The sequence below is a fragment of the Mytilus edulis genome, chromosome 10 (genome assembly GCF_963676685.1).
Source record: "Mytilus edulis chromosome 10, xbMytEdul2.2, whole genome shotgun sequence".
In the NCBI taxonomy this organism is placed as follows: Eukaryota; Metazoa; Mollusca; class Bivalvia; order Mytilida; family Mytilidae; genus Mytilus; species Mytilus edulis.
The window spans coordinates 31,321,633-31,382,580 of NC_092353.1; the positions used below are offsets into that span (position 1 = coordinate 31,321,633).

The window sequence follows — 60,948 nt, forward strand, 5'->3', positions numbered from 1 at the left end:
ACCATGCTGAAATTCCTTATAATATACTTGTCAATTGTTGTTACTTTAGTCTTGATAAAAGTTCAGTAAGGCATCGAAGGGCATAAAAGGAGTCGATAGGTCTCACTCATATTAAAATCAAAATCTCTAAGTTTTGTTACTGTGATTCCCATCAAAATATCGATGAAGCACTGAAGAATTCTCAAAGTGTAAATTTATGAGTCTTTTGAAATACGTGATGTTCGTGTATGGTGTAAACTGATAATCCTGAGATCTGTGATTAGATTGTGAGTCTTTGAAAAGAATAAAATCGCAAAATTACTGAACTTCGAGGAAAATTCAAAAAGGAAAGTTCCTAATCAAGTGGCAAAATTAAAAGCTCAAACACATGAAACTAATATAGTGTCAGTGCTTCTGGAATGGAAGACTTTTAACAGAGATATGTTAAAATTTACTGGATATTCAATGAAATAAAACCCTAAAGTTTATATAGCTTATATAACAAACATTTCCAAGCACTCATGATCATTGAGTAAAAAATAAATATTCCATATACAAACTATTCTAAAAATGTGTACATTAAATAGCTATTTTGGCTGTGTATGTAGTTTTACACTAATAAGAGAAGTTTTAAGCTCTTTTGGAAATATTAAATAAAACTGTCAAAAATAAATACAAATACGAAGACTAATTTCAGTTGAACATCTAATGAGGGTCTGGAATGGGGGGGGGGGGGGGTCTGTTATTCTGTAAACATTTAATTTTCACCCCTTTTTTTCTCTAATCTTTAAAAAATAACCCTATTTTTTCTCTAATCTTCAAAAAATTAACCCCTTTTTTCTCTAATCTTCATTTTTTTTTGCCCGTTATTCTCTAATCTTTATTTTTTAAGGGCATTATTCTTTAATCATTTAACCCCGTCCAAACCCTCTCTAATGGATGTTAATGTAATATTTTTGGATTTTAAAATATATTAACCTCATTTCATTCTATCGAATACAATTGAGGATGGAAATGGGGAATGTGTCAAAGAGACAACAACCCGACCACTGAACAGACAACAGAAGATCACCAATAGGTCTTCAATGCAGCGAGAAATTCCCACACCCGGAGGCGTCCTTCAGCTGGCCCCTGTATAGTTTTCTTTCCATCCTACAAAAGCCTTGATAGTAACATTTCTAAAGGCACAAATTTTTATCTGTATATAAAACACTACTGCAAATCAAGCTTGTTTTTATAAATTGTAGCACATCATTGAGAACACTGTGTCATGCCTGTACCAAGTCAGGAGTAAGACAGTCGTTGTTCATTCGTTTTGATTGTTTTATCTTTTGATTTTGCCGTTTGTTTCGGGCCTTTCTGTTTGAATTTTCCTCGGAGTTCAGTATTTTTGTGATTTTACTTTTTTTTCAAACACTCATGGACATACCAAGAAGCATCTGAATGGCTCCATCATATTTTGAATAGGTGGTTATAAAATATAATCACACTGGTTTTACCATTTTAACACATTTCACATATTGCAGCACATCATAAAATTCGAACTGACTATTAAATAGCTATCTATTCTTTCATCTAGATTTAAGAAGTGTATATGGATGTTATCAAAGCAGAGACCTTCTCAGTCAGTCATTGTCACTTGCTTTTGATCTCGTGCTCAAATCGTAAAGTTTTCAAAATATGGTCTGTTCCTTGGTCAATACACATACTGTACAGCAGGTTATTTTCGATTATTTTCACAGATAAAAACCAGATGCTCCGTAGGGCGCAGCTTTATACGACCGCAGAGGTTGAACCCTGAACGGTTTGGGCAAGTATGGACACAATATTCAAGCTGGATTCAGCTCTAAATTTGGATTGTGATTAAATAGTTGCCACAGCATAGGTTTCTGACACAGAATGAATGTGGTCTAATAAACTTAATATTTGTTTTTTGCCTTTGAGCAATTCACTATGCTGTTGAATATTAATCCTCTCAAAAAATGTTTGAAGAAATTTTCTTTTTATTTATGAAATCTGAAATGAGAAAAATTGAACTCCCCCCCCCCCCCCCCCCAATTTTTTTTTCACATCCCCCTTGCCCTTATTCCAAATCTGATCTCAATTCAAATTTCTAATGGAGTTTGCAACTATAACTACTCGTTTAAATACATCATAAAATATTAAAATGTAAAAAAAGTGCCTGTTATCACTGAATGGTAAAGATTGTTTTAATTTATCAGTTGGTAGTAAAAGTGAAGTTACCTTGTATATTGTATAAAACAATGATTTAAGTTGATTCAACAACTATTCTGGACAAAGAAAGATAACTCAATTGAAAATTTCTTGCTATTGCGTAGTAAAAAATACTTGCTATTGCACAATACTGTGCAATTGAAGATTTCTTGCTATTGCGCAGTAAAAAATACTTGCTATTGCACAATACTGTGCAATTGAAGATTTCTTGCTATTGCGCAATACTGTGCAATTGAAAATTTCTTGCTATTGCACAATACTGTGCAATTGAAGATTTCTTGCTATTGCTGAATACTGTGCAATTGAAATTTCTTGCTATTGCACAATACTTAATATAATAATTTTGGATCCTGATTTGGACTAACTTAAAAACTGGGCCCATAATCAAAAATCTAAGTACATGTTTAGATTCAGCATATCAAAGAAGCCCAAGAATTCAATTTTTTTTTAAATCAAACTTAGTTTAATTTTGGACCCTTTGGACTTTTAATGTAGACCAATTTGAAAATGGGACCAAAAATTAAGAATCTACATACAGTTATATTTGGCATATCAAAGAACCCCAATTATTCAATTTTTGATGAAATCAAACAAAGTTAAATTTTATACCCCGATTTGGACCAACTTGAAAACTGGGCCAATAATAAAAAATCTAAGTACATTTTTACATTAGGCATATCAAAGAACCCCAAGAATTCAATTTTTGTTAAAATCAAACTAAGTTTAATTTTGGACCTTTTTGGCCTTAATGTAGACCAAAAATTAAGAATCTACATACACAGTTAGATTCAGCATATCAAAGAACCCCAATTATTCAATTTTTTATGAAATCAAACAAAGTTTAATTTTGGACCCTTTGGGCCCCTTATTCCTAAACTGTTGGGATCTCAACTCCCAAAATCAATCCCAACCTTCCTTTTGTGGTCATAAACCTTGTGTTTAAATTTCATAGATTTCTATTAACTTAAACTAAAGTTATGGTGCGAAAACCATGAAAATGCTTATTTGGGTTCTTTTTGGCCCCTAATTCCTAAACTGTTGGGACCAAAACTTGCAAAATCAATCCCAACCTTCCTTTTGTTGTCATAAACCTTTTGTTTAAATTTCATAGATTTCTATTTACTTGAACTAAAGTTATAGTGCGAAAACCAAAAGTCTTCGGACTATGAAGACGACAACGACGAAAATGCAGACGACGCCAACTTGATACCAATATACAACCAAAAATTTTTCAATTTTTGCGGTCGTATAAAAATTGCCAAAATAAATTCTGCCAATTTAAAAGTATGCATGCAAATGTATTGATTAAAATTTTGAATCCGCCAAAATATTTCATATAACCAATTCAATGAAAATGGAGAAATTTCTCACCAGCGAAAATAACCCACTATACAGTAATTGGTCAACAATATCCGATATGAGGATTGGATATGAGGAAATGTCAATTCCACATATTCACAAGGCCATGACCACGTTTGTACACTTAAATAGTTCGGTCAATTCATGATCATGTCTGCTCCTAAGTAACAATTATTAATCAGTCATCAAATTACTAGAGGCCACCAAGAAGTTACAGTTTTTATCAAGATAGCCTTTCTTCCTACTAGTAATGGTAAAATCATGTTGAGTTCATTACCCAACTCCAAAGTGTTTTAAAGATGGATGGCAGAAATGATTAGCGTACATGTACAGAGGGTTAACAAAGATAAACTTTTCGTTTATTTATTGTTCATTAATTAGGCCTAGGCCGTAAGTTTTCTAGTTTGTATAGTTTAACATTTGTAATAACTTTGGGCTTTGCTCATAGTTGAAAGCCCTATAGCGGTTAATTTCTGTGTCATTTGATCTCATGTGGAGAGTTGTCTCATTTGCAATCATACCACATTCTTTTTTATATAAGTTTATATCAATAACTTTCAATGAAGTTTTTTACCTTGTTCACAATATACCTTCTAATATAGATTAATAATCAAACCAAGTTCTATTACTAATCTCCAAGTTATTGTGAAGATAAATTAAAAATGGACTTCTTCAATTAATTGGTGTGGCCGTAAAATATGATTTATTGATTTCTGGCAGGTGATTCAGTGCCAACAACTAAAGGTTTCTGTATTTTACAGTTAGATTGTTCAACATTTATCTTTATCTGATATTATTCATTTGTTGATATTATCACACAGCTGTGTGCCCTATGCTCTGTGTATATGCTCATATTAAATTCAACTCAAACAAGTGTTATGGGCCATCTTGGACTTGATGTTAGTTGCGGTTTTGCAACATGTTGAAGACCACATTATGATTTTAGTTGAAAGTGTAGCTATGAAGGCACTTTTCCTTTACTCTTATGTGTTTTTTTCTTGTACTCACTGAGTTTGAATCATGAATTTAAACATCACATCCTTTTTTCTACAATACAACAATTATAATACATTCTCGTTCCTTATGCAGGGTATAAATATATATCACAAGCAGATGGTGATTACAGCATGAGTTATGGGACTTGGCATAATCACTGCAGTGAAATCTAATGCATACTTTGATAAATTGTGATTTGGATGGAGAGTTGTCTCATTGGCACTCATACCACATATTCTTATATCTATTTGAAGCAACATTCACAGCAATAAACAAGAATTATAATTTTAAGTATAAGAAAACAGGACATGGGTATCTGACAGATCCAAAAAGCCCTGAAACATTATCATAATCACTGTAATGGTGCTCCCTTTCATGAGAGAATCTTTCAACCAATCTTTACAAAATAAAAGACAAAGATGTAACAAAAATGCTTTGTTTATTTCTGGCTTCTCCTGTTTCTCTTTCAACAACAAATTACAGTATGTGGCTTTGATACCCAGAAATAAAACTATACCACACAAAACTATAACATATAAGCTTTACATTTACCACAAAAACAATATCAACTTTGATGGTATCTTCTTTAACAATATAGCTGCATCATTCTCTATACTTTATTATGCAATATTAAAAGTTTCAATCAAGAATATTAAAAAAATTTATACTTATTGTCACTTCTCCCCTGTCTTGTATTATTTGAACAATGTCTTTCTGTTGTTAAAGGAATCAAGATATATTGATATATCTGTACTTGAAGAGTTTATTTTCTTTGTTTGAGACAAAATTATTCTTTATCTAGCTTTTTTTTTTATAATATAGTAATAGTTTTTCAGAATTTAGTAATTTCAGATTAATAGTCAATATATTGAATGTCAAAATCTTTTTCTGTAGATAACCAATTTATTGAGACTAGCTTAAAAATGCCTTTTTAACAATACTGTGAGAATAAACTGACATGACATGATAATTCAGTGTGGAAAATATTGAAATATCATTGATAAAATAAATTCTATGAACACATTATGATAGCCATAATAAACTTTAATTGAAACCTCTATAAGAATTGTTTTTAACAAATTAATTTCTGGTTAAAGCATGGGGACATATGTATCCTGTCCTTTAATTACTGAAATCTTCACAATTCTAGCATTTTAGTTAAATTTTAGACGGTTTTCGTGTAAATTGAAAGTGGCCGCATTCGTGTTCATCCTTAATATTGAACTGTAAGTTGTATTTGATGATAATACATAACATATATAAAGGTTGAGGATGAACACGGATGCAGCCACTTCCATTTTTTCCAAAAACCATCTGAAAAGTGACATTTTCCGGCATATTTGGTAGATTTTTCATATTTGAGCTTGAATCGGATCGTTTTAAATGTTTAAATCAGTTAAAATCTTTCCCATAAACTAATTAATTCAAATAAAATAGACACTTCAGTGTTTAAAAAGTGGTCAAAATCTTTCGTCAGATGAACCTGAAATTTGAGGCCAAAATCGGTCCAAAATCCTTGATTCTCCTTTTTCAAGCTAATCATAAATTGGAAAATAAATGTCTAAATATAAAGTCTTAAGTAAAATGCAATTTATATTCATACAAAGAATGATGCAACTTTCCTATTTCAAAGCACTTTTTCGTTCGTTCATATTTGGCAAGAATAACAATATTTTATACTATCTCCCTTAAAATAGAACAGTCTTTGGGAGATACAATAACTTTCTTAAAATTTTCATAAATATTCATAGCCAATGACCTGCCAAATATTAGTTTTAGTACATTGAATATAATACTTTTAAGCGAGTCAAAAATATACAAAATTTGTTTCCTCGCATTTAAGTTATTGCAAATAAATAGAATACTTTTTGCATTATTTTTAATATTTTTAATAGCAGTATACTTTCAGCAGATGAGTGGCAATGGATACTCAGGAAAATCTTTATAAGCATTTCTTTCATATTTCAATTATTGCTGCTTTCCCTATTTCAAACACAAACAGTTCTTTCAGCAGGGTTAACACAGCAACATTGCCATTTAAGTAAATAGAAAGAGCCAATATTCTTTCCAAAGCATTCCCTGTCATGGATTTTATCTTGTTAATTACAACTATCTTGATGAAGCATAGATTTTTCTGAGTGTACTTTGACAGTAAACTATATGTCAAGAAGATCTGAAAGTTTCCCAACATATCTTTCATTTGGAATTAATTTTATATCACTGTGGTGCCAGAATTTTCCACAGAATAAAAACAATTTCAGCTATATGAAATTTCAAAGTTTTTCTGACTCTCGAGGAATAAGCTTTCTCATGACCTTTCAAAACCAAATTTTAATGTGCTTCTATAATAAACACATATTTTGACATGGAACAGCCAATATATCTATATATACCAATAAAGATCATGCATTAGCTGTATTTAGCTGGATGGCACTTTACAATGACCCATTAATTTTTCAATTTCTTTTTGACATTTATAAAACGACTTGCAGACATAATGATTCTTCTGAAAAGAATAGAATATTTGATGCTCAAATAGATATAACTATATAGTTTTGAGAAAATGTAAGATCTGAAAAACCTCTACTTTATCAAGATAAGTTGCAACTAAAGTGCTTCTGATAACTCTCAGTAAATAAACACTGGCATACAAGTTACACAAAATAAAATAACGTCCTCAAATGCAAAATATGGAAAAAAGTTTTTGATTAACAAGAGAATAAATATTTAGTGTTGTTTTTTATAGAAAAAACATAATTAAAATATCAAATTCATAAACCATTCATTCATTTTAGTGTTTGTTCAAACTGATTATGCCAATATATTTCATAATTGTGGGGTCCTTTAACAAAGATACAATAAATATTTCCATATCATTTTTGACATCCAAATATTTTGAGTATCTAAATACCCAAACTTAATTTTTAAATAAAATCTTTAAAATTTCTTAATAATGGTGTCTATAAAACTTTAAACCATATGCATTTGAGGGATGCCAGAGTCATACTACACTGAGGAAAACATCTATAGACAAATGTCCAGAAGCTAAAAGGTTGTTAATAATGTTCCATCGCAATTTATGTGGTAGTTTTGGGAGTGTAATCTGATGCATGTGGGTTCAGATTAGATTTAACGATGCCGTCATCTTTCTGTTGTTTGCTTGAATACAATGGTGAGGTCATGATAGTATCTGTACCATTCATACAGGCTGATGAAGTGGGAATCATGTGTAAGGCCATTGCTTCAGCAATTTTGGACTTGATATCAGCAAGTTCTCTGTCTTTTTCTATAAGATAACCTGAAATGAAGATTATTAATGGTATTGTTACTTTTGTACCATTTATTATGACATATCTGAAGTAAGGGCTATTCCAGAAAAAAATGTATGGGGGGGGGGGGGGGGGGTTGGAAGGCAGTTTTTGTCAGCACCCACTACCCAGACAATTGTAATTGAGAATTATAGTGCATTATAGTGTGAAAAGTTGCTCTGATACCCATCACCCATGTATTATTAATGCAATGTGCCTTCCCCTCCCCCCCCCCCTACATTTTTTTCTGGAATAGCCCTAAACAATTTTTGTCTTCACTGTATACTATATCAGAATCAAGTACTATTCACCTTATTACAGCAATAAACAAACTAAATGAAAGTAACTGATAACTTTTTTGATGAGTTGCTGTCTCATTGATGAAGACCTCACATCTCCTTATATTAATAACTAAAGAAAACTGCTGAAGAACTGTCATAATTTTGAGTCTAATAATTTGTTGGTTGATCTCAGTTCATGAGAGATAAACTGATCTACAAATTACAGCTTATAGGAAGAAAATGTAGGTATTTTTAACAATTGGTGGCCTTCAGCTGTTTTCTGCTCTTTGGTCGGGTGGTTGTTTCTTTGACACATTCCTCATTTCCATTCTAAATTTTAAGACTTGTTATAACTGTGAATTTTCAACTTTACCAATAAATATCAAATTAAATATTTTTAAAATAACAACAAAATTCTGCATAAAAGCCATTATATGAATCTGCATTATAATTAGAGAGGGCAAAATAATGATTGAGGAATATGTGTAATGACAATTCATTGAAACCTCTACATCTGAAGTCTTTAAAATGTAAGGACCTTATGGGCCTCTGTCAGCTTTCTTTTTTTACCTGTATTATGTTTCTTTCATTTCACCACAGCCTGTAGTTGTTTAATTGTGTTTCTACCTCAGTGGGTGAATTTTGCTATGAAATGTACATATACAGTTCGTTTGTTAAACTGTAAAGTAAATACATTGTATCATTATGAAAAGAGAAATGTTTGTTTTACTTAACAGTGAATTTCAAGCAGCTTAGTATCTTTTCCTAATCACTACACACCTTTGAGTATTTCAATCTGTCTTTTGGCTTCACCTAATGCTGAAAACAAATCTAGTTTGATACGTGTTTCTTCACTAAGACTGTTTTCTAGATGAGAATTTTTATCCTGCATTGCTGACAAAGCTGACATCAACACTTCTGTTTCATTTTGTTGATCTTTTAACTGTCGAAGTTTCTGCAAATATCAATAGTAATATTAAACAACTTAGGAAATGTGCCATCATTTCACAGACTTAACTTCTCCGACACCTAAATTTCTAACTTGAATTTAATTCAAAATCTCTCAATTTTTAAGCAATTACTTCAAATTAATAAATAGCTGACGAAGAAGACATCATTGTTAAACTGACAACCAAATTTTTCCTTGAAAACATAAATATTCAGTCAATTTGAGATGCATGTTGAACAGAAATGACTAGCAAACAAATATTTGCTTTTTCAAAGTATTTTTCCTTTAGATAGGATTTATTTCATTCATCTCATGTCATGAAAAGAAATTAAGGTAATTTATCACAAGAATTAATATCAAAATTCACTGAACCATTAAAAAGCTTGGAAAATATTATGTTTTATGGATGTACCTAAATCTGAACTAAAGCTTAAATATTATTATAATTCAATGAATGTTGAGTCTCCTCCAATTTTATCGTAATTACCTGATTTTCATATTCTAACTGTCTGTATTGTTCTTCCTTCATTTTGAGATCTCGTTGATACTGTTTTATTTCTGTTTCTATATTTCTCTGTTTAGATTTACACTGTTCTGAACATTCAATTCTGTCAGAGAAAAGTCAAAAGTTTATCAAGTTAAGAATCTTAAATAACTGACTTCGTGAACTTATTTTTGAAATTAGGTTAAAGTGCAAAACATTTAAAGAATATATAATTTCAGATCAACACTGAACTGAACTTCGAACTTCATTTCCAATACTTCATACTAGGTGATTCTGCCTCTGTTTTTAGTTTTCCTTTGCTGTTCAATTCTACAAACTCAAATGTATGTGCAGTCTCTTTTGAAATTGTTTTTTTTTAAATCACCAGCTATAGATACCAATAACACTATTCAGGTTATCATATATTGACATATATATATATCATTTATTTTTCAGCACCATGTAAACAAATTTTATATATTCTGTTTCTATATTTCTCTGTTTAGATTTACACTGTTCTGAACATTCAATTCTGTCAGAGAAAAGTCAAAAGTTTATCAAGTTAAGAATCTTAAATAACTGACTTCGTGAACTTATTTTTGAAATTAGGTTAAAGTGCAAAACATTTAAAGAATATATAATTTCAGATCAACACTGAACTGAACTTCGAACTTCATTTCCAATACTTCATACTAGGTGATTCTGCCTCTGTTTTTAGTTTTCCTTTGCTGTTCAATTCTACAAACTCAAATGTATGTGCAGTCTCTTTTGAAATTGTTTTTTTTTAAATCACCAGCTATAGATACCAATAACACTATTCAGGTTATCATATATTGACATATATATATATCATTTATTTTTCAGCACCATGTAAACAAATTTAATATATTATTTTGAAAAAATATTTTTACACAAGTGTAAACAAGCTGAAATACCTTTCCTGGTTTAGTAAGTTTACTGAGCATGCATGATATTATAGTGAAAGACTTTAAGGGTTAAATTCAAATATCACATAAAGTTTAAATTATCAATGATCCATACAAACGACAGGAAGGTCAGATAACCCTGCCAGACAGCAGACTGCCTTTTATATACATGGACATTGCTATTTTATCTATACAGTTTCAAAGGTTTACAATACATGAAGTTAGCTGCTTATTCAACCCCTTTTTTATGAGAAAGAGACTAAAACAAGAATTCTTAGATAAGGTACATGTATATATTATTACCTCTGTGTAGAAGCCACTGCAATAGCCCGGGCTGCTGCAGCCTCTTCTGCCTTTTTAGCTTTACGCTCTGTGTTCAACTGTAGTTCTATACCCCCTCTAATCTTTCTTTCTTCATTCATTTTCTTTTCTAAAAGTGAGATATTCTGTTTGTCTTGCTGCCTACTTGTAACAAGATTGTGAAGTCTGAAATTTAACAAATAGCAAAATCAATTAAATGAGTTCTTTAATCAGACCACATACTGTGGATTCATTTATTTTCGTGGGTACCAATTTTTGGGATAAAGAAAAAATTACATATTCGTGGATATTAAATTTCATGGTTTTCCTGAAGTCTGCATACAACCCTATAGAAAAATTATCATTCGTTGAATATTTAATTTCGTGGTTTGACTGTGCCCACGAAATCCACGAAAATTGGTATCCAACGAATAATAATGAATCCACAGTATATGAATTTATATCTCAATCACATCATCATGCCAGTATAAATGGTTTTGTTCTCATGTGCTGAATGTTTGTTTTGTAATTTTTGTATTGTAAGTAATAAGAAGTTATAACATGGCTCTCCTCAAGGATTTTTTCAGTAAAGTCAAGGGACTCATCATTTTTGGCAAAGGAAAACTCTGCATGTTGAGGAAAACAACAGTAATGTTTTCATTCAAACTTAAAACATAACTTAATGTGAAAACTCAAATTCAAATTAAGATTACTATTACAATTTTTCTGATAACGATTTTAGACTCTGATGATCGATGCATCTTTGGACTTGTTATGTATTTTGCGGAGGTTTACCAACAATGATAACCTCGCCACATTCTGTATGTACCTGTCCCAAGTCAAGAGCCTGTAGTTCAGTGGTTTTCATTCATTCATGTCTGTCATATTTGGTTTTTTTTTGGTAAATTGTTTTGTTAAATAAATAAGAATGTTGGTTTTATCAAAAGAATGTTTAATATTTTTCATGTCTGGGCCTTTTATAGCCATCCAATTGGTATGGGTTTTTCTCATTCCTCAAGGCTGTACGTTTTCCTATATTGCTTACATCCCCCTCATTTGAACTTTTGTGGATAGTTATCTCATTGGGAATCATACCACCTTTACTTTACTTTCATAATGTTCTAAAAAACTTGTAATTTTGTGAGAAATTGAAGCAATTCAAGTCGAACACCTCAGTATATATACAAATATCTACCATATTAAAAGGTTCTACCTTTTAAACTTCATTAATCATTCTAGTAAAATTAACAAAGAATTTTTTGACTTCCATATTCCATGTAAATAATTCCATTAACACATTTGTATATTGTATTTTCAGTATAAAAACATCAAAAGCAAGAGTAGCTGTTTGGACCTGTTGTGAACAAATAGTTGTTGCATTTTCTTGGATTTTTTGCAAATCATAATTGATATGTATATATATATGAAGGGCAGAAGAACCTATTTCAGGATGTATGGCTTCACAGAACTTATAAATAAGTAAATAGTTCTTCAGGATAAGCAAAAGAAATGCTGGATTTTTTTTCTGGAATTAGTGTTGACATCAATATACATATATTTGCTTACTTATTTTGAAGATTTTCGTTATCTATCTGTAGCTGATAATATTCTGATCTAAGACTTTTGTCTTCTAAAAGATATGTAGTTATCTGTGATTTTAATTCCTGTTCACAATTCCTACTGGATTGTAGGTCTGTCTTTAATTTCTTTACATCTGTTTCTAATCTAAAATGTTCACAAAATAAAACATCACATACCATATCAAACTTCATAGTCTTGACTTATTTATTTGTTGGCTTGAATAGATTTTGATGTGTTAAAAAAAACATGATCTACCATAATTTTACGTTTGTTTTTTTAAGTTTGAAGTTTTTTCACTCTTTTTATTTATTCAGTGTTTTTTTGTATTTGGTAATTCTTTCTGTGATCCACCTTTTTTTGTAAATTCTCATACTTTTAATATAAATGTACTTGTACACAGTACCAACATATTAAAATTTGAAAAGCATTGGACATAATGGACCAACTGTTGATAAGTTATTGCATAGAAAATGTTGGCTGCCCACTAAAAATTTTAGTAACTGTTTTTTTTTTCTCCAAAAAGCCCAGTACATATGACTACTCTATCTTGCCTTAAAATATTAGTATTACATGTATTATCATGTGATAACCTTTACACATTGTCAATGCTCAATAAAGGTCCATGTGATAGTTCATTAATTACAGACAAACATGTACACTCTTATGTTTTACTGTTATACCACTGTCCCAGGTTAGGGGAGGGTTGGGATCCCGCTAACATGTTTAACCCCGCCACATTATTTATGTATGTGCCTGTCCCAAGTCAGGAGCCTGTAATTCAGTGGTTGTCGTTTGTTTATGTGTTACGTATTTGTTTTTTCATTCATTTTTTTTTTTACATAAATAAGGCCATTAGTTTTCTCTTTTGAATTGTTTTAAATTGTCTTATCGGGGCCTATTATAGCTGACTATGCGGTATGGGCTTTGCTCATTGTTGAAAGTCGTACGGTGACCTACAGTTGTTAATGTCTGTGTCATTTTGGTCTTTTGTGGATAGTTGTCTCATTGGCAATCATACCACATCTTCTTTTTTATATGTACACTGTAAAGTCTATCAAGTAAAAGCAATATGCATGTTATATAAACACAAGCAAGAGAATATGTTGCTTGTCATTAAAGAAGCCAAATTCATCTTCTGACATACAGTGTAGATATTTGTTCTAAGCTAACTTGAGCTTACTATAAATTCATCTTTAGTCATTAAATAATGTGACACTTACCGAACTATAAATTCATCTTAATTATAAATTAATGTGCCACTTACCTAACTATAAATTCGTCTTTATTATTAATTAATGTAACAGGTGTGGGTGGCACATCCTTATTGACATCTTTCTTTCCTTTTCTATTGTCTTTAGCACTGTTGAGTTTAGATGATGAAGAGGAGGATTTTGTTGAGACACTGTTTGATTTAAATGACTTAGATTGCTGTTCATTTTTAATATTCTCAGCACTTTCATTAAAATTATTGACATCATTTTTAGACTTTGGTTGCTCTATAAATTCTATTTCTTCATCTTCTTCTATATCTTTTAATTTCTTTGTATCTTCTGTTTTCTTTCCTATAACTCCATTTGAGATTACTTCCTCTTCTGACTTAGCTGGTAAAGCTATAAAAGCATTAAAATTAAATTATTTTTATGAAAAACTACAATGCATAAATATTTTGATATTGTCACAAAATGTAACTATTCCATTTTGATTCTGATTTTGTGTATGTTTTTCACTGTGTACCAAACCAGTTAACCCTTTCCTCCATTGACATTTTTTTAGTTCATACTTGATTCGCATAGGATTATTTTCAATAAAAAAAAATCATCAGGTTTAAAGTATCAATGCATTGCAAAAAGGAATATTTCATCAAAGAAATTCTGGTCAGATATTCTCTTGAATATCCTTTTTATATTAGATACAAATTTTATTAGGTCTGATACAGATTCTTCGTAGATCAGATGTTTTAACTGAGGCATTACACAGGCGTCAAAAGGCGTCATTATGGAGTAATGCGGTGGCGTCAAAAAGCTTCCTTATGGAGGAAAGGGTTAAGCTTAGGTTAAGCTTAACCTTTCCAAAAAAAAAAATTCAAGAATAATGTTTCTCCTGTTAAAATATTCCTTTCAGAATTGACTTAGTTTTATCTGTTGCCTAATAATAATAATACCGGTACTTTAGTTTCGGCATTCTTTTGAGAAAAGAAAATGCATTATGTGGTACCTCTACTCGCCAACCTTCCATAGGTCAGAGTTGAGTAACAAGACATTCTGGTGTGCTCCAATACTTAGGATACCAACCAAGGTGCCAAGAGATATTTCTATTGCAAGATGTAGTAGATTGCCGCATAAGTCTATTGATGTTAATGCACAGTGTTATGAAATAATTTAATTCTCAGTTCCTTACCCTATATTATAAACAGTTTTATATGGAAATCAACAAACCAAAAGAATATTATAAATATTTCAAACACTTCATTAAAGTCCTGTGCTAAACCAAATTATACAATTCCCACAACACTATTATTCCCTTCTTGGTATGCCTGAAACAAATATTTGATGCTTGTATCAAGCTTACAAGTTCCTACCTTTCTGTTTTTCTATATACTGATTTTGTAATTCTGTGGGCAGTGCTTGGTTTATTAAATTATAATAAAATTCATTTTCTTTCTGAACATCTTTCTGTTTGCGCTAAAAAAAATACAATCATTGAAGAATGTTTAATACTATGACAACAAAATCAAACTAATTGTCATTTCATCAGTTAAGACAAAAGGAATCAAATATACATTTCATTTCATAGATCATCTGTCAATCAGAGACATTTCTGTTATAGTTCACCATCATGTTAAGAAGTCAACTAATCTGAGCAGACATTGATAGTTATGATTATAAGGTGAAGGGGATTTAATTACTTTTTTTTACAGTAATTTCTTCTAATGACCTTTATAATTGAAAAGGTTGCATGTGCTAAGGATAAAAGTCCGGTAAAAAGGATCAACTTGAGCTCATATTTTATACAAAACTAAATATGAAACTAGCAAACCAACATTTGGTGTGATTTCAGCCAAATAATAATCAAATGTGCAGGTCATTGAATTAAAAATAGAAATAATAATAAACCAAGTAGGAAACCAAGTGTATCTTTTATGTGTGATGGTAGATGATATCAATGGTTACAAATTAAATTGATGATAAAGCACAATCAAGAAAAACATGATGAGAAATAGTTCTTCGAAGTATAAAAGCTTTATATTACCAGGTTCTCAGTATTGGTGAGTTTTGGAAAGACACATGCTTAATAACATATTTTCAACAGCCCTGCACATCAGGGGACAAAACTTTAACAAAATGAATATTTTCTGCCAAGCTTGGTTCATTTAAGCCAGTTGTGTTAAAAATATATTATTTTCAAACTTGTTTATAGATAGAAGGAAATATGACCTACCCTAGGTATGAAAGTGATGTCAATAATTCTTAAGTTTTGAGATTTATAAAGGATCAATTAAAAAAAAAACACGTTGATAATGAGACACTGTCAATGATACTGACACTTCACATTTTTTACACTAAATGAAATAAATACCCACTTTTATATTAAAATCATATCATTGTTCTACAAAGTTATTTAGCAGTTCTTTCATTATTGCTGTATATGTCTATACTTTGATAAAATTTGTCCTAAATTTGTAATCAGGGTCATACACAGTGTTATTTTAGCTCACTTTTGAGAGAATTTCTCATATAAATGTGATCAACTTAGCTTATCTTATAGTTTCATGTATAATACTGTATATCTTCAATCCCCCTCATCTTTATGTTGTGTACATCTTATTTGTTATACAATAACTTACCAATCTAAACTTGTAAGACACATAACTTTTAAAACCAAAACCTAGTGTAACAACAGGATAACCAATACTGAAACAACAATATAAAACCTTAAACAATGTACAATTTTAAAACATTAAGTTCTGTAAAGTGTGTTATTATTTGAAGAGGCTACATTGGATAAGATCTAGGGCCAATTGAAACAATATAAATTTTTTGCATTATAGAGCCTAGCTATGGCAGGAGCATAAAAGAAGAATATTTGTATGATTTATGCAGTGTGTATATCATGTTCATTTGCTCTTTTTTCTTTATCGACTTGGACGAACAGCTTATAATTTTTTTTACCCGACTCAGGGATCTCCATAACCTGGACGCCATCGTTCAAATATCTTGCTCAATTGTCAAATGACCTGCGCCATCGTTAAATTATCTTCCGCCATCGTCAAAACTTATCGTTTAATTTTAAAGCTCGATTCATTTGTCGAATTATTCAACTAAGTTTCTGCAAATGCTTATGATAATTTAGATTCAATAAATAAATTAATAATCCAGTTACAAAGAAAGAAGTTTAACAACTCGAACACATGCTTTTACTTTGACTTACGTAATCAGCATCCCCTTTTTATAAGAAGTACAAAATAAGACGTAAAACAGTAATTATTCAAAAAGCTTGAGTACTGCTTGGCCTTTGAATGGTTATAAACAGCAATTTATATTGAAAATATTTATCATGTTTATACTTCTATTTAAAATGTAAATTCAAATAAATATAATTTAAATAAGCAATAAATTAGCATTTTCACCAATCGGGGCCCAATCCTTATGAGGGATGAAATAGTTTTGATCGCGCTACACTGTACGGCGTAGACACCGTTTGTGATGGTAAGTTCCTCCGTCGTTCAATTTTCATCCATGGAGATCCCTGCCCGACTAAATGAATACAGTAAGGAGTTACAAATTATGAAATCAGCAATCCTGGGAAGCATGATGAAACTTAAATAAAATCTAGTATATATAATTGACCAAAGCAATTGTGTTGGTCTATTTTCTTGGAGGAAGTGTAGAAAATAAAGTGTAATTGCATGGCTAAACAGGAGGTCTATTTTAATGAAGAACTTGTATTCATGGGTTTCTGTCTCGCTAACATTTACACCATTTCTTTTTACATGTCCAGTGCACACGAATACTAATACTAAACTCAAATTCTTACCAGTGAGCTGCAAATGGTCTACAGAGATCAAGATTAAATGGTAAAGCTTTCAATTCTCTGAGTCTGACTGAAGCTTCTATGTAGACAAACAGCAACCATAGAGAAACTGTAGGAAGACATATTCCTCTTTCTGCAAAAAGTTCAAATTTTCAAAAGTTTTCTTTTTTTGTATATATTTTTTTACATCTACATTATCAACAAAAAACTTGATACATTACTAACTTACAATTCAGGACAGATCAGAACTTAATCCATTGTTGTTTTTGATTAAATATAATTACAGGAAAATAAATAGGAAATTTGAAGTGGTTTACAAGTATTTAAAAAAAAAAAAAATGTCAATTGGGGAACACTACTTATACTTATATTTTATTACAATATTATCAAATAAATACAGGTAACAGGACACTATATATAAATTTGTGAAATATTAATTTAACTTGGTTAAGAATTTCAAGTGATACATTTCACTATAAATTCTTATGGAATTTACATTCAAATATTGTAAAAAGTTAGTTCAGAATATCAAGATATTTCAACCTCTTAATTTATACTGTTATTTCTCTCCTTTTCATTTTTTGACAGGAGTTGGTAGTGATTTCTGCCCCAAAAAGTGTATACTTAAGAATATAAAGCTACTAAGAAAAATAACGTTTTTACTTTTGCTATCTCAATGTACAAAAACAAAAAATGTATGTATCTCTTCAGGGCTGATGTTTAAATGAAACCTTTATTATAAATTTTATATATGCAACCTTTGACCTACCTGTATGCCATACATACTGGACCCAGACATAAGTACTGGCAGCAAAAAATAACCATTGTACAGGTATAAACAGATAGCACACCACATCTGAGGTGACAGCAATGCACACGAAAAACACGGAAAATGCCTGAAAATATTGCATACAGAAACATGTAAAAGAAATGGTTTGGAGTCAAAAGCTACAATTTTCTCTCTTTTAAAACAAACTTTTTATCACTAGATATACTTGATCTTAAATAGGAATAAATAGTACATTAAATGTACAATAATGGTTTGGAGCCATAGGTACTGCTATTTGGTAAAATTTACAGTACACATTCATGTAAGCCTTCAGGTAATTTAGTCAAAAATCGTTCTTGCTATCAAAACTTAGCTTGTATTAAGTGATTCACTGTGGAAAAGAATGGTTTCTAGTGACACTCTTGTTCTATGAAATCTAGATATTACTGTCTAATGGAATTATGTATTATTTAGGCAGACATTTTCCCAATTGAATGGTTTTACACTAGTCATTTTGGGGGCCTTTTATCAATGTTTATAGCTTGCTGTTAGGTATTAGCTAAGGCTCAGTGTTTAAGACCGTATGTTGACCTCTAATGGTTTACATTTACAAATTGTGCCTTGGATGGAGAGTTGTCTCACTGGCACTCATACCACATCTTATATCTATGACAGAGGATATCCACAATTGAATCTCTCACAACCAGCAGCGTTTCTTGTATGGAGAGACGTCCAAACCAGGCAAAGAGGGACTACATATGTATGATTTGTCAGTAATTCATGTTTGCTTCTATAACTGCAGCATCAATGTTGCATGTATATTTTGCTCCCCAATAGCTCTTAAATATATGTTATATATGACTAACAAGTAACAAGGATTGTTACATGTAGTTATACTGAAATGTTCATGACTTACATAATATAACTGGGTTTTTTTCTCTTAATTTATTTGTACACTCAAAATTTTGGTTTAAAATAATTGTACAATATTTCTTAAAGAGACAAACAACAAATGTAAATGAACACAAAATATTTTTTATTTACATATCAGGGCTCACACTACTTCAGAATTATAGGGAGAAGTGACTTCTCTTTTTGAAACTGATAGGGAGAAGTGCTCATTCGTGCAGTGCGATACAATGTTTGGATTTTACAATAGTATAAAGGGCCATATGTAAATAATGTTCTTTTTATACTGTTCAATTCATATCTGAGTAAAAAAATTACAATTAAAGTAACATTTGAAATTAAAAGTTGTCTAAGCTTGTGAGAAACTACCAACTAAATATCTAGCACTAAAAAAATAAAAAATATTTAAAAAAATGTTAAGAAATTATAATATATCAATTACAATTTAATTAAAAATTATCTTGTGTATGACATTCAGTGTTTCTCATAAAAAAATATAAAAGTTATTAAGCTGGGCCATAATATATTGATATTAGTATAATAGTCTCAGAGTTAAGCAACTTTAATCAATAGTTTGAAACAATCCATAAAAAATATAAGGAATTATATACAACAATCAATTAGATGTAACCAAAAGTCTCTTAATGCGTGTGGAATGCGTAATTTTTCCCTTTGGCATCAATATTCTTCTGTCAGCTGTTCCATCCGTGCGTCCGTAGTAATTATTGTAAAAGTACGGATTTCGGTCATAGCTGGTCCAGTTCAGATCCGGAGATTAGAAATCGGTCAATGGCGGACGAATGCAAGAAAATTTACAAAAATAAACGATGTTTGACAAGTTATTTGGAAAGGAACATGACGTTTTTAATGCAATAAATGGATTAAAATTTACTGGAGGCAACTTTTATCACGTTTAAATGAAGTAACAAACTTATTTTGCCGCCAAAATTGAGGTTGATGTACGTTTTCGAGTAACAAGCACCGGTATTTGCGGAAATGCACGAAGTGATAAAAAGTTGTATTTTTATCAAATAACCTGCTACACACTGCGAAGACAATGCTTCAACCTCTTTTCAAAAGATGATGAATCGTTTATGTCTGAATTTCTTTCATTATCATTAAAAATTTGATGTTTTATCAACTTGGTAAAAATTAAAAATGTCCGATGACGGAAGCGACTGAAAGCGACTGTCGTCAAGAACAGGGCGACTTGTTTTCGCTTTTGGGGGTCGGGGAAAGCGAAGTGACTGTCGGGAAGGCGACTTCTTCGCCCAAGTCGCCTGGTAGCGTGAGCCCTGACATATTATGATTAATAATTGAATGCTTAACTTACCAATCCTTGATATTTGAATGAATCATAGACACTTCTAACCAATAACCAGAATGGCCACAGATACTCAAACCGGAACTCTAGTATAAAATCTGCCATTAGGACAAGAGCCCAAACCATCAAAAACTTCAGGTACAAAAAGGTACTGAAAGAAAACAATTAAACAATTCAAAATATTTTGTTTTAAAATTTTTAATTTAAGCTGGGCAATTACATTTCTGAATAGGGTTATAATCGCAATAATGTAAACTCGTATTTTAAATTTTTTTTATATGAATTCAACAGAATTTTTCAATATTGCAAAAAATGAAATGGCATTTTTATTCTAAAATGACAAAATCGCAATAATAAATGCACCTATTAACATCTGAATTTACAGTACTATAGACACTGTAAAAACTCAATTATTTTACTTGTGCAGCCTGCATCATTATCTAAAGAATTGAAGATACATTTGTACTTGGTTTTATGTTTTAAATTTACAATTAACATGTTTAAGCTGTGCAATAACATTTATGAAAAGTATGGACATTGTGAGAACTCAAATATATTACTTGTCATGTCAGCATAAGCCACTAGTATAATTTTGTATAACATGTATAAGGTACAATGTATAGAGGAAGAATGGAAAGTGTGTCCCATGGATACAGATTTACAAAGGGACAAACATTGTACAATGTACATGTAACTCAAGAACAGCAAAAGTGATACCCCCTAAGGCCTAAATTCAAATTTGATCTGTGCTTAGTGGTAATAAGCATAGTCAAGCCGCTTTAAAAAATTTGGTTCAAGCAAACCTAAAGTTAAAGGGTGGAATGGCAAAGTTTTCAATTTATCCATTTATACAGGGACATAACTCAAACACTATAAAAGTGACTCCAAATTGGAGTCCACCAAATTCAAATATGATATGAATTTGGTGGTAATAAGCATTCTGTACAAGTTTCTTAACATTTAATTGAGGCAAATTTTGTCGAAGATCAGAAACTAGTATGGGAGGTTGGGACAGACAAGGGTAAAACAAAATGTCCCTTCAGCACCAGTCATGCCAGTTGGGGCAAATAAATAAACGAACAAAGTTTCAATGTCCTTTGCATTGCACATATTTTATTTATCCAAGGTTCAAGGTCATTAACTAAAGAAACACTTTTTTTTTTCTTTTCTATAAAACTTTTGATTTATATCTTAGAGAAATGAAGGCTTAGAGCTACAATGTTATGTATTGTGATTACCATTTACCATAAAATTTTCTGGCATGAATTTTACAAATGAGGGGGGTTAACAATGTGATTTTCCAGATAAATTATGTATCCAGGGGCATAACTCTATTAAAAATAAATTATAGGCCATTATTAGGCATTATAAAATATGATTTTCAAACTTGTCCAGGACATTGCTGATTTAATCATATAATATATAACATGTACAACATGTATAAGTTTGATGTAAAAAATGGTAAGATTTGAACCCCTGAGAGTCATTCTATGTCCCCCTAAAATCTACGAAACTTATGCAGAGTTTGTTCATTGTATCTGTATAAATAATGTTATGCTGAGTTTGGTATGGTCTGACTTGGATGTTATAGTAGGCCTGGCAGTTCTAATTGACTTCATCCTGCTTCTTTTAGCAATTTTCTCATTTTTTTTATTTTTTAGTGTACATGTACGAAAAATGAATGTCCTACTGTCCTAGGCAAGATCAATGCTTTAAAAACTTAAATTATAAAATTAAACAAGTAAATTATCACTGCTAAAACAAAAATCACCTAGTTTGTAGCCGTACTTAAACATGTGAAATGTATGACGATAAATCAAATATGAACTGTAGCATAAATTAAAATGCACATTTGCTCTCCACAAATGATCTGATCAGAGTACATGCAGTACGTTCACAGTAAATCCTAATAAGTCATAAAGTTTTAATATCAAACATAATGAAATTATTACACATTTAGGACATAGTGTTAAAAATCAATTGTTACCTAGGAAACTTTAATTAAAGTGTGAGTGAGAATATGGCATTTTGACCGGTGTACACTATTGATAATGTTGATTATATATATTATCTTGGTTAATATGGGAATTTACATATTGAATTTGGTTCAATCCAGAACTTTTAGAACTGTAAAAATAAATTGTATTGCTCAATAAAATGCATTTTCAAATTTCAATTATACAATAACATATAATTAAGGACACTGACCAGGAAATATTAAATAAAAAACCCTAGATCTATCTGTTATTTTTATGAATGATTTCATTCTTAAATTAAAAATATGAGTTAATAAGCTATATAAATAACACAAACAAAAATAATGCAGACTGAACAGGGGAAATAATCCTGTCCAGGTAACCTAATTAACATGAAAATAAAGACTGCGAACAAAGAATCTGGTGTCGCCATGTTATCATCCTGTCCATTAATAGTTAGCATTGGACATTATGATGTGTTAAATGGAACATAAGACAACATAATAAGGTATTTTGGAAACAACATCAATATTGGATTATACATATTTATCCTCTGAAACATTTTTGCTGCCATATTGGAAATGGAAAATCACCTTCCGTAGAAACCGTCCGTTATTTTTGTTCTTTTGGGGATCCGTCTAATTTTGCCGCAATCGACATTCCGTCTCTTCATAATCATCCGCTAACTAATTGTCAATTTTCACAACTCTTAAACTGAATATGTCCAAAACAATAACAAATATTTGTGTATTGTCTTCTGCTCTGTCAACTCAATCTTCGCATGCGCTTAGATCCTTATTTTCCGTGTGACTCCGTAATGTCTCGTCTCTTTCCGGCAGGTGTCTGTTTACTTGAATGAAGTGTTGATTTACTTATATTTTCAACAACCATAATACAGATCATTATTTTTTATTCAAACTAACAAGGACGTATAACTAACAATTAAGTCGATTTAAACAATAGATTTTTTTTCTTAATTAAATTTAGTTAAAATTTTGCTGTTTAAAAAAAATATAAGTAAATGTTGTTTTTTTTGGTTTTTAACAGCAGTTTGTGGAAACGGCCATATATATTTTGAAAGTATGATATATAATAACTTGTATATGACAAAACCTTTCGGCCCTCGGGACTGATATTGATCTCTCGTGATGATACAGTATAAGTTACGGATTTTGTCATGTATTATGTCTGTTTATCATATATTTAGTACTAAATACAGCAATTTTGTATATCTAATAAAGGTTATTTTTTCCAGTTTGTAACACCTACTCTGTATTGCATAATCCGTATCGCATACCTGGCGTGACGGTCATAAATCAAATGACGTCAACATTTGACCTATGACGTCCAGTTGCTGTATTTTCTGGCATAGGAAAAAAACTGTGCACTCAGATATGTCATTTCAACTGAAATCGATATTTTTCAAAAAAATATTACCTATTAGTACTTTATGAGCGATTTTTATAAAATAGATAAAATCAGTCTTTTAGTGGGAACTTACTCATGTTACTTTAGTCCAATGATTATGTATATATAGGAATCCCCTATTTGTCTGTTAAGTAATCTTTTTATTTTATTTGCCAGTTTCATATAGCTCTATATTGAGCATGTAATAAGGTTGTAGGGGACATTACGATGTGGATATTAAGAAAATAAGGAAGTCTATGAATAAAAAATCAGCTGGAAAAATGCATGTTCTTTTTTTGGTTATATTTTCAGATGATTTGATAAAAACGTATTTCATATGAATCTGATTCTATTAAAAATATATGATAAATAACTATATATAAGCAAAGACTGAGTAACACTTTGCGAGTAAAAAGAAATTTAACGGGATAAAATATGATCAGATATGAAAGGATATCCCATACTCGAGTCCCATACCTAATTTGGGAGAATGGTGAATTTATGGCATTGGTTCACTTGTTACAATAAAACAATCCGTGGCATATTTACTTTACTTTCTTTTATAAATCTATTTTTGTGTTCTCTCCCGAAAGAGTGTAGTTATACAGCAAAGTTTTGATTAGAAAAATAATTAATCAAATATATTTCTTTAATTTTTCTTGCCAAACGATAAAACCTTTCAAAGTCTTTATTGAACGAAGAGTCCCGACTATTAAAAATATATTGTGCTGCATAATAAAATCGGATGAGGATTAGTCCAAAATCTGAACCTACCATTTGCAATTAAGAATATTAATATCAGAGGGAACATGAGTACTAACGGTTTCAAGTTGATTGGACTTCAACTTCATCAAAAACTACCTCGACCAAAACATGCAAGTAATCTGAAGTGGGACAGACGGACGTTAACTGTGTGGATGTATTTTGTTTGAGGGCCTCAATGAAAATTAGACTAGTTCTAATTGAGTTACCCTCTTTAAATAAAGAATTTATTATTATATTATTATATTACTATTATTATTACATTGACCTTCTAGATCTGCACAGAAGACTAGATCGTTCAAAAAGCTAGTCTTCGCCTATTTTATTGTAATGTAACATAGTAATGTAGAACATGATTTTTCTAAATTATGTTCTACAATACCATGCGACAAATTATGTGACAAATGGTTGCCGAAATTGGGACGACTGGCATATTGTGAAACACCTCTTAACCAACCGATCTAAATGAATCGAGAATCTATTGATGAAGCTACATGTACTATGTCAAGACGAGCGCCACTATACTTCCCTTCTGTCTATAGTCAAGATATATACTAGTAAACAAAACGATACAAGGCAGTGTATTTTCCATATATGATGAAATTGGATACACCTGCACCGGGCGGAGGTTAAATATTTACCTATTGGGATAATTTTTACAGAGGGTTATTTTCTCATCAAAACACCATATTAACATAAATAATTGTCAAATGACAAACCTCCATAGAAGCTTGCATAAATATATAAGCTCTTTAACAATAGATAAGTTGTATATACCTAGTATTACAATATAGGCTAAAGCATATTTCAAATCTATCCAAATCAAGAGAAGCGTGAATTAATAAATTAAACAGAAACTGCAAAATATCATATATCACCACCGCATTTAATCTGTCTGTCTGTCTGTCTGTCTGTCTGTCTGTCTGTCTGTCTGTCTGTCTGTCTGTCTGTCTGTCTGTCTGTCTGTCTGTCTGTCTGTCTGTCTGTCTGTCTGTCTGTCTGTCTGTCTGTCTGTCTGTCTGTCTGTCTGTCTGTCTGTCTGTCTGTCTGTCTGTCTGTCTGTCTGTCTGTCTGTCTGTCTGTCTGTCTGTCTGTCTGTCTGTCTGTCTGTCTGTCTGTCTGTCTGTCTGTCTGTCTGTCTGTCTGTCTGTCTGTCTGTCTGTCTGTCTGTCTGTCTGTCTGTCTGTCTGTCTGTCTGTCTGTCTGTCTGTCTGTCTGTCTGTCTGTCTGTCTGTCTGTCTGTCTGTCTGTCTGTCTGTCTGTCTGTCTGTCTGTCTGTCTGTCTGTCTGTCTGTCTGAGTTATGATCCTTAGACTTATAAAATTCACTTTTAAATAAATAATTAGTTTTTAGCACTTTTTTTTCGTCATGCTTGAATATAGATTCTTGTTATTTGAATATAGAAACTTGTTATTTGTTATATAATTGACACTCTGAATGACAAGTTATAGATTAAGTTTGAATTCTCTCACAATAAAATGAATTTTTAAACGGTAACGGACTATATGATTTGCAACTTCAAAGAATATTTCCGGATATTGGAATGATGAGATGGAATGGTCACACATTATTACTCATATTGACAACTCGGCTAGAATTATCGCACCAGATGACTTAGAAAGAATGAAATTAACACTTCCCTATAAAGTAACTAAAGCACTCTGGGAAGACAACACTCAACAGATTGAAACATGGCGATGCACGTTCCTAAGGCACCGGGCTTTGCCCAAATGTTAAAAGAAGGTGCTAAGGTGAATTTAAGTTTGACATGAAATTAAATGCATATTACATATAATTCTATCTGATACTCCGCGCTTGACTTTCAAACGTAACCCACACTAACAGTAATGATTACTGTAGGCAAACCCATGTGGTTTCCATGCTTCTTTTATTTAGAATGATCTGGAATGTTCTCATGATTAATCGAAAAAAAGAAATGATTTTAACATCTACCGCAAGGCCCTACAATAATAACTAAATTTAAAAGTTGCCATCAAAGTTCTTTGTCTAAATTGGAAGTCAAATATATACAAGTTGCAAAATTTAAAAAAAAAAGGGTGAGGGAGAGAATATTGTGTGTAGTGTATGGCAACGAAATCATTGACATCCATGTAATAAATTTTAGGTTATAATCTAATGAAAAGGTTAGAGGGCAATTCTCACATTTATTGCCACATAAGGAGGGCCAGTCATTCCCTACATAATATAAAATTTTCCAACAAAAGCCGAAAGGAGGGACCCCTTAAATTAATACATCTCCGGACAAGGTGCTTTAACACTATTCAGGAACATTTGTTGAATGATTTAATATGCTTTCACTATAAGAACTTGGTCCTGGTGAAATATGTCTGGGCGAACAAATATTACTAGTATAAAAAGTCCATGGTTACAGAATTTACTAGTATATTTAGTAATCATTATCTATGTCCCTAGACTAATTGTCCTAGGAAATCATGTCCTATAAAATCCTATGATAAATTCAATTACATAATATACAATGGAAATTTAAATGTTATGTTTAATATTGTTAAAAAGTTGTGTATCAATTTTTTTGATAAAATTTATGTCCCCAGACTAATTTTCCTAGGGAATCATGTCGATGTCATTAATATTCCTAGGTAAAAGTGTCCTTGTCCTATATTTTAAAAGGCAAATTTCATAAACAATAGAAACTCAATATTTATGTTTTAATATTATTAAAGAGTTATTCATTACCATTTAATAGAATTCATGTCCCAAGACTAACTTTCCTAGGAAATCATGTCCATGTCATTAATATTCCTAGGTAAAAATGTCTTTTATTTTAAATGGTAAATTTTAACATTTTTTTACAGTTGTGTATCAATATTTTAGTTAATTTAATGTTCCAGATTAATTTTCCAAGGACATCATGTCCAAGTCATAAACATGGTTATCACGTATATGTCCTTTATATTAATAGGAAAACATACTGAAACTTTCCAATCTCAAGAAAGAACATTTTTTTTTCATTTTGATTTTTTTTATAAAAATATAGTTTATCAAAAGTGTGGTCAATTTCGTAACTAATCCAGCGTAACATTTACAAGAAGTTTGTGCACCTGTGACAAATATCTGAGTTAAATAACAAAATTCTATTGAGTACATGAATCAGAATGTTGTCAATATAAAAGTTGTCAATAAAGATATCGTCCTTAGTGGATACTGTGAAACATGTTTTAGTGGCACCTTGGATGATTATCTTTGTTTCACAGTTTTCTTCCTGTCAATTTTTACAACTCTTTAACTGCAACCATTTCAGAACCCGCCAAAATTTTTCATTTACTTTGTTGCCTTTAAATCATGAAATTTTACACCCACTTTATACAGTATACATTTTGAAAATACAACAAAAGATGAAAAATAAAAGACAATGTTTTTTTTCTATCTTATTTGTTATTCTTATTGTTCTCGCATTACTATTCAAAATAAGAATAGTATAAGTACCCTAAGAAAATACAGAGATAATAATGTTGACTTTGTTTTCTGTAATACTGCTAATTGTATTCACCTAGTCACATGACCAAGTGTGACAAACATAATGTTACTAAAAGTAAATGACCTTGCTAAAATATAGTGCAGAAAATCCTGTCTTAAAAATAAGACAGAGAAACTATTGGGAAACACATTAACAGTCAGACAACTAAGTTGTTCATACTTATAGTATGTTAATTTCACAATATTTAAAATATTGAATTCTAAAACAGAAGCCCTGTCTTTCAACTACTTCAGAAAATGAAATTTAAACTTGGAATTATCAACTTACAGGACAGATGGCCAATTGAAATTACATTTCAATTAAAAATACAAAAAAAAAGAAACTTGGAAGAGTTCTCTAGGTACATGTATCAGTGTTCTAACCTAATACTAAAACTCTTTCAAACATACATGTATAAACATGTCCAAAGTGTTCTTAGACTATACCATATGAATATGCTTAAAAGTATCATGTAAATTCTTGTGACAAGGCTGAAACTGGAGTTAATTTATTTCCCATTGGTAATTCTTTGTTCAGATATGTATTACCTGTTATGTTTTGCCTTTGTATTACATGAACTTGTACAGTATGTAAAACTCCATTTCTTCAATAATTACACCATTTTAAAATTTCCATGCTGTTGAAGAAGAGAAGCAGTCTGTTTATTTATTTTTGATGTACTTTTTGCAGCACTACAGTGGGCTAGATGAAGCTGTTTACAGAAATATTGAAGCCTGCAAGGAACTAGCGGCAACTACTGCATCAGCTTATGGACCACTTGGTAAGTGTCAAAAGCAGGTTGTCTATAAGCTCCTTGGCCTATTAATTGATCTAAGTTTCTCTGAAGCACATATATGTTCTTGTATGGATAAATGATTGTTTGATGTTGACCTTTTAATACCTTAGAATGACAATTTATTTTTCTTACATGACCTTTAATATGATGGTTATTTGTTGAAATTAAATGTTTATGGTCAGGCATGTTTATCAGATACTATAAGCAATAGGTCAACTTTATTTGGTGTGTGGAATGATTGCTTCTAGAACACTGAAATTACACAAAGATTACAAACTAAATTTACATGATCATTTTTCAATTCTGCTTTTCAGGTCAGAATAAAATGGTCATCAACCACATAGAGAAGCTGTTTGTTACAAATGATGCTGCCACTATCTTACGTGAACTGGAAGTCCAGCATCCTGCTGCAAAGATGATTGTGTTGGCATGCCAACAGCAAGAACAGGAAGTTGGAGATGGAACCAATTTTGTCATGGTTTTCACTGGGGCTTTATTAGAACATGCTGAATCCTTACTCAGAATGGTAAATTGTGTAATTTCAATGAATTCTAGACTTCTTAAAAGTGATTATGTTAAGTTAATTGCAACTTTTTTTCATGATGGCTGACTGACTTTCAAACAAAATGTTCAAAAATTTACCAAAAAGTATTTGTTCATTTCACCAGATTCATGCACTTATGAGAGTTTCTTCCTTAGGGTCATCTCACTGGAGATGTTCCTCTCATTCTTGCCATTATTGACCAGCCATTCAGAAAAAAATCTTTCTCAATACAGATATTTTCTATTCATTATGTAAATTCTAACATTAGTAATCATCAAATAATTTAATTTTGGATGTAACAAGTCTTCTGAATGATTGGCGGAAAGTGTTTGTCTATCAAGTCATAGACATAATTTTGTCATGTATTTTCATGATTTAACCTCAAAAATGGAATTTATAAGTAAATTATAAGGAATGAGTGTTATCTTTTTTCTGTCTGTTCGAAATATCCTAAAAAATGTGGTGCACACTTTTAAAGAACATGCTTCAAGGGTTATTTAGTGAGCATCCCCATTTATGATGTTATTTCTCCATAGATAGCAAAAAATATTACAGTCATTCCTAAAATTATAAAAAAGTATGTAATTTATGATATATCAATGTTTGTTATCTTTGCAGGGTTTATCTGTTACTGAAGTCACAGAAGGTTATGAGTTAGCCTGTAAGAAAGCTTTAGACGTTCTTCCTAGTAAGTTTGTTAACAAATTGTCAACACAGCCATTTAAAAAATAAACAATGACCCTTTGTTTTGTGTTTGTATACTTTTTACCTCTGATTATTGATAAATATGAGTCTCATTCAGAGTAAAATATATGACCTTATAAGTTGCTGCCATCTGCAAGACATTTTCCTGAACTTTTTCATTTTTCTTTAAAGGGGCACTAGCTGCCAAATTCCTGTTCACCGATTTGACTCAAATTCTCATATTTTATTTATAACAATGTAAAACATTTTCCCAAACTATCAAAAGTATAAAATAAACAATTTACATGACATGGTCTCAATAAAATGTAGCTTCATTTCATGTGAATTTTAGCCAAGACACCATCTAATTAACTATGGAGTTGACCTTCTATGACCATATAAGCGATGTAAACATAAACATAGAAGTCTGTTAAATTTTGTATAATAGATAAAAAATTTATGTTTATCGTCGTTTTTACCTTTATAAGAATGATTTTGTGTTGATCGAATCAGTTAATCAAATTATTTACCTTTGTTTCACATTCAATGTTGACATTCTTTTCCTTTAAATAACCGTACATGGGCAATGCATGCTTTATTCTATCTCTTTCTACGGGGTGAAATTGGAGTTCACATGAATACGGATTTAATGAGGTCTTGCAAGTGAATAATTCATTAGCTTAATTTGACAAAATTGAACCATTTTAGCTGATAAAAGCAAATTATTATTTCACTATTTTACTTTCATTGATGATTGAACAAAAAAATTGATACTTTTGATTTTTTTGTATATCTTGTAGCTAGTGCCCCTTTAATGAAAAAAAAGCTTTATTGTATAATTTAAACCATTTTCACAGTTTATCAAGTCCAAGTAAGTATTAATACAAAAAGAGTTTACAAAGAAATGAAGAGTCACACAATCATAATTATCCAGTAATAATTTCAGAGTCTACAATCCTCATGTCAAATCACTTAGAGAAGGACTTTTTTCAGTTTATATACTTTTGATGATATTGATGTATATATTAGTAGTTAACAAGTTTATATGATGTTAATTATTTAATTTATAGGTTTAGTCTGTGATGAACTGAAGAATCTACGAAAGAAAGAAGATGTATTAAAGACTATACGAACATCAGTTATGAGTAAACAGTATGGAAATGAAGATTTTCTAGCTAATCTTATAACAGATGCTTGTAGTAAGTAATCAATTCAGCAGAAAATGGAAAAGAACAAAATGTTCAAGGTTATATTTTGTGGCATTCAATTTATATCGAAGCTTGCAAATAACCGTTTTTGTTTTAATTTGTATTTTCTGAAAACTGATGAGAAGTTTCTTAATGGATGCATGTATGGAGCAAAATTTGAGTAAAAAAGAAATTGTTTTAATCTACATATTGATGTTTATACCTCTCAGTATTTCAAATATACTTTTGATTGGACAAACATGATTATTTTTCTTCTTGTGATTTGTATACTCAACCAGTATTTGGCTCAAAAAAGGAAAATACAGATACATTACTATTTGTATACTCAACCAGTATTTGGCTCAAAAAAGGAAAATACAGATACATTACTATTTGTATACTCAACCAGTATTTGGCTCAAAAAAGGAAAATACAGATACATTACTATTTGTATACTCAACCAGTATTTGGCTCAAAAAAGGAAAATACAGATACATTACTATTTTTTTTCAAATCAAGCTGCTTCATATACTGATATTTCAGAAATATTTGCAATGTTTTAATTATTTTGAGAGAATACTGGAAAAGATTATAAAATATATTGTTTTGTATTTCAGTATCAATACTCTCAGGAAAAGCGACATTTAATGTAGATAACATCCGAGTTAGTAAGATTTTGGTAAGTATAACGGAAAGGACATTACAATTGCATTTTCTTGGATCTACAATTAAAATAGCTTGTAGTGTTTGCATTAAAGAACATGAGAGAACTATAAAATGTTGTAAGTAATAAACATCCTATAAACAATGTGGTAAATAATAAACATCCTATAAACAATGTGGTAAACATTCACATCAAATAAGACAAAATAAACCAAATATAACATAGTTCATGTTCCAATTCAAGTTAATATCTGTTTTTATGTAGCAAAACAATCAACACTCACAATGTTGCTTACTTAAACAGTGTATTCAAACATTTAGAAGTGATAAACTGCATGTATTGAGTTCTGGAAAGTTTGTGGTCCTAAGGTTTTGAACACCAAAATTTCCAAAAGACCGTCACAATTTCAGTATTTTGCAATAGAAATGATAGTGAATAAAAGCATATTTCCATCAAGTACCACCAGGAGAAAAAGAATTCTGCATGTATACCATGTTAAAAAGAAATGTAAATAGTGAGATATGGTAAACCTTATTTCACTACTTTACTAGTAAAATTACTGTATATGAAGATGAATAGAGTTTGCAATAGTGATTATACGACCGCAAAATTTGAAAAATTTTTCGTCGTATATTGCTATCACGTTGGCGTCGGCGTCGTCGTCGGCGTCGTTGTCGTCGTCGTCCTGCGTCCGAATACTTTTAGTTTTCGCACTCTAACTTTAGTAAAAGTGAATGGAAATCTATGAAATTTTAACACAAGGTTTATGACCACAAAAGGAAGGTTGGTATTGATTTTGGGAGTTTTTGGTCCCAACATTTTAGGAATTAGGGGCCAAAAAGGGCCCAAATAAGCATTTTCTTGGTTTTCGCACTATAACTTTAGTTTAAGTTAATAGAAATCTATGAAATTTTGACACAAGGTTTATGACCAGAAAAGAACGGTTGGGATTGATTTTGGGAGTTTTGGTTTCAACAGTTTAGGAATTAGGGGCCAAAAAAGGGCCCAAATTAGCATTATTCTTGGTTTTCGCACAATAACTTTAGTTTAAGTAAATAGAAATCAATGAAATTTAAACACAATGTTAATGACTACAAAAGGAAGGTTGGTATTGATTTTGGGAGTTTAGGTCCCAACAGTTTAGGAATTAGGGGCCAAAAAGGGACCCAAATAAGCATTTTTCTTGGTTTTCGCACCATAACGTTAGTATAAGTAAATAGAAATCTATGAAATTTAAACACAAGGTTTATGACCATAAAAGGAAGGTTGGTATTGATTTTGGGAGTTTTGGTCCCAACAGAATAAGGGGCCCAAAGGGTCCAAAATTAAACTTTGTTTGATTTCATCAAAATTGAATAATTGGGGTTCTTTGATATGCCGAATCTAACTGTCATGACTGTGTATGTAGATTCTTAACCTTTGGTCCCCTTTTCAAATTGGTCTACATTAAGGTCCAAAGGGTCCAAAATTAAACTTAGTTTGATTTTGACAAAAAATGAATCAGTTAGGTACTTTGATATGCTGAATCTAAAAATGTACTTAGATTCTTGATTATTGGCCCAGTTTTCAAGTTGGTCCAAATCGGGGTCCAAAATTAAACTTTGTTTGATTTCATCAAAAATTGAATAAATGGGGTTCTTTGATATACCGAATCTAACTGTGTATGTAGATTCTTCATTTTTGGTCCTGTTTTCAAATTGGTCTACACTAAAGTCCAAAGGGTCCAAAATTAAACTTAGTCTGATTTTAACAAAAATTGAAATCTTGGGGTTCTTTGATATGCTGAATCCAAAAATGTACTTAGATTTTTTATTATGGGCCCAGTTTTCAAGTTGGTCCAAATCAGGATCCAAAATTATTATATTAAGTATTGTGCAATAGCAAGTCTTTTCAATTGCACAGTATTGCGCAATGGCAAGAAATATCTAATTGCACAATATTGTGAAATAGCAAATTTTTTTTTAATTAGAGTTATCTTTCTTTGTCCAGAATAGTAAGCAAGAAATATCTAATTGCAAAATATTGTGCAATAGCAAGATTTTTTTTAGTTGGAGTTATCTTTCTTTGTCCAGAATCAACTTAAATCTTTGTTATATACAATATACAATGTATATTCACTTTTTACTACCAACTGATAAATTAAAATAATCTTTACCATTCAGTGATAACAAGCAGTTTTTTTACATCTTAATATTTTATGATGTATTTAAATGAGTAGTTATTGTTGCAAACTCCATTAGAAATTTTAATTGAGATTAGTTTTGGAATAAGGGAAAGGGGAATGTGATTAAAAAAATTGGGTTCAATTTTTCTCATTTGAAATTTCATAAATAAAAAAGAAAATTTCTTCAAACATTTTTTTGAGAGGATTAATATTCAACAACATAGTGAATTGCTCTAAGAGAAAACAAAAATTTTAAGTTCATTAGAACACATTCATTCTGTGTCAGAAACCTATGCTGTGTCAACTATTTAATCACAATCCAAATTTAGAGCTGAATCCAGCTTGAATGTTGTGTCCATACTTGCCCCAACTGTTCAGGGTTCAACCTCTGCGGTCGTATAAAGCTACGCCCTGCGGAGCATCTGGTTTTTTTTGTTACAATATTTAATGTATAGATAAAACATAAACTGAATTATTCTATTTTATTTAATTGTACATAATTTTAATGTATATTTGGTTAATTCTGACCTTCAAAATACACAATTTTGGTGTTATTACTAAAAGTTAGTATGGTCTAATCAACTTATAGTTTTAATTATTCTTGCATATCCATTGATTAAGGGAGGCCACTCCGTATTTTCTTTAACTTCTTATCTACCACAGGCGATCATACAGTTCACTACTACATACAGCTTATTAGTTAGCTACTGCAGCTGATTTGTAGGTTAACTACCAGAGATATTTTGCAGTGTGATAATTTTTACGGCGGTGCAATTAAATATGAAATTATTAAGCAATACTGTATAGAAATTAAAAATAAAAAATGCATTTAATTCACAATTGTTTGAATTTTTATATTTCTGATTTTGATCCAATTATGTACACTAATTAGGTCAATAAATATGTTGAAAAACAAAATTATTTGTCCAAATGTCGTTATCTAACTCCGGTTCCTCGCTTGCTATTTCCGATTAACTGATATCACTGCCAATTTAGAAGTAGCCTTCTAACTTCACTGCATTGTTTCAATCGCATTTTGCAAACAAAAACACGTGTTAAAAACAATGTATTTTAATGTAAACATATTAGCTTTCAATGGAAAGGAATACACAAGTTGAAAGTTTATTCATTTGTATAACTGAATTTGATTGGTTCATTTCGGGTTCCCCCTAGGTATTGTCCAATCTAAAGAGTTTTAACAGTGGTATATTTTACGGGAATATCCGTCAACACGACTGCGCATGCATTGTTTACAGCGGATAGATCAGTCACTGCGAATACACAGGTGATCTGGCAAGCAGATTTATCAGTCACTACGAACTAAACGGTGTTAATTACCGCGTATATATCTGTCAGTGGTAGATAAAGAGTTAAACCAAATCATACAATCACATATCTGATTTTGGCCTTTCCATTTAAACATACAACAGTGAAGGATAAAGAAAACTGATTGAAAAATATCATATATAAATTATGGTTTCCTGAATTTCTGTATTTGAATTTTAAAACTGGTATATTTATGAGTTTCTGTATTTGAATTTTAGGGCTGTGGTATCAATCAGTCTGAGGTGGTCCAAGGTATGGTATTTAAACGTTACGTTGAAGGTGATGTTACCAAGGCAACCAACTGTAAAGTGGCTGTGTATTCATGTCCATTAGATTCCCTACAAACAGAAACAAAGGTAAGAGTTCTACCTGTTCAACAACCTACCTTTATAACTGTTGATTATAGTCATAGAGTTTACTGCATGGCTGACAATTTGCCTACATGTAATTATCATGTACATTTCAATTGAACCAAAAAAATCTTCATTAGTTTTTAATCTCAATAGTGAGATGTTTTCACAGTTTGTTGCAATTGTTTTTATGCCCCACCTACGATAGTAGAGGGGCATTATGTTTTCTGGTCTGTGCGTCCGTTCGTCCGTCTGTCCCGCTTCAGGTTAAAGTTTTTGGTCGAGGTAGTTTTTGATGAAGTTGAAGTCCAATCGACTTCAAACTTGGTACACTTGTTCCCTATGATATGATCTTTTTAATTTTAATGCCAAATTAGAGATTTTACCCCAATTTCACGGTCCACTGAACATAGAAAATGATAGTGCGAGTGGGGCATTCGTGTACTGAGGACACATTCTTGTTTTTTTATATTTTTTATATTGAGACTTTACAAAAACATAACGAAATAGTTGTAATAAATTTATATTTTTGTAGGGAACAGTGATCATCAAATCTGCTGATGAATTAATGAACTACAGTAAAGGTGAAGAAAATCAAATAGAGGCAGTAAGTATGGTTATTCTCTTATCATCCTCAAGATTTTATAGTTAAACTTGGTCTTAGTATTTACTACTGGATGTTTGGCAATATATTCTAAAGATTTCTCAATGAATTCTCTTTATATTATTATACTTTCTGGTTTTGTGACGTCGTTAGTTTGATCCCTGGGAGAGACTTTGAAATATTGCATAAGCTGCTTCCTTACCATACACGATGTATTTGGAGTAACAACAAAGACTGTTTTGCGTTGATTTAGACAAGTGCGACATTTCTACCTTAGAGCTGTTACCTTGATGGGTAGCATTTTAGAAATCTGTGACAGTCTACACAGGCAAATTTTGTTCACGTAAATATCACGTGAAATTTTTCACGTGAGATTCACCTCAAACGAGCTTATACATGAAACTCACGTGAAATTTTTCACGTGAATCTGATGTGAAATTCACGTGAATTGAGATTTCACGTGAAATTCACGTGAAATTTTACATGTGAAATTCACGTGAATTGAGCCTTCACGTGAAACTCACGTGAACTTTTCACGTGAAATTAACGTGAATCGAGCTTCTTTTAAAAACAATGAAATTAAAGTGAATTCAGCCTCAATCACACAAATTTCACAGGGTTTGAGCTAATTTAACATTCTTCTTAGTCTTGACCATGTGTTCATACTTCCATCCTATTTCTACTTTCTTTGTTTCCAAATGTTTTTGGTCTTAAACGAAGAAAGCAATAAAATCATCACAGGTTATAAATAATATCCAGGGCACCTTAGTTCACTCCTAGAACTATTTTGGTTGTGTTGGAGTCTCAATCCTTATTTGTAAATGATTTATGGACTTTATAGATGTTTGCACTGATGTATATATCATTTCAGTTGATTTTTATTAAGTATGTATGAATAAGTCATATTGTGTGGTCATCAGTTTTGATACAAACCAATCACATAATATGGAAAAGTACCTGCACAAGATTTCAATTCTTTTTAAGAAGGTTTTAAAGAAGAAAAAACAGTTCACCTCGCAACATATGCATGTACCCATTTAAAGCCAGAAAGCGTTTCAGTGGTTGTATTAAATTTCATCTTAACTAAAAGAAAATATTCAAAAAATATGATGTTGATGGCTATTCTCGATTCATAGATCGTGGCATATCTTTAAGACACCGGTCTTTTGTTGAGGACTGCATGTTAGAACCTAAATGCCTTCAGGTGTTTTTGTTGTAGTATTCATTGCTGTCTGATTGATGTTTACCTCATATCTATTGTACTAATAAACTAAAATAGAAAGTTCTGTGAAATATAGCTGATATACAAATGTACCATATTGAAAGTCTCTCTGTAATTTACAATCATTTACTTCTTATTTCATATATGCAAAAATAGTTTGTTTTTTTCATTTTAACCCTGATCTTAAGGTTAATGCATTATAATGTTGATCTCAAAGCTTGGCTGCACAATAAGCTAAAAAAAATTGTTATTTCATTTTTTTATATAAAATTCATTTTAAAACATTTTCATTTTTTACTGTAACATGTATGTTGACACAATAATTTGAATTGTATTATAATTCTGAAAGTACTTGAGGTTGAAAAAATATACACAATAGTTAATTCCAGTTGGTTTACACTTCTTGAATACACCACTACTTTTACTCTGTTAATAATGTTTAAGACTCTTCTTCTGCATATAATTGCTTTTTGTTCCCAAGGATTCCTTCATCCTCCTAAGATGTTGCTCCAATAATAAAATCCTGTAATGCATACTTAGCAATCAGACTCTTGGAATACTTTCTACAGTTCCTGTAATATAACAAAATCAGCATGTTTGTATTTGTAGTCGAGCAAAAAAGATTACATCAATTTAACATGTTTAATCTCCAATGATTTATCAAACTTATAAAAGGAGATAACTGTATTGTATTTTAAGCTTTGACATGATCAATTGGTGATTTGATGGTGATTATTATTTACCCAGTTAACATAACCAATCATGACCCATAAACATGATAAAACAAATACTGTCAAGCAAATAATAATAAAGTCCAAGGTCAGAAAAACCAAGCCAGACAGACATGTGCACCTTGCAATCATTACCTACACCAAATATAGTTGATCTCTTAATTAATTATAGCTTGTATATAGTATACAACAAACAGACCAAAATATGAAACTTATTATTGACCAATGAACCATGAATATCAGGTCATGGTAAGATGAACCCTGCCCAGACAGACATGTACACTATACAATCAGTTGCAGACAAGACAACTAGAGGCTCTAAAGAGCCTGTGTCGCTCACCTTGGTATATGTGAATATTAAACAAAGGAAGCAGATGGATTCATGACAAAATTGTGTTTTGATGATGGTGATGTGTTTGTAAATCTTACTTTACTAAACAGTCTTGCTGCTTACAATTATCTCTATCTATAATGAATTGGCCCAGTAATATCAGTGGAAATGTTAATAAAAATTTACAAATTTTATGAAAATTGTTAAAAATTGACTATCAAGGAAAATAACTCCTAAGGGGGTCAATTGACCATTTCGGTCATGTTGACTTATTTGTAAATCTTACTTTGCTGAACATTATTGCTGTTTACAGTTTATCTTTATCTATAATAATATTCAAGATAATAACCAAAAACAGCAAAATTACCTATTCACGGGCAGCAACCCAACAACGGGTTGTCAGATTCATCTGAAAATTGTAGAGCAGATAGATATTGATCTGCTAAACAATTTAACCCCATGTCAGATTTGCTCTAAATGCTTTGGTTTTTGAGTTATAAGCCAAAAACTGCATTTTACCCCTATGTTCTATTTTTAGCCCATGGCCATCTTGGTTGGTTGAACGGGTCACACCACACATTTTTAAAACTAGATACCCCAAAGATGATTGTTGCCAAGTTTGGATTAATTTGTCCCAGTAGTTTCAGAGGAGAAGATTTTTGTAAAAGATAACTAAGATTTACGAAAAATTGTTAAAAATTGACTATAAAGGGCAATAACTCCTAAAGGGGTCAACTGACCATTTCGGTCATGTTGACTTATTTGTAAATCTTACTTTGCTGAACATTATTGCTGTTTACAGTTTATCTCTATCTATAATAATATTCAAAATAATAACTAAAAACAGCAAAATTTCCTTAAAATTACCAATTCAGGGGCAGCAACCCAACAACGGGTTGTCCGATTCATCTGAAAAGTTCAGGGCAGATAGATCTTGACCTGATAAACAATTATACCCCATATCAGATTTGCTCTAAATGCTTTGGTTTTTGAGTTATAAGCCAAAAACTGCATTTTACCCCTATGTTCTATTTTTAGCCCATGGCCATCTTGGTTGGTTGAACGGGTCACACCACACATTTTTAGCTCACCTGGCCCAAAGGGCCAAGTGAGCTTTTCTCAGCACTTGGCGTCCGGCGTCCGTCGTCTGTCGTCCGTCGTCCGTCGTCGTCTGGCGTCGTTAACTTTTACAAAAATCTTCTCCTCTGAAACTACTGGGCCAAATTTAACCAAACTTGGCCACAATCATCATTGGGGTATCTAGTTTAAAAAATGTGTCCGGTGACCCGGCCAACCAACCAAGATGGCCGCCATGGCTAAAAATAGAACATAGGGGTAAAATGCAGTTTTTGGCTTATAACTCAAAAACCAAAGCATTTAGAGCAAATCTGACATGGGGTAATATTGTTCATCAGGTCAAGATCTATCTGCCCTGAAATTTTCAGATGAATCGGACATTTCGTTGTTGGGTTGCTGCCCCTGAAATTGTAATTTTAAGGAAATTTTGCTGTTTTTGGTTATTATCTTGAATATTATTATAGATAGAGATAAACTGTAAACAGCAATAATGTTCAGCAAAGTAAGATCTACAAATAAGTCAACATGACCAAAATGGTCAGTTGACCACTTTAGGAGTTATTGCCCTTTATAGTCAATTTTTAACCATTTTTCGTAAATCTTAGTAATCTTTTAGAAAAATCTTCTCCTCTGAAACTACTGGGCTAAATTTAACCAAACTTGGCCATAATCATCATTGGGGTATCTAGTTTAAAAAATGTGTCCGGTGTCCCGCTCAACCAACCAAGATGGCCGCCATGGCTAAAAATAGAACATAGGGGTAAAATGCAGTTTTTGGCTTGTAACTCAAAAACCAAAGCATTTAGAGCAAATCTGACACGGGGGTAAAATTGTTCATCAGGTCAAGATCTAGCTGCCCTGAAATTTTCAGATGAATCGGACATTCTGTTGTTGGGTTGCTACCCCTGAAATGGTAATTTTAAGGAAATTTTGCTGTTTCTGGTTATTATCTTGAATATTATTATAGATAGAGATAAACTGTACACAGCAATAATGTTCAGCAAAGTAAGATCTACAAATAAGTTAACATGACCAAAATGGTCAGTTGACCACTTTAGGAGTTATTGCCCTTTATAGTCAATTTTTAACCATTTTTCGTAAATCTTAGTAATCTTTTACAAAAATCTTCTCCTCTGAAACTACTGGGCCAAATTTAACCAAACTTGGCCATAATCATCATTGGGGTATCTAGTTTAAAAAATGTGTCCGGTGACCCGGTCAACCAACCAAGATGGCCGCCATGGCTAAAAATAGAACATAGGGGTAAAATGCAGTTTTTGGCTTATAACTCAAAAACCAAAGCATTTAGAGCAAATCTGACATGGTTAAAATTGTTCATCAGGTCAAGATCTAGCTGCCCTGAAATTTTCAGATGAATCAGACATTCCGTTGTTGGGTTGCTGCCCCTGAAATGGTAATTTTAAGGAAATTTTGCTGTTTTTGGTTATTATCTTGAATATTATTATAGATAGAGATAAACTGTAAACAGCAATAATGTTCAGGAAAGTAAGATCTACAAATAAGTCATCATGACCAAAATGGTCAGTTGACCCCTTTAGGAGTTATTGCCCTTTATAGTCAATTTTTAACCATTTTTCGTAAATCTTAGTAATCTTTTACAAAAATCTTCTCCTCTGAAACTACTGGGCCAAATTTAACCAAACTTAGCCATAATCATCATTGGGGTATCTAGTTAAAAAAATGTGTCCGGTAATTCGGCCAACAAACCAAGATGGCCGCCATGGCTAAAAATAGAACATGGGGGTAAAATGCAGTTTTTGGCTTATAACTCAAAAACCAAAGCATTAAGAGCAAATCTGACAGGAAGTAAAATTGTTGATCAGGTCACGATCTATCTGCCCTGGAATTTTCAGATGAATCAGATAATCGGTTGTTAGGTTGCTGCCCCTGAATTGGTAATTTTGAGGAAATTTTGCTGTTTTTTTGTTATCTTGAATATTATTAAAGATAGAGATAAACTGTAAACAGCAATAATGTACAGCAAAGTAAGAACTAAAAATAATTCACTATGACCAAAATAGTCAATTAACCCCCTAAGGAGTTATTGCCCTTCATAGTCAATTTTTAACAATTTTCTTAAAATTTGAAGATTTTCAATAACATTTTCCACAGAAAGTACTGTTATAGATAGAGATAATTGTAAGCAGCAAGAATGTTTAGTAAAGTAAGATCTACAAACACATCACCATCACCAAAACACAATTTTGTCATGAATCCATCTGTGTCCATTGTTTAATATTCACATAGACCAAGGTGAGCGACACAGGCTCTTTAGAGCCTCTAGTTAAAACTAGATACCCCAAAGATGATTGTTGCCAAGTTTGGATTAATTTGTCCCAGTAGTTTCAGAGGAGAAGATTTTTGTAAAAGATAACTAAGATTTACGAAAAATTGTTAAAAATTGACTATAAAGGGCAATAACTCCTAAAGGGGTCAACTGACCATTTCGGTCATGTTGACTTATTTGTAAATCTTACTTTGCTGAACATTATTGCTGTTTACAGTTTATCTCTATCTATAATAATATTCAAAATAATAACTAAAAACAGCAAAATTTCCTTAAAATTACCAATTCAGGGGCAGCAACCCAACAACGGGTTGTCCGATTCATCTGAAAAGTTCAGGGCAGATAGATCTTGACCTGATAAACAATTATACCCCATATCAGATTTGCTCTAAATGCTTTGGTTTTTGAGTTATAAGCCAAAAACTGCATTTTACCCCTATGTTCTATTTTTAGCCGTGGCGGCCATCTTGGTTGGTTGACCGGGTCACGCCACACATTTTTTAAACTAGATACCCCAATGATGATTGTGGCCAAGTTTGGTTTAATTTGGCCCCGTAGTTTCAGAGGAGAAGATTTTTGTAAAAGCTAACGACGACGGACGACGACGACGGACGCCAAGTGATGGGAAAAGCTCACTTGGCCCTTTGGGCCAGGTGAGCTAAAAATGGCATGATACCAGTAATTGTTTAATCTTGGTCAAGCTCTTTTGATAATTTTCCTCAAACAACAAGTATAACACATGTATGGGAATATCAATATGAAATAAGAATTGAAATCCTAGGAAATACAGATAATAAAATTATATTCTCATAAATTTATATGGACTGAAAAATGGTAACTAAATGCCTAATTCCATACATGTATATAGCAGATTAACTTTACCATTGATCTGTTGATTGATAGTATTTTTTTTATTTTGTCAGTTTGAGTCGACTCCTTTTTAAATTTGCACAGGCATGACAGGATTCTGCATCTTTGTTAAATACCATTTTGACTACAAATACTGTAACAAATACATACCAGTTTAAGTTACATGTACTGTTGATCTAGGGTCTCCTCTACATGTATATCTAATCAATTCATTCATTTATTGTATAGCTTCACTTCCACTTACATCTTGGGAGCTACAAATATGTAATTCTTAAAATTTAAATTCCATTAACATGATTAATTATTATAAATATATAAGCCCTGAATCTGATAAATGTTTTCCAAATGAAAAAATAGGAATACAACTGAAAATTCATTTACCTTAGATATATGTCAAATTCACACAACCAACTGTTGTAAACAATATTTGCCAAGAGCAGTGAATCGGATAATTAGGTCAGACACTCACAGAAATTTTTAGATTTTTTGGTTGACATACAGACATAATAGAGAAAAAAATCAAATTTCTCTTTCTGTCAGACAAACCCTAGTCAGTTTGGCACAGACTGTAACGTTAACAGAGAAAACAATTGATTTTTTTTTTACAACCAATAAGTGAACATCACTAGAAAAATAACTAGTACTAGTTTTCTAGATTGAACTGTTGCACATTTTGTCAGGATCATTAACAGCTGTATTGTTCTGTTCATTGTTGAAGGTCATAATAAAAGTGGCCTAAAAGTGCTTGCATCCCCTTCATGTTGAACGTGGCTGATCATGATCATTTTCTTATTGGCAATCCTACCACATCTCCTTATTTTTAATTTACTAAAAATTTTCAATCTTCAACAATTAAATTCTAGTCATATACAAAAAAAATGTACATCTCTACTTTTGCATAGACTGCTAGGTACTATTTCTGAGACTGTACCAAAAATATGTATTACTGGAAATCCACTTTTAATATTCAGTACTATTTTGTAACTTTAAAATTATTGTAATTTTAGGTACTGTATTTTTTTACTAAAATAATTGGTATAGAAATAATAAAATTTGGTATAGAAATAATACCCACATGTACAGTGATCACAATATTCCATGTTGGAAAATCATAACTTTAAGAAATTTGAAATAGACAAGTACTGTACTGTAAAATACATGTACAGAATATCCAGTACTATAATTTTTTAGAACAGAAATAGTACCTGCAAAAATAGCAGTGAACATGTACATGTACATTGTATATACCTGTAATCAATTAAAGGTGATCTGATCAGCACTATGAAGCAATGTCATTAATATTCAAAACACTGCCATTATCAGAAATCAAATTAATCTAAACTCCAATGACATTCTATATATATGTGCTAAACACTCAAAACTTTTTTAATACCACAATCTGACAGAATTCATAGATATACATGTACACAATCATCATTAAGTATAAAAAAGAAGATGTGGTATGATTGCCAATGAGACAACTGTCCACAAGAGACCAAAATGACACAGACATTAACAACTATAGGTCACCATACAGCCTTCACAAATGTGCAAAGCCCATACTTAATAGTCAGCATACAAGGTAACTAGAGGCTCTTAAGAGCCTGTGTCGCTCACCTTGGTCTATGTGCATATTAAACAAAGGACACAGATGGATTGATGACAAAATTGTGTTTTGGTGATTGTAATGTGTTTGTAGATCTTACTTTACTGAACATTCTTGCTACTTACAATTTTCTCTATTCATAATAAACTTGGCCCTTTAGCAATGTTTAGTTACAGAGGAAAATATTTTAAAAAAATTTACACAAGTTTACCAAGTTAATGTAAATTGTTAAAAATTGACTATAAAGGGCAATAACTCCTTAAGGAGTCAATTGATGGTCATTTTTGTCATGTTGACTTATTTGTATATCTTACTTTGCTGAAAATTATTGCTGTTTACAGTTTATCACTATATACTAGATATCAGCCAAAATCTACATTTTACCCCCATGTTCTATTTTTAGCCATGGCGGCCATCTTGGTTGGTTGGCTGGGTCATTGGGCACATTTTTTAAACTAGATACTCCAATGATAATTGTGGCCAAGTTTGGTTAAATTTGGCCCAGTAGTTTCAGAGGAGAAGATTTTTGTAAAGTTTATAGACGACGGACGCCAAGTGATGAGAAAAGCTCACTTTTTGTTGGATGCTGCATCATAATTATTACAAGTTAAATGAATGCAAGTCATTAAGTACACATATGTAGTTACTACACAGCTACTTTTGCATAGGTACTAATTAAAGTAAATTTCCAGTACTACATATTTTAGTACAGAAATAGTACCTATGCAAAGGTAGGTGTGTAGTACATAATATTTGAAGATAAAATAAAGGATAATCTAATTATTATCAGTCTCTGGTCAGAAATGAAGCCACACAACAGTGAAATGTAAGTCTCAGAGATGCACATACAATCATTGTATATACATTTGTACATGTATGATAAAGATTAATACTTACCATTGGCTGTCAACATACATTTTATGTACATATAAAAATGGACTGTCAGGCATGGAATCATTTGACACTGCATATATAGGTTCCTTCATTCCAGTAGCAGTCATTATCTATGGTCAACTCCTCTGTCCATTCCTTGTTATATATTGCTGAAAGGGAGAAAACAGTATTTAGCATGTGGACACAATACTATTCAAAGAGTTTTGCAAACAATTAGCTTGTAATATCCATGAATTTCTTTCTATTTGTATTAGACTTGGAATTGTACTACATGTAATTATCTACATGTATCAAATATCATGAGCCTGTGTCGAGCCTGTGTCGCTCACCTGTCTTCACTGTTGTTTTAAAAATCACAATTAATAGCATTAGATACCCTTTTAATGATTGAGGCAAAGTTTGATTAAATTTGGCACAATAACTAAAAGCAGGTCATCCCATTCATTGTCACGATTGTTGTCTTACAATAGTAACTGAAGACCCTCCCCCGTTTTGTCATTATTAAATTAGTTTTCAAATTGTTACCATTTGAAATTGATTTTTATACAATTTTCCCTTACACTTCAATAATAAACCCCTTTCATCTTATATTTTTACCACTTTGGTATCGAACCTTGAGGCTCAATTTCATAAGACTCGGACTTCTCTTGAACTGAATTTTAATGTGTGTATTGTTATGCGTTTACTTTTCTACATTGGCTAGAGGTATAGGGGGAGGGTTGAGATCTCACAAACATGTTTTACCCCGCTGCATTTTTGCGCTTGTCCCAAGTCAGGAGCCTCTGGCCTTTGTTAGTCTTGTATTATTTTAATTTTAGTTTCTTGTGTACAATTTGGAAATTAGTATGGCGTTCATTATCACTGAACTAGTATATATTTGTTTAGGGGCCAGCTGAAGGACGCCTCCGGGTGCGGGAATTTCTCACTACATTGAAGACCTGTTGGTGACCTTCTGCTGTTGTTTTTTTCTATGGTCGTGTTGTTGTCTCTTTGGCACATTCCCCATTTCCATTCTCAATTTTATGTAACCCCAAAAAAATAAATAAACTGATTATTTGCATGAACTTAGTACATAGCTCTGCAAAAATAAAACATCTCAAGTTATTTTTTCTGAACAGAATATTTAGAGCTTCATTTGTAAACTTGTTACTGCTTGTCATAATCTAAAATAAAAATATCTATTATAAGGGTGAGGGTTCGCCTATGATGTTTAACCCTCCCCCCTCCCACTTTCTGTATATGAATGTGCCAGTCCCAGGTCAGGAGCCTGTAATTCAGTGGTTCTTCTTTGTTGCTTTGTTTGTTACATAATGATATTTATTTTTTGTTCATTTTTTTGTTTATTAATTCAGCCATTAGTTTTCTTGTTTTAATTTTTTACATGTACATTTGTGATTTTGGGACCTCCCATCAGGGTTGGCAAAAACCCGGGTTTTATGAGTATTGCCCAGGCCAGTGGGAAATACTGGGAAAACCCGGGTTTTACTGGGTAATACTGGGCAATACTTGGTAATATAGAATACTGGCCTGAATTTTAAAGAGGATTCATTTACAACATGATTTATAAAACACAAATGCAATACATTTAAGATATATATCATGTATATAAACCTATTTTTATTTATAACTACATGTACGTTTACTTGTTTGAGAGTCCTATAAGACATACATGTACAAGTGTATACTATACATTTGAGAAAGAATTAATTAACAACTCTGAGATTTTTGTTTTCAACTATACATGTATATAGATAATATAAAGAATTGACCAATTACATGTAATAATGTACATAACTAATTAATAAGACAAGTAATTATTCAGATAAGAACAAAGATATGTTTACATATTATAACAATAATCAGCCTTTTCATTTCTATAAGAGTTAATGACAAGACCCTGTAGGGTGTTTATTTAGCAATCATGATTGCATAAAATATACATGTATAGCAATTTAATTTACAATCCACATAAACACTACAATAAAATGTTTAGATTATTGAAACAATGCTTGGAAATCAAATTAACAAAGAATCCTAAAATGTGTTAGTCTTGTGTTTTGCCTACATGAAAGTTAAGTAGAGAAGAGAATGAAATTGAATTTTTTAAATGACTCTCAATGGTTATCTGTATAAAATGTATATATTTAGCTATAATACTATGAAAATACAACAAGTCTTTACTATTTATTGTTGAAAAAGCTTGAAAAATCATATTGTCCAGTATTGCCCAGTATTACCCATTTTTGGGAGTATTGCCCAGCCCAGGAATACCCGGGTTTTCCCGCCCCAGTAAAACCCGGGCGGGTTATACTTTGCCAACCCTGCCTCCCATACATGTAAATGTAGCTGAGTATGTGATATTGGCTTTGCTTATTGTTGAAGGCTGTACAGTGACCTTAAGCTGTTACTTTCTGTGTCATTTGGTGTCTTGTGGAGAGTTGTCTCATTGACAGTCAATTCCACATCTTTTTTATATTGTATCATCTTGTTGTAGTTATCATGGTTATTGATTCATACCATTTTGCCAGTTCAAGACTTAAAAAAATGTATGGGAACATTTCCCTCCCCAAACTGGAAATCCCCTGTCCATTGTGGTAGTTTTCTATAAATTGTTATCCAAATACGTTTGATTAAGAGAAATCAACACAATTGTTTTCCTTATGATATGACGTTAAATGGTATCTAATGTAAAAAGTGAGGTACAGCCACCTGCAGAATAAGAGTGTACGCAAGATTAGGTATTTGTGCTGGATTTCAGTTACTGCTAGCAAGTCTTGAAACTTGTCATTGATTGTCCTGTGTCATGTACAAATGTATGTGATATTAAACTGCACGTGTTTTGTTATCTATATATATGACTTTGAGTTAACCATAGATAAGATACATGTAGTACAACATGTACAATGTAGTATCGGTTTGAATCGTAAACAAATACTAGAACACACCAGCGAAATCGCGGGCATTCAGAGCGTAGTTTATAGTATGTAAAGTGTTGTTGGAAGAATTATGTAAAATATTGAATGACTGGAGAATTTCAGCAAAAGTATCATAAGTCAAAGATTATTGGGGACAGGAAAATGTGGGGTTTTTTTTATCCCTCCTCCTTTATTTCCAAAATTCCCAATTTTGGTTTTCTATCAATTTCAATATGAACATAATACATTTATTGGGGAATTTCAGCAAAAGTATCATAAGTCATAGGTTATTGGGGACAGGAAAATGTTTTTTTGTATCCCTCCTCCTTTATTTCCAAAATTCCCAATTTTTGGTTTTCTATCAATTTCAATATGAACATAATACATTGAGTATGTTATGAACATTTAAGTAAGGATCCTGTAATTCAGTGGTTGTAGTTTCTTTATGTGTTACATATTTGTATTTCGTTCATTTTTTGTACATCAATAAGGCCGCTAGTTTTCTGGTTCGGATTGTGTTACCTTGTCAGTTCAGGGCCTTTTAAAGCTGATTATGCGGTATGGGCTTTGCTCATTGTTGAAGGTCGTACGGTGAACTATAGTTGTTAATTTCTGTGTTATTTTGGTCTCTTGTGGAGAGTTGTCTCAACATGGCTATCATACCACATCTTATTTTTTTGTAATCAATGAATTTTGTAAAAGATTTAATAACTGGAGAATTTCAGAAAAGGTATCAAAAGTTCACATGAATAATTTTAGCGCTGATATAAATCTGCATATTATGAACATTCATTACTATATAAATATAGTGTATTTACTTTCAATTTTAAGTTTACTAATCGATCCATGGTGTTCATTGATATAGTATACAGACCCTCTCTATATGTTATGAACATTTAAGTAAGGAGCCTGTAATTCAGTGGTTGTAGTTTGTTTATGTGTTACATATTTGTATTTCGTTCATTTTTTGTACATCAATAAGGCCGCTAGTTTTCTGGTTCGGATTGTGTTACCTTGTCAGTTCAGGGCCTTTTAAAGCTGATTATGCGGTATGGGCTTTGCTCATTGTTGAAGGTCGTACGGTGAACTATAGTTGTTAATTTCTGTGTTATTTTGGTCTCTTGTGGAGAGTTGTCTCAACATGGCTATCATACCACATCTTCTTTTTTTGTAATCAATGAATTTTGTAAAAGATTTAATAACTGGAGAATTTCAGAAAAGGTATCAAAAGTTCACATGAATAATTTTAGCGCTGATATAAATCCGCATATTATGAACACTCATTACTATATAAATATAGTGTATTTACTTTCAATTTTAAGTTTACTAATCGATCCATGGTGTTCATTGATATAGTATACAGACCCTCTCTATATGTTATGAACATTTAAGTAAGGAGCCTGTAATTCAGTGGTTCTCGTTTGTTTATGTGTTACATATTTGTGGTTCGTTCATTTTTTGTACATCAATAAGGCCGCTAGTTTTCTGGTTTGGATTGTGTTACCTTGTCAGTTCAGGGCCTTTTAAAGCTGATTATGCGGTATGGGCTTTGCTCATTGTTGAAGGTCGTACGGTGAACTATAGTTGTTAATTTCTGTATCATTTTGGTCCCTTGTGGAGAGTTGTCTCAACATGGCTATCATACCACATCTTCTTTTTTTGTAATCAATGAATTTTGAAAAAGATTTAATAACTGGAGAATTTCAGAAAAAGTATCAAAAGTTCACATGAATAATTTTAGCGCTTAGGGAGCTACCATTTGATTTTTAGGGGGGGGGGGGGGGGGGGGGGCTAGGATGAAATTTGAAAAAAATAGGCAGGACAGGAGTTTTGAGTAAAAAAAAAAAAGGCAGGATGTGACACTTGCAAAAAAAAAAGGCAGGACGACAATTTTGGTAAAAAAAAGTCAGGATAAACTAAAAAAAAAAAAGGCAGGACCGAACAGAGTGAAAAATAAAAAGGCAGGACAGAGATTACAGCTAAAAAAAATTCAGGACAAAATTTTTCATCCTAGCCGTGGATAGTAAACTTGAAAATGATAGCAGATAGAATTCTTAATATACAGTATACAGAAAAAACGCAAACCGGAAGTCTAATCAGACTTAAAATTTCGTCCAATGACGGGACAATATCCGGATGCCTTTTTTCTCGTTTTTCTCCCAAAATAACTCAATCTGAATAATCATATGAATGGATGACAAATGCTACTATGCACTGTACCTATAGGACACAGAGGCGTGTTGATTAATTTATTGTGGAAAGAAGAGGAGCGACACCAAAAATGAGGTCTTCTCGTTTAATAGTATAGATTCTTCTTGTCGCTAATTAGTGAGACTGTAAATTACGTTTTGTTTTGATAAACTGGTATCGAGATCGTTCGCCCTGATTTCATGTTCGCCCTAGGTTCGTTCGCACTGAGTTTGTTCGCCCTGATAGTCCGTTCGCCCTATATATATTTATGATATGTATATGTTACATCAATGGACGAAATATATTATATATATTTAAATTTATCTATATCTATTAAAAGTTAAAAGTATTCCTCAATACCTTGAAGTCACAATATCTTGTAGTCCTGAAATGCACTGAAACTTATAACCTAGTATAGCAGCTAGACAAGTTAACATGATACATCGTAAATATTCGGCGAAGTTGTAGACCGACTTCAACACATTCAATTCTATACACACAACGCAACACTATACTAAAAAATAAAATCAGGGCGAACAGACTCGGGGCAAACAGGTATTAGGGCGAACCAGAATCAGGGCGGACGGACCCGGATTCTGATAAACTAGTCAAAAATGAGTAAAAACAATGATGTACATTTTTTGTACATACAATGTATACGAATTGTAAAACATGAAAAGTATTTTGATAAAATTGAGAATAGAAATGTGGAATGATGTCAAAGAGACAACAAACAGACAGTTTATTTATTATATATGTCTCTGTTATAATACTGCATGAATTGTAACAGTAAACAAATATCAATAAAGATATTAAAGTACTTAAACAAAATTAAAGGGAAAATATTTTTTTTGTTTGCAGCAATACACATATTCGCCGAATTTTTCAACATTCTTTGCCATACTCTGTTCAAATAATAAACATTATGCAAGTAGACAACATATAAAAAAAAATCAGGGCGAATCGATCATGGGCAAACAGGTACTTGGGCGAACGTGAATCATGTCGAACGGACACTACATGTACTGATGTATTGATGCAAGTCACTATCAGACCAAACTCGAAGATGAAAACATTCAGTCATTGCAGATTTCTGTTTATTCCTGCACTATTTAATCATTTGTTTGTGTTACCTGTAGTATATCCTCGAGTATTTATTACTATTCATAGCTCCTTGATATTGGTTGTCTTGTTAAATTAGCTAAAACAAGTACTATTGTTGTTGACAATCGGCTGCGTCCTTCTCTTTAAAACGCGTCTTAATCTGTATCTTTCAAGCGTTTAAAAAAATCCGAATCCGGACTAGAGATTGGCGGATATTTTGCTGATGGTCAAAGCATTTCTCCATATAAAAAAAAGGTATCCCCATTCTTTTAATATATACTATACAAATTCTTGGAGCATATAAATAATTATTTTGTTTATAAGCATCCTTTACAAAGGAGCACCTCCACATGGAGCCAGGACAACCCTTAAAACCCTTTAATTTATAAAATATAACTTATTTAACTATAATTTCAATTAATGACTAAGGGACTGTTATATTAGTTAGCATAATTACAGATTATAACTGTGATTTCATTATGTAAAATAATATATATAAAGATAAATGTTTAACTTTAATTCAATGAGAAATAACCCAGCCTTGTCTAATTAGCAATTCATTTACCACACATTTAGCTTTCAAATACAAGGGCAGATCCAGAAATTTTCATAAGTGGGGGACCACTGACTGCCTAAGAGGGGGCCCGCCCAAGACACGCTTCATTGATTCCCTATATAAGCAACCAATGGGACCCTCCCCCCCCCCCTAAATCCGCCTCTGAAATAATATGTTACTGTCAGTCAATTATTAGTTTTCATAACATACATAAAACTTAGAATGGAAAACAATTGTCAAAGAGAAAACAACCTGTCCAAATAGAAGACAATAAACAGTCTACTAATCCATCTAAGACACTATGTATATTAAAGACCATAAATTTATTCATTATAAATAAAGTTTAAAAGATAAATAAAAATTTGAAATCAGTTCTAAAGCAGATTTTATGGGAAAAAGGGGGGGATTTACCACATTCCCACGGTACCTTTTCTTTTTACAAGTCTTCTCACTTTATCAATATCCTGGACCCATATCTGTCAATTATTGCAACTTTATTTACTTCGCCTTTTTTTCTGTAACTATTTTCCTACATTGATTGGAAAACAATTCCCATAAAAATGAGGACACTCAAAATTTTACATTAACCTTTTTCCAGAGTTAATAAGGACAATCCTAAATAAACTATTTAAAATATACCTAATATTTAAAATACCAAAAATTATAAAAACTAAATAAAGATAAAGCTTTTTACATGTTTTAGTTTAAATTTTCCCAATTAATTGACAAACCCGGACAACTAATCAACTCTTAATGAAAATTGAGAAATCTTTTACAGTATAAAAAACAGTATGGAATATTTGTAAAGTGTACAATTTAAACAAATAAATTGCTATCTAGTCAATACACATATAATCCCTGATATAATATTTTACTTCCTTAATTTGGGTGAGGGATCAAGTTATTAACATTCACCACTTTTATAAGGCATGTTGTCAATGAAACATTTTTGATATTTGTAAAAGCGTAGCAGTTTTATACTGCACTTTAAATATACTCTTAAGAAATTAATAAACATTTAAATTTACATTTATTAACAAAGTATAGTACAGATAAAATTCTTTTTCTGTATACTAACTGTTTTTATTCACATGTCCTACTGTTAAAGTTATGTGCAATTCAAATTGCTCACAAATTTTCTTGACATTTATTAGTTTGAGGAAAAGTCAAAAAGGGAGATAACTCATGTTTGGAAGTAAATGATATATATATATTACCCTTTTTTTCTTTGCAATTATGGGAAGTAAAGAATCTATGACAGTAACTATGAGTGAGTAATCTATTTCATAAGTTGGAGTCACCTTCAACCTTTTTTTTAAAGTATAAAAGTAAAGAAGACATAAGATGTGTAAAAGTAATTAAATTTACTAATTAATAATTATAGTAATATTACTAGTAAATCAATTAGTTCATCAATATAATATATGCATCTATGAATTTGAAATTCAAATAAAAGATACACATGTATACAAAATTCCAATTTAATGACTCTACTAAAGATATATATATAAACAGTGATAGAAAATATAATTCAAAACCAACATGTTTTTGTAGTTGCATCTAACCCATTATCAAGGGAGGTAATTCATGCTTAAGAAAGGATAAATATTAATCATTTACATTGATGTACTTCTTGAGACACAAAGAATTACAGCTTTGAAATGATTCAATTTTGCAAAAAGGAAATTGGAATGAATAATAGTATGTGTAAAATTCAGGTGCATTTGTTTCTCATATTGCATAAATTTAACTCAATAAATTTAAATTTGTCTTATTAACTCATGGTTTAATTCAGATAAAATGAAACATAACTTTCACAGGGGTTTTGATTCATGTTAATTTCATGTGAAATTGTTCACGTAAATTTAACGTGAAATTTTTCACGTGAATATAACATGAATATTTTCACATGAATTTAGAATTATTAAAATTAAATAGATTTTCACATGAAATTAGAATTATTAAAATTAAATAGATTCCCAGGGAATATATGATACATATAATACAAGGTTTGAGATGTTGAGAAAATTTTTGATTTTCAGTTAATTTTTTATAACTTAGACACCATTTATTTTTTTCACGTGAAATTTTTACGTGAAATTCATGTGAAAATATTCATGTTATATTCACGTGAAAATTTAATGTGAATTTCACGTGAAATCTCTTCACGTGAAATTCACGTAAAAAGTTAACGTGAATTTCACGTGAAATCACTTCATGTGAAATTCACGTGAAATTAACGTGAAATTTATGTAAAATTCACATGAAATGAGATTCACGTGAAATTCACGTGAGCAAAATTTGCCTGTGTAGTTATGATTGAGTAAGAAGGGTATAATCATATATCATTGTCTTGATTATAAATGTAAAGCTTGCCATTTGACATTATGCTCCTATGTGTTAATTACTATTTTTCTTGCAAAAACCAATATTAATACACCCTTTATTGATATTTTTCAAACAAATAATGGTTCATCTTTTATTATCTTGATTTACTTTTTTTCAGCAAATAAAATCCATCTCAGATGCTGGTTGCTCTGTAATTGTGTCTGGAGGAAAAGTAGGAGAATTATGTCAACATTACTGTAATAAATATAAAATAATGGTTGTACGACTCATGTCCAAGTGGGATCTCAGGAGGCTCTGTAGATCTTTAGGAGCAACACCTTTACCTAGAATAGTAAGTTACTCTTTTACATCTCATTTGATACTGTTTGGTTATGTTTGTAGTATTGCAGAAGATTGCATTAGTCTAGTGGGTTTACCTCCTTAGTTAGTTTCACATTTTATTATAATTGAGGCTTTTTAAAGTTGGTTATAATCTTTGCAGCTATCCAATTATTACAGCTAATAATTAATCTATGATTGTTCTGTAATAACAAAAAAAAAGGGATGTGACCCTTAAACTCATCCAATCATCTTCTGAGATCACTGACAACCACATGTTTTTTTTAAAATGGGTGAACAAACTAGAAAGGGATAAGTTGTCAAAGAATTAAGGAAAATAGTTTAAACCACATACTTAAACAGAATTCTGTGACAACGTATAATTTAAATGATCTAATTTAAATGATCTCTACTAGATACCATACCAACAAGGGCTGGTTGATATAAAATTGATATCATATGTTTAATCATGTGTGACATATTTTCAGACAGCACCAACAGCAACTGAGGCTGGTCACTGTGATCGTGTATATGTAGATGAAATAGGTGACACATCTGTAATTATCTTTAAACAAGGTAAGAATATGTGTATGACATTAATTGCAATTGCATAATTATGCAAAAGAAATGTTCTGAAAGAAATTGTCATGTGTGCTTACAATTTCAATAGGGATCATCATTATTCATATGCTTAACCAATAAGGAAAATAGATAACTTGAATGGATTTACACATACATGCCCTAAATATTTTTGAGTTATTTGCCACTGAACATTTACCAGACAAAAATCAATGTTATATTTGTTATTGGGGAAAAATGGATAAGATTTGAAAAACCAACAATAAAAAACTGTAAATGTATGTTTTCAATAACAAATTGTTTGATGATCATTTTCATATTTTATACTCAGATAAACAGCAATACTCTAGTAATCAGTGTTTCATCATCATCTTATTTGAATTATAGATAAAGAAGAAAGTGCTATAGCTACCATAGTAATAAGAGGTTCTACAGATAATATTATAGATGATGTAGAAAGAGCAGTAGATGACGGCATTAATACATTCAAAGCTCTTACTAAGGTAAATATACTAGATTATCTCGAAAAATAATAATGGGTATATAGTAGTTGATGGCACTACACTTAAATAATAATCCTTTTTTTTTTGGTGAACATACCTTATTATTTTGAAGTTAATTATTGGTTAGTCATCGAAGACTAAAATACATTTACACCTCTCTAAGGTTTGTGAGGAGACCGTATTTTTGAATATTTACCCTGGTTGGTATTTTCACAATTCCAATGCATAAAATTCATTTATATGTGCAAATTGTTTGAAACAATACAAGGAGGGGGTGGGTATTTTTCTTGCTTTCACATGATTGGCAATTAGAGGCAAAACTCATTTACAGTATCTTATAGTTGAATGAATAAAAAGTATTTTGGGGTACACATCAATTAGTCAACTTATCAGCAGAAAAATACTTCTATATGGCTGATATGATGTTTACAATAAACATATTTATAAATACCATATGTCAGACTCTTAATCATTGATTTATCAAAGACTGCAATGTACACATGTGCAAGTAATATTTAACAAATTGTTCTTTTACAGAATGGAAAACTTTTACCAGGAGCTGGAGCAACAGAAATAGAACTGGCAAAACAAATAACAACATATGGAGAGGTAGGATAATTGAATATATATATAAAAATAAGGACGAGTCTAAATTGAAAACTACGTTCAAACCTATGATTGCGTTGGATAAAAACCGCAATTTTTATACGTGTGCATGTAAAACAAATTTTGTTGTAGAAGGGTCTAAAAACAGCACAAACAACATTTTCCAAAAGACCAAAAAAGTGAAAAAGTATATTTAAACAAAACGCATTTGACTAACAGGTCGAACAACTGATGTTCTTTAACCCTGCTGACTGCCATTGGCGATTGCCAAATAAAATTGATCACAAGATGTAACAAAATGGATCTTAATATAAATTTAATACTAAATAGAAAGAAAAAAAATTAACTTGTGGCCACGATGTTATGCCACAAACAAAATAAGGATATGTAGTATGATTGCCAATGTGACATCTACAAGTATTCGTCAGAGTTTAAATGGATTTAAGGATGTACTTAGGTGAGGTTAGGTGAAAATGAAGAAATTAAGAAATTAAAATTGATACTTTAAAAGCTGGTAGAGCATTCGCAAAGGATAAAAATTAGCTAAAAATATTGATAGGTGATGGACCTCCTTTTCCAGATATTTGAGATTTAAAATATGGGTGGAAAAGGCTGACTGGGACTTTTACCTTATATTTGCCTTGGGTTTTATTTGGGTCTCAAAACTAAACAAAGAAAATCAAGAATCTTCTAAAATTTTGGTAAATGACCTTTCATGAGCTATTAAGTCTTATATGAAAAAATAAATGGGTGTAACGGGCAAAATATTTTACCTGGTATTGAATGGAAAAACACCAAGGAGTACGAACATTTGACACGAATTCCAAAACCTCACCTAAGTACATCCTTAAGCAATTATAGCCAACCATACTGCCTTCAATACTGAGAATAATTGATACCATCTATGAAAGGCCCAGGATAATGAAAAAAGTCTTAAATGGGTGGAAAGAATGTCTTTTTTAGTTTTCTCACAGCTTCTATAAAAGTTGCTCCAACAGGACAGATTGTCTGTTGATATTAATATGTGACACTATTTAGAGTGGTAATTGCACAAAAATGATACAATTTCAGGGTGAACCAGGATTAGAACAGTATCTGTTCTGTTTTTATTCTCAATAATTTGTTTTGCACTGCTTTTTCATATTGATGTTTTATTTCAGGGTGAACCAGGATTAGAACAGTATGCTATTAAGAAGTTTGCTGAATCTTTAGAAAATTTACCAAGAGCTATTGCTGAAAATGCAGGAGCTAAGGTCAGTACTTAGATAATATTCACTATGCAGTATTCTAATCCAATGTTTTGATATATAGGATTTGATATGACATATATGCATGAATGGATCCCTGATCGGTATCATTAGCTGCCATTACAACTTTGGCTTTTTATCAATAGAGAGAGAGAACAAATCATTACAAGAAAGTAAAAAATATGAAATATTAATCTATCACAGGATTTAGAAAGAAAGGCAAAACCATGAAAGCAAACAACATAAAAAATATTTGACTTGAATCACATTTCATTTTATTATAAATGAAACTTAATAAAGATGTAAGTACTCTGCTAATAGAATTTAAATGTGTCCAAAATGTCAAATTTAAATCTCAACATTGATCAAAAATTGTGTATCCAATGCCAATATGGAGCATGAAAATGAACAAGTACTAAAAAAGTGTGAAGAAATAATCTAAATTTTTTTTTTATTAAAACCTATTGTAAGATTAGATATTGCCCCAATATATAGTGAAATTTGAGCACAGGAAACATTGGTTAATAATGATGTAAGTTACTGCTTACTTTGTATTGGAAGAAAAATATTTCTCACAGAAACAAAAGAGTAATGGTTTTAAATCTTTGTTTCATTTATTTTAGGCAACAGAAGTATTATCTAGATTATATGCTGCTCACCATGAAGGAAAGAAAAATGCTGGTCTTGATATTGAGGTAAAGAAAGTTATAACTAAGGAAATTTATTGTAATATTTTTTAACAGGATATTAAAATCCATGAATTATTGAGATCAAGAAATGTATCAAATTCCTTTTATTGTAATAAAATTGAGAATGATAACTGGAAATGTGTCCAAGAGATGACACGCTGACCAAAGAGTAAAAAAACCAACATAAGGTCACCAATGGGACTTTAACACCGCGAGAAAATCAAACTGTTGATATTTAGATTTTCCATAACAACTTGAAAAAAATTTAATATTGGCAAGGATGTCTTTATTCTGCTTTGTGAAAAACTAGATGTGAAATATCCAAAAGCAGGACATCAATAATACACAAAACTGTAAAAGATGTTATTATTGAATGAAAGCCTTTGAGTCTTGATATTTTCTGTTGTTATTTCAGACACAAGGTGTTGGTATCAAGGACTCTACAGAAATGAAACTGGTAGATTTATACCTCAGTAAATACTGGGGATTAAAGTTTGCCACACAAGCAGCATGTACTATCCTAACAGTAGATCAGGTAAAATTATTATCTCCCTTACACAAGTAGCATTTACTATTCTTACAGTAGATCAGTAAAATTATTATCTCCCTTACACAAGCAGCATGTACTATCCTAACAGTAGATCAAGTAAAATAATCATCTCCCTTACACAACCAGCATATACTATCCTATTAAACAGTAGATTAGGTTCATTTATTATCTCCCTTACACAAGTAGACTGTACTATCCTCTCAGTAGATCATGTAAAATTATTATCTCCCTTACACAAGCAGCATGTACTATCCTAACAGTAGATCATGCAAATTTATCATCTCCCTTACACAAGCAGCATGTACTATTCTAACCGTTGATCATGTAAAATTATTATCTCCCTTACACAAGCAGCATTCACTATCCTAACCATTGATCATGTAAAATTATTATCTCCCTTATACAAGCAGCATGTACTATCCTAACCGTTGATCATTGTAAAATTATTATCACCCTTTGACTGACAAAATATGTCACTTCTGTTAGGTTCACTGTGTTGTCTAAATTTAATGCACATGTAAACAACATCTGCTGTGATCAAGAAAAAGTGTTTTATGTTTAAATACAATAAGAGAAGTGTTAGGGCTGTTCCATTAAAGTAAGACATAGGCCTTAGGGAGGGCAACTTGAATTTACCACTATGAGTGGGTATGAAATATTGTGGTGTGCTAGTTTGAAATGTATGCAGGACTCTGAAATCATTTCTACGGGACAGGTGGTCACTGTTTAAAAGTGCTTTCTCTATGTACCATTTATGTTTTAATGGAGCAGCCAAAGTTTAATTAACTTTTAATTATCTTGTTTTTTACAATAATAAAGAACAAATTTTACAGAACACACTTTTATTCAGAACTTTGAAATTCTATATTGCAAGATAAAAATTTTACTGTGTTGTAGAAATTATATTTTTAAATAAGTTTTGTATTCTTAGATGTGTTATCAATCTGGAGATTATAAGAAATGAAAGTTGATTAAATTTGAATAATGAAATGTGTGCATTGTTTATTTTAGATTATAATGGCTAAAGCTGCTGGAGGACCTAAACCAAAGGAGAACAAGGATTGGGATGAGGATTAATCTGACAAGAAAATTTAGCGTGGTGTTCCTAATTATGTGTCTCGCTTTCAGAACAAATTTAAATTATTCAAAGACGGAAGGGAATAGCAGATGTGTTCAGTTTTCATTTCAAATCATCAGATCTGTAAAAACTATTTCAATTTTGACATTACCATGAAATTATTTCATTTTGTCTGAATATCATGTAATTATTCATCATTTGTTGAATATTACATGCTTAAATATTTCTCTATGAGGGCATTTATCTTCTGCTCATTTTTGTTTTTCATGTTTTAGTCTATTGTGAAAAAAATATCTTTGAATGGGTGGAAATATCTTTTCTAGCAGTTGATTAAAGTAGAATTTATCAAGAATGATCTAATCAAAGCAAGAAAATATATGAGAATAATTGGTAATACTGTACTCGTACCTTATGCATTTCCACTTTAAATGATTTTTTTTTTCAGGTTCAATAGTGCTTACATGATTCATTAAGAGCAATGTTCTGTTTAACATCTGCATATTTGTTTTGTTTTGAATGATTTCATAAATCCCTTTTTTTTATGTCTAAAGTGTCATTTTGTAAATTATTTATAACAAAAATAAAAATTATACACATTAGTATGTATAGTTTGTATTCTTTTTAAGTTTAAGTTATCATATTCAGTCATGTATTTTCATAAAGATGAGATGTTTCCAAATGTCAAATCTATCTAAATTCCAGAATGTGGACTTGTTGTCTCACTAAAGCATACGCTCATACTTAAAAGTGTGGAAAAAATAATGCAAGTGTTGGTCAGGTCACACTTTACCATATTGTGGCTATCTAGCTGCTGACTAATTAATATGTCATTCT

General features: G+C 31.4%; 2 protein-coding genes and 1 long non-coding RNA gene across 4 annotated transcripts; 1 reads left to right on the forward strand and 2 right to left on the reverse strand.

The window, feature by feature from the left end:
- Positions 1-4,991: 4,991 nt before the first annotated feature.
- Positions 4,992-23,264, reverse strand: LOC139490924 (macoilin-like). 2 transcript variants are annotated; one of them, XM_071278066.1, is made up of 13 exons: positions 23,001-23,264; positions 20,441-20,582; positions 18,199-18,325; positions 17,433-17,562; positions 16,243-16,309; positions 14,977-15,079; positions 13,663-14,008; positions 12,384-12,542; positions 10,821-11,003; positions 9,595-9,715; positions 8,939-9,113; positions 5,862-7,867; positions 4,992-5,715 (listed from the first exon to the last, which is right to left on the reverse strand). In XM_071278066.1, the coding sequence occupies exons 1-12, from the start codon at positions 23,084-23,086 to the stop codon at positions 7,647-7,649; spliced, it is 1,860 nt and encodes a 619-aa protein (XP_071134167.1). In that variant the 5' UTR covers positions 23,087-23,264; the 3' UTR covers positions 4,992-5,715; positions 5,862-7,646. The 2 variants fall into 2 exon arrangements, with proteins under 2 accessions (XP_071134167.1, XP_071134168.1); XM_071278067.1 differs by having other exon boundaries at positions 4,992-5,698; positions 5,820-7,867.
- A 2,917-nt stretch (positions 23,265-26,181) lies between these two features.
- On the forward strand, positions 26,182-60,713 carry LOC139490925 (T-complex protein 1 subunit theta-like). The gene is made up of 16 exons (XM_071278068.1): positions 26,182-26,327; positions 28,763-28,853; positions 29,183-29,394; positions 30,031-30,100; positions 31,167-31,295; positions 31,901-31,962; positions 35,656-35,793; positions 36,323-36,394; positions 54,702-54,875; positions 55,351-55,438; positions 55,829-55,944; positions 56,482-56,553; positions 57,711-57,803; positions 58,421-58,492; positions 58,902-59,021; positions 60,048-60,713. Exons 1-16 carry the CDS (start codon positions 26,268-26,270, stop codon positions 60,111-60,113), a joined length of 1,635 nt encoding a protein of 544 aa, XP_071134169.1. The 5' UTR covers positions 26,182-26,267; the 3' UTR covers positions 60,114-60,713.
- LOC139490891 (uncharacterized) lies at positions 38,104-45,589 on the reverse strand. The gene is made up of 3 exons (XR_011656432.1): positions 45,434-45,589; positions 43,081-43,184; positions 38,104-38,185 (listed from the first exon to the last, which is right to left on the reverse strand). It is a non-coding gene; the product is annotated as an uncharacterized lncRNA (long non-coding RNA).
- Positions 60,714-60,948: the final 235 nt, after the last annotated feature.

Bases quoted from the DNA above. Each gene is read 5' to 3' on its own strand.
- LOC139490924 (XM_071278066.1), bottom strand. From the start codon at position 23,086: ATGATTATGAAGAGACGGAATGTCGATTGCGGCAAAATTAGACGGATC. The intron at 17,563-18,198 runs GTAGGTCAAAGG...AACTTTTTGCAG, and splicing joins CCAGTATGTATGGCATACAG to AAAGAGGAATATGTCTTCCT. The intron at 16,310-17,432 runs GTAAGAATTTGA...TTGTTGTTTCAG, and splicing joins AGACCATTTGCAGCTCACTG to TATTGGTTATCCTGTTGTTA.
- LOC139490925 (XM_071278068.1), top strand. From the start codon at position 26,268: ATGGCGATGCACGTTCCTAAGGCACCGGGCTTTGCCCAAATGTTAAAA. The intron at 29,395-30,030 runs GTAAATTGTGTA...TTATCTTTGCAG, and splicing joins CTGAATCCTTACTCAGAATG to GGTTTATCTGTTACTGAAGT. The intron at 55,945-56,481 runs GTAAATATACTA...GTTCTTTTACAG, and splicing joins CATTCAAAGCTCTTACTAAG to AATGGAAAACTTTTACCAGG.